Here is a 72,089-nt window from a genome sequence, read left to right as displayed (position 1 = left end):
AAGGGTATTTCAAATTTGAAATAAGGCCTTAGTAAATTTTACCTAATGCAAGTTATAACAATTATGAAAACAAATTCAAAAACAAAACAAAAAATATATATATAAAACACAATGGCAAGTCCAAAAATTAAATAAGTCAGAAAACGACAAGTCAGACAAAATGGAAAAGGTAGGTATGTTTTGAGAATGAAATACTGCTGATTGGATGGGACATCTGTCAATCAAGACATGCAGAAAGTACAACAGGCTGTCTATTTAACTGGTTAATTTATTGTGACTAATTATGGAGAAAAAAAACTTTGGTAATACTTTACTTAAAGGCTTTATAATAATGCATTATATCTTTTCATAAATAATTGTAATCCAAGTTAAAATGCCATATACATAATATCTGCAATTACTTGTTACAGTTATGGTGGTGGTTACAGCAGAGATGAAGCAATAGCAGACTTCTACAAGACTGGGATATTTATTAAATGAAGGAGCAGGAACACAACCAAAACACACATAGCAAACAATAGAACAGACAAGGAGTGAAGGGAGTGAGTCCATTATAAAGGGAGTGTTGCTGATGGTGTCCGTGGTGAAGGGGAGATGACGAGAAAGTGAGTGCAGGTGTGGAAACCAGGAGGATCATGGGATATGGAGTCCGGGACAGAAAGGAACTGTGATGGTTACATATGAAATTGGTTGTTTGTCATGTGTTTTTAATGCATTATACTTTCTAAAGGCGTAACATAAGTATTATAATATATTATAAATGTGGTTACATTTATTCATGGGGTCATACAATGCATTATAAAGTGTATTACAAAGCTTAATTAATGCATTAAAAATACTTTTATAATGCATTTTATACAGTATAATGGCTTTAAGTAAAGTGTTACCAACACTTTTTATATTAAATCTGTCCAGCACTAATATCTGGTTGGGCCAGACAGCAAGTTTAGCTTTTAATGTGACTGAGTTCCAGTCTCCCGTTTTTCTCCCTATAGTACCCATTGCTTAGTTCAAAGAGGCATTACATTTTAAAGAAAATGGAGAAAATATGTAAGAAATGTTAATAAAGTGCCTAACGTATACACAGAGGTGACAGAAAGCAATGGGATTGGGAAAGGACAGTGAGCCATGACCCAAATTTTTACTTTGACAGATAATTACATAGTGAATGTATTTAAACCTATTTAAATTTACTTTAATTTCAAATTGCAAAATTAATAGTGGTTAAAAACACAGTACAGTTTCCACTTAATTTCTTAAGATGTGATGTTAGAATGCATTTAAAAGACTATTCCAAAAGACTTGCATTTGCTTGATATTTAAAATGTGATGTTTATTATCATTCTAGAACTACAGCAAATGTCAAAGTCAAGTCACCTTAATTTATATCATCCAGCTCAGTTTAGTTCTCATACAACAGCAGTCAGAACAATGATGTTGCTGAATTTTTAGTGTCTCTAACTAAGCAAGGCAGAGGTGACAGTGGCAAGGAACCCAAACTCCACCAAGTGACAGAATGGAGAAAAAACCTTCAGTTCTCCTCGTTGGCCAAAGAACGACCATGGTGTCATTATGATTGAGGCTGCATCACAAGTCAGAATTCAGATCAGGATTGGTAGAATTCAAATATTCATCCTGTTCCTTTTGCTTGAAGATTGATTCATCATGCTCAATGGTGCCGAAGGTGGCCCTAGGGTTTCCATACATGATATACATGTACTAATAGAAATGTTCCTTCATGTACAATGAGCCATTAAAGTAAAACGAAAGAGAGAAAGTTAATATGATTCAACCTTATTAGAAGATAAATATTTAACAATCTGAACTCTGATTTCCTTTGTTCTTATTCCATAGATTACTGGGTTAAAGCAGTTCGGAATAAGATGATATGACAAGGTGCTTAACACACGGATATCTCTAGGTATGGTAGGCACCCTGTAGCCAACAAATGCAACAACAACACAGAAAAATGCCACCGCTAATACCATTAAATGTGTGCTACATGTCAAGATAGCTTTTTGGCGTGACTCACCAGAAGGAGAGCGAAATATAATGACAAAAATAACAATGTAAGAGCAGATTACAAATGCACAATCACATGATACCATGATGAAAGCGATTGTTCCAGCTATATGGTTCTTACTCACATCACCACAGGCTAAATTAACAACTGATGTATGCTCACAAACACAATGATAAATCATATTTGATTTACAAAAATATAGTGGCCCAATCAGGCCGACCATCGAAACAACACAAAGCAAGTTACGGAAAAAAAAGGACAAACAGAATATTAATGATGTTTTAACGTTTACATAGTCATGGTACTGTAAGGGAAAAATAATGGCAAAAAATCTGTCGACTGCCATCAAAAACAAAATTGACGACTGGAAACAACCTGCCATATGCAGACAAAACATTTGAACAAGACATTCATCTTTGTAAATCATATTTCTGCCAAACAGAAAACTGATTAACATTCTTGGAACAAGAAATATTGGCTGTATAAAGCCAAGAGTTGCAATTAACCCGATCAGAATGTACATGGGTGCATGTAACTTGCTTTCTTTTACAATCACCAGAATTATAATGGAGTTTGCAAACAACGTGAAAGCAAAGATTGTGAGAAAAGGAATGAAAAGGTATCGCCGATACTCTTGGAGATCCGTGAATCCAATCAAGTAGAGTTCCTTATGAGAGAAGTTGAATGTTCTGTCATCCATTCCTTGGATCAAAGTTCGCTTTGAAGACATAAAAACAGTTAATAGTTATAGTTTAGTTTAATAGTTTACAGTTAATGCACAGAAATTATATTTACAGAAGCATTTAACAATATAAGCAAAAATACTATATACTTGCATTTAAGCATAAATGGTGTCCTTTAACCTTCAAATGTGGCTTGCATTTTATGCTCAGACCTGCATCAAAGGAGCGATTTAATAAAGTATTAAAGCATGATAAACATTTGATCAACAAATCTATTTCTTGTTTTGTTTTTCATGTCTGTAAAATGAAGCCTAAACTCTATAACAGCGTGTGCAAAAGCTTTTTAAATCTTACTCTTATATAAAGCTCTATTTCGACCACTCCCCCCTCTTCTGATTTAGGACATGCTACCTCTCTTAAATAATCCCCGTTCCACTCCCCTGATACCATGCTAGGACAATGACTTGCCATTATTATTATTACTGTGGTTTGTTACTAGATGGGTATGACTTGAGGCAGGATTCACTTTTGGAAGGAAATAATAGGTTCTGCAATCTTATTAGGCCTTATTTTTCAGGTAAAATGAGGGTGCTGTTAAGTCACCTGAAGGCATCAACTATAAGATAAAAATGAAAATGTTTAATTGAGTTTAATATATACAATTTCATATATACAATTTCAATTTTCAATCTACTTAAAGTCAGACAAGTAACTAATTTATTGGCACCACCAGTTGATTGACACTGTTTACATTTTTTGATTGCAGTGCACAGCTACTCCAGCCACTTGCTCGTTCTATTAAAATAAAATAATTTTATTGACACCATGGCTCTGACTAGTTGAAACATTTTTTAGGAATCTTTAAGATTTTTTTTAAAGAATTTACTTTAATAAGCAAAATGGAAAGAATACTGGGTAACACTTTAGATTACAGCCCGGAAAGTACTGCGTAATTACAACAAATTTACAGCGTAACTTTCAATAATTATAGTGTAACTATACAGTAAGTATGTGTTAGTATAGGGGAACAATATGTGAAGCATTGGGAATAAAGGGGTAACAACCGGGAAAAATAACAAATTATTCATACTTTTAATATTTTATAACTAAGGGGTACGTATGACATAACTAAGGGGTAAATATTACATTACGGGCCGTAAATTAAAGTGGAGCTTGTTACCCTCTTATTTCATGTAGTTACAGGGTAAGTAATTAATACATAAATAAATAAATAAAACGCAAACAGTCATCTTGTTACGTGTACTGGTGTAGAGAGACGAGGCAGATACGGATTTCCACAATACATATACTTCTTTACTTAAACAAGGCAGGAGGCACCAAACATACACTTAACATAAACAGAGAACGGACGAGGAGTGAATGGAGTGAGTGCAATATAAAGGAGTGCTGACAATAGAGTCCAGGTGCAGGTGATTCGTGATGATGGGGTGCTGACGAGGGAAGTGAGTGCAGGTGTGGAGAACAGGAGGATCTTGGGAAATTGAGTCCAGGGGAACAAGGGATCCGTGACAGTACCTCCCCCTCCCGGTAGGCGCGTCCTCGCGCCGCAGATGTAACAACCGGGAGGGGGGTGGGCGCCCTGGAGACCTCAAGCCGGAGCAGGGGGAAGAGCAGACTGGAGTGGATGTCTCCAGGGCAGGTTCAAAAGCCATGGCGGGTCAGGAGCCGTGGGCAGCCATGGCGGGTCAGGAGCCGTGGGCAGCCATGCCGGGTCAGGGGCCGTGGGCAGCCATGCCGGGTCAGGGGCCGTGGGCAGCCATGGAGGGTCAGGGGCCGAGGGCAGCCATGGAGGGTCAGGGGCCGAGGGCAGCCATGGAGGGTCAGGGGCCGAGGGCAGCCATGGAGGGTCAGGGGCCGAGGGCAGCCATGGAGGGTCAGGGGCCGAGGGCAGCCATGGAGGGTCAGGGGCCGAAGCCTTCGCGCCGATGAGCCCTGGCGGCACTGAAGGACCGGCGGGAGATGGCGGAACCAGCGGCTCCGCCGACCAAAGCGCAGCCGGGGCTCCAGAAGGCCGCAGTTGAATAAAGACGACAGACAACACAGTGAACACCAGGGGGAGTGAGGAAGCCAACTGGAACCGAGGGACGGAGGGACGGAGCAGAGACGGAGGAGTGCAGTCCAGAGGGGAGGGCAGGCTGACGAGGGACCAAGGTGTGAACGGGGGCAGGATGGAGACTTGTGAGGCTGGAGGACTGATGGGCCATGGTGGAGACGAGGGAGGTTGGAGCCAGGGTGTAGGTAATCACCCAGAGGTCCGAGGTGGAGATCTGGGCGAAGGGGCGTGAGGTGGAGGTTCAGTGGAGATACAAATGGACGGAGGTGGGAGAGGGAGGCAGGGAGGGGAAACAGTCTTAGGGCTGTATGTTTCAACAACAAAGTTCATCATAATAAAGGGCTCGGTGGCGGCAGGAGCGGCTGGCTCGGCGGCGGCGGCTGGAGCGGCTGGCTCGGCGGCGGCAGCTGGAGCTGAGGGCTCGTAGGCGGCGGCTGGAGCTGAGGGCTCGTAGGCGGCGGCTGGAGCTGAGGGCTGGTAGGCGGCGGCTGGAGCTGAGGGCTCGTAGGCGGCGGCTGGAGCTGAGGGCCAATCCATACCCTCAAATACAATTAAGATTCCCGTAGGAACAGGCACGGGCTCTGGAGAGACTGGAGCGGGCTCAGGAGATACTGGAGCGGGCTCTCTTCCTCCCCCTCCGCTTACGGGACCCAGTGGAGGAGTGTGGGTTCCGTGTGGGGCAGGCAGGGCGTTTGCTGGAGGGGTATGCGGAGGAAGACGGAGGTTGACTGACTGGCCCGGCCAACCCTGTTTCTGGATGGACCAGAGACAGACACCCATCCTGAACCCAATCTACTACGAATTTGGAGTCATTTAACCATAAAATGGAATTTATGGTTTCGCTTAGGGAGAATCGGTAATCGGGTTCACCAAAACGGATGGTGTCATCATCTAGTCCATCCAAAAACAAGGAGATCAAACAAGCTTCAGGCCAGTCAGACAAATAAGCGAGCTCAACGAACTCCTCCACATACCTCTCCAGCGAACGACCCACCTGTAGGAGCCCGATGAGGCGACCGCCGGCTGTGAAGGAGCTTTGAAGCCTGGGAGAAGCAGGAGCCAAGGAGCTGAAGAAAGTTTCCATCCCTTTCTTTTTTCAAATCAGGTCGGTTTATGGTCCGTTCTTCTGTTACGTGTACTGATGTAGAGAGACGAGGCAGATACGGATTTCCACAATACATATACTTCTTTACTTAAACAAGGCAGGAGGCACCAAACATAAACAGAGAACGGACGAGGAGTGAATGGAGTGAGTGCAATATAAAGGAGTGCTGACAATAGAGTCCAGGTGCAGGTGATTCGTGATGATGGGGAGCTGACGAGGGAAGTGAGTGCAGGTGTGGAGAACAGGAGGATCTTAGGAAATTGAGTCCAGGGGAACAAGGGATCCGTGACACATATCACTTGGAAAACTATATTTGAAAAACAACTTATTTCAAAACAGATTTAAAGTTACAACACTTCTTATTTGTTTCTCTTGCTTGGCTTCCTCCTCCTCTTGTTCCTCTTTTTCTTTCTTTCCACTGATGAAACTTAAGAGGGAATCCCATTTGCTATTCTGTATTTAAAAAATACAGAACACCCGGAAATGTGCTCAGCATTTACTCATCTTTTACCCTCGTGCCATCTGAGATGTATACGACTTTCCTTAAGATGAACACAAAAAGGTTTTTAGGAAAAAAATAAATAATCTCGGAACGCTTTATAATGCAAACTCACGTGTTCCTAAAAGTCGAAGCATCAAACAGCACAAACAGCAATGACTACAGTAATCCATACCACCCTAATGGATGAATCGATGTCTTCTGAAGTGAAACGATACGTATTTGTAAGAAAAATACCAAATATTTGAATATTTTTAAAACTTTCGACCAGCTGTCTTCTGCGCGTGCATGCGAGGGTTGAGAGTTCATGCTTGACGTAACTTGAAGCGCGACGTAGGCATGCCAAGAAACTCACGCAGATGTTGGATGCCGTCAATTTTTTTTTTTTAGTAATGCTGACAACAAAATACACAGAATAACAGATAATGAGAATGAGAAACAAACAACAGAATAACAGAGACGGCAGTTCTTGCGCGAGTTTCACACGAATCTCCCACGAGAACGTCATGAAAGCTTCACGTTGCTCATTTCAATGTGCTTCATCGAACGCGAAGTCGACTCTCATGCAGGCGCTGGTGACAGTTGGTCGGAAGCGAAAAGATGAATAGCCTAAACCATGAATTTCTGGGTGTACTGTATTTTCTTATAATACAGAATGGCAACGGGATTCCTTCTTAAGATTCATCAGCTGAGAAACAAGAGCAAGAGGAAGCCAAGCGAGAAACAGCAACAACCAAAAAACGGACAAAACTTCTAACTTTCTGTCAGGACTTTAGAGTTTGAAATGAAAAGTTGATTTAAAAAAATGTATAATAAGTGTTGTAGACCTGTTTTTAATAAAGTTGTTTTTCAAATAAAGGTTTCGGAGTCAGTGATATCAGATTGTTTGCATTTTATTAATTACTTACCCTGTAACTACATGAAATAAGAGGGTAACAAGCACCACTTTAATTTACGGCCCGTAATGTCATACTTACCCCTTAGTTATGTCATAAGTACCCCTTAGATATAAAATATTTACAGTATAAATAATTTGTTATTTTCCTGGTTGTTACCCCTTTATTCCCAATACTTCACATATTGTTCCCCTATACTTACACATACTTACTGTATAGTTACACTATAATTATTGAAAGTTATGCTGTAAATTCGTTGTATTACACAGTACTTTCCGGGCTGTAATCTAAAGCATTACCGAATACTGCTGTATTCTTAATCTTAAATGTCCAAGATTTAATAATTCCAATGGAAATTTAAAGAGAACTGGAGCAATCAATTACTTTGAGTCCACAATTTTGAGATAAAATAAATAATACACCCTACGCAATACAAAAACTTTTTAACACCAAATATTACAAATGATGAGAAAAAATGACATATGTTATTGTTGTTGTTGTTTATCATACAATTCTTTAAAAGTCCTATTATTTATATAAAAGCAATAAAATATAATTGTGATAACAAATAAAAAAATTATTTGATTATTACTTTGGTTTCAAACCGAAAGGGATTCAAGTTATTTTAAGGAGATGTCCTGGAGCCAGTACAAGAACAAGGACAGGACATTCTTGTCAGTAGATGCTAATGATCAATTGAGAGTACTTACTGTTCTATGTCTTGTTTTGATCATTCCATTTAATTATTAAAAACATTCTCATTAAAAAGAGACACATGGGTCACTCTATGTAATGACTCCATGTCTCCATGTAGAGTTTATTTACTAGAATCAGTTGGACCAGTTAATTTCTGTTCATTATTACTTAGTGTCTCAGCAACTGTTTGTTACAGATCCCGTGTTCCCCTGGACTCCATTTTCCAAGATCCTTCTGTTCTCCACACCTGCACTCACTTCCCTCGTCAGCTCCTCATCGTCACTCATCACCTGCACCTGGACTCTATTGTCAGCACTCCCCATATATTGCACTCACTCCCTTCACTCCTGGTCCGTTCTCTGTTTGTGTTAGTGTTTGTATGGTGTTCTCTGCCTTCGTTTATATTAAAGTATTGAATGTATTGTGGAAATCCGTATCTGCCTCATCTCTACACCAGCAAACGTAACAGAAGAACGGACCTAAACCGACCGGATTTCCACAGTCAAGAAATATGGAGACACTCCCCGGCTCCCTGGCTACCGCTCCTCCAACGCCTCTCACTCACCTTTCTGCTGGCGATCGCCTCATCGGGCTTCTTCAGGTTGGTCGTTCACTGGAGAGGTATGTGGAGGAGTTCGTTGAGCTGGCTTATCTGACTGACTGGCCCGATGCTAATTTAATCGCCCTGTTTTTGGACGGTCTGGATGACAACACTCTCCGTCTCCATGAACCTGATTATCGTCTCTCCTTAAGTGAAACTATCAATTTTATTTTGTTTTTGAATAATTCCAAATTCTATGTGGATGAGTGTTGGTCTCCAGTCCGTCCAGAAACACGGTCGGCTGGGCCAGTTAGTCAGCCTCCGTATTCCTCCGCTTACCCCTCCAGTGAACGTCCTTCCTGCCCCACGTTGGATCCAGACTCTCCTGCTGGGTCCGGAAAGCGGAAGAGGAGGAAAAAACCTGCTCCTGAGCCCGCTCCAGTGTCTCCAGAGCCCGCTCCAGTATCTCCAGAGCCCGCTCCAGTATCTCCAGAGCCCGCTCCAGTATCTCCAGAGCCAGCTCCAGTATCTCCAGAGCCAGCTCCAGTCCCCACAGAGCCAGCTCCAGTGCCTGTGGGGATTTTAATTGTATTTGAGGGGATGAAATGGCCCTCAACCCCAGTCTCCTCCGAGCCAAGTTCTCCAGTCTCCGCCGCCGAGCCAAGTTCTCCAGTCTCCGCCGCCGAGCCAAGTTCTCCAGTCTCCGCCGCCGAGCCAAGTTCTCCAGTCTCCGCCGCCGAGCCAAGTGTTCCAGTCTCCGCAGAGCCAAGTTCTCCAGTCTCCGCCGAGCAAGGTTCTCCAGTCTCCGCCGCCAAGCAAAGTTCTCCAGTCTCCGCCGCCGAGCAAAGTTCTCCAGTCTCCGCCGCCGAGCAAAGTTCTCCAGTCTCCGCCGCCGAGCAAAGTTCTCCAGTCTCCGCCGCCGAGCAAAGTTCTCCAGTCTCCGCCGCCGAGCAAAGTTCTCCAGTCTCCGCCGCCGAGCAAAGTTCTCCAGTCTCCGCCGCCTACGAGCCCTCAGCTCCAGCCGCCGCCGCCGAGCCAGCCGCTCCAGCCGCCGCCGCCGAGCCAGCCGCTCCAGCCGCCGCCGCCGAGCCAGCCGCTCCAGCCGCCGCCGCCGAGCCTGCCGCTCCAGCCGCCGCCGCCGAGCCTGCCGCTCCAGCCGCCGCCGCCGAGCCTGCCGCTCCTGCCACCACCGAGCCCTTTGTTATGAACTTTGTAAGGACTGTGTTCCCTCCCTGCCTCCCTCTCCCGCCTCCTATGTGTTTCTTCACTGAACCTTCACCTCAAGCCCCCTCGCCCAGATCTCCACCTCGGACCTCTGGGCGATTACCTTCACCCCGGCTCCAACCTCCCTCTGCTCCACCGTTGTCCATCAGTCCACCAGCTTCACCAGTATCCATCCTGCCTCCACTCACACCTTGTTCACTCGTCGGCCTGCCCTCCCCTCTGGACTACACTCCTCCGTCTCCGCTCCGTCACTCCGTCCCTCAGTTCCAGTTGGCCTCCTCACTCCCCCCGGTGTTCGTTTTGTTGGCTGTCCTCCTGCTTCCACTGCGGCCTTCTGGAGCCCCGGCTGCGCTTCGGTCGGCGGAGCCTACAGTTCGGCCATCACCCGCCGGTCCCTCACCGCCGCCTGGGCTCAACGCCTCGAAGGCTTCGGCCCCTGACCCTGCATGGCTGCCCTCGGCCCCTGACCCGCCATGGCTGCCCACGGCTCCTGACCCGCCATGGCTGCCCACGGCTCCTGACCCGCCATGGCTGCCCACGGCTCCTGACCCGCCATGGCTGCCCACGGCTCCTGACCCGCCATGGCTGCCCACGGCTCCTGACCCGCCATGGCTTTTGAGCCTGCCCTGGAGACCTCCACTCCAGTCTACTCCTCCCCCTGCTCCGGTTTGAGGTCTCCAGGGCGCCCGCCCCCCTCCCGGTTGTTACATCTACGGCGCGAGGTCGCGCCTACCGGGAGGGGGAGGTACTGTTACAGATCCCGTGTTCCCCTGGACTCCATTTCCCAAGATCCTTCTGTTCTCCACACCTGCACTCACTTCCCTCGTCAGCTCCTCATCGTCACTCATCACCTGCACCTGGACTCTATTGTCAGCACTCCCCATATATTGCACTCACTCCCTTCACTCCTGGTCCGTTCTCTGTTTGTGTTAGTGTTTGTATGGTGTTCTCTGCCTTCGTTTATATTAAAGTATTGAATGTATTGTGGAAATCCGTATCTGCCTCATCTCTACACCAGCAAACGTAACACTGTTGTCATAAGTGACTAATTATGACCAGATATATCCAGTACCTCGTGATTTAATTAGCTTTAGACTGATTAAGAATGGCCTTCTCTTTGGATACTTTCCTAACTTCAGGGATCTCCGATGTTCCCTTGGCTCATTTACTGTTTTCACTGCTTGAAGAGTCCACTGGGAAACTTGGATGAAGTACCTCAAGAACACAACTTTGACGAAGCAAGAAAATGACTTGTAACATGATAATATGACTAATAGCTAGTTCCTGGAATAATAACTAGTTCCTGGAATACTCCAATTTAGGACCATTTCAGCAACTTCATCATTACCAAATTATATCCTTAATATTTAAAATACATTTAAAAATTTAACATTTTATAAGTGCCCATAGAAATTTTGCTGTTTATTCAAAAAAAAAAAAAAAAAAAAAAAAAGCAACTAACATAATGTATATGCACAAATATGTAAAAAATATTATAGTAGATGTGTTAGAATGTACCATTCTAATTTTTTAGAGGAGATATATATATATATATATATATATATATATATATATATATATATATATATATATATATATGAGGTCAGGGATCTACAGCTCCTACCTCATTGTACCCAAGAAAGGTGGTGGGTTACGGCCAATCTTGGATCTGCGAGTCTTGAATCGATCCCTTCACAGGCTGCCGTTCAAGATGTTGACGCAGAAATGCATTTTCGATGCATCCGTCCCCAAGATTGGTTTGCAGCAATCAACCTGAAGGACGCAAATTTTCATGTCTCGATTCTTCCTCGACACAGACCCTTTCTATGGTTTGCATTTGAGGGTCGAGCATATCAGTACAAAGTCCTACCCTTTGGGCTGGCCCTGTCGCCCCGCATCTTCAAGGTTATGGGGGCGGCCATTGTTCCCTTCAGGGAACAGGGCGTTTGCATTCTCAATTATCTCAACGACTGGCTCATTCTAGCTCACTCATGAGAACAATTATGCGAACACAAGAATCTGGTGTTAGCACACCTCAGCCGGTTGGGTCTTCGGGTCTCACCGAGGAGCGCATCCAGTCAGTGTTGAACTGCTTGAGTTCACCCAAGAGCATGACGGCGGCCCCACTAAAATTATTTCAGAGGCTCCTGGGGCATATGGCATCCACAGCCATGCCGCTCAGATTGCTTCATATGAGGCCCCTGGAACAAGTGTCCAGGCATGCTGTGGTCTCCACAGATGCTTCCACCACCGGGTGGGGAGCCACGTACAACGGCATGCAGTCTAAAGTCTGTGGACGGGGCCTCAACTGCAGTGGCATATCAATTGCCTCGAGTTGCTAGCAGTACGTCTTGCGCTGGACTGCTTCAAACAGCTGCTACTAGGCAAGCACGTGCTGGTCCGTACGGACAACACTGCAGCTGTTGCATACATCAACCACCAGGCTGGTCTATGCTCCCGTCGCATGTCGCAACTCACCCGCCATTTCCTATTATGGAGTCAGAAGCGTATGAGGTCGCGTCATGCCATTCACATCCTCGGCGTGCCAACCGTGCAGCCGACGAGCTCTCACGGCAGCCTCCGCTTTGGGGAGAATGGAGTCTCCATCCCCAAGTGGTCCAGCTGATTTGGCCACTCGGGTTAAGGGCTCACTCAACGAGAGGGGTAACTTCTTCCTGGGTGCTGGCGCACAGGGCCTCGCTGACAGATATATGTAGAGCTGCGGGCGGGGCGACACTAAACATGTTCGCTAGATTCTATAGCCTTCATGTAGAACCGTTGTCTTCCCGTGTACTCACCCCCAGTGGCCAGTGGCGTGAAGGACCCGTTCCAAGTGTTGGCTTGCAACGCCACTCCCACCCGCTGGGCCGGATACGTGCATCCATTACTCCAGTAAGTTCCCCATCTTGGTGAACCCTGTTGAGTTCCTCTACCACCCCTTGCGGCTTCGGACATTACGGAGTGTGTTGCTAGGCTAAGCAATCGTTAACTCACCTGTGCTAGTCTGGGTGCCATATGTTGCAACCCCTACGACTGTCCCATATGTGTATACCTCCACTGTAACCTCCCTACGGTGAGTCCTTGACTTCCTTAGCAGAGTTCTCTCTGCTGTCCCTGTCAGATGTATCTCCCCCTGTCCTAGGTGGAGCCATGCCAGGGGCTTTCATATGCGCACTGCCTACGGCCAGTTCATATTTGTATTCCCACATAATTCCCCCCTCCCGGTGGATTGTGGTCTCCGCAGCGTCCCCTGTGGTCATGCTTTCCCAGCGTCTTACTGAACGGGTCATGCAGAACAACTCTCTTGGCATAAGCCCGGTCCCTTCTCCGTTCCAAGGTGTGCTGGGATGCTGTGGCTTACACTGGGCGCTTGAAAATGTCAGTAACTGTGGCGTTTTATTAGGGATCCCAAATTGTCAGTTCAGTTCTGACGTATGTCGAACGTGACTGGCTGAAAGGGAATGTCTCGGTTACGTATTCAACCCTCATTCCCTGAATGAGGGAACGGAGACATACATCCCGTTGCCACAGTTCCTGTGCCACCACTGGGTGCACAGGAAAAACAGAGTGCGAGCGCACCCGCTTCTGTATTTATACCTGCGCTGCAGGGCAGGTTGCATGACGCAAAGCTCGCACGCCAATGTCCATTGGCTCATTTAGTTTACACTCGAAGGTACATCTCCATTCTAGGGATGGGCATTTCAAGCAAAAATAATATTCGAAAATCGCTGGGAATTATTCAATTATTATTCGAAAATCGCACCCCTCCCCCACACCCACGCATCAACACACAAACAGTGGGAGAGAGACCATTCACGCTTTCAATCTGTATGATATTGATAAACTGTTTAATTCATTGGAGAATAGGCTGTCTTAACTCAAGCCATATAATGATTGTAATGTGCTAAAACATATTAATATGTTCGTTAATATAAGTGAAAGTAAAATCTGCATGGCCATTCATAACAGTGTGAAGCAGAGCGAGCGCTTTCAATTAATTCCTACGTTGAGCTTCCGGAGGAATAAACTGAAAACGCTCGTTCTCCGCCAGTGTGGACTATCAGTGTCGCTCGCTCCTGGCGTTCGCCTCACTTTTGTCCAGTCCGGCACCTTTTTGTGGACACGCACCATGAATGACTGAAGGGATTTTACTTTCACTTTCAAATTAGCGCCAATTCGGGAGCGGTGACAAGTTATGATACCGATGATGTTCCTGAACACCGGCAACACCGACTATCGCAGCAAGCTTACCTCAAGCCATATTGATTTTAGTCTGCCCAGACTCGTTATATCATTGTGAACAGCCTGAATGACGGCACGTGTGTCGTGTGAACACTGATTTTAACGTCTCTGTTATATGCCACGCTTGTCTATGTTCTGCTGTTAACAGCTTTTTAGGTGCGTTATTGGCAGCGCGCGCGCCTCCCTCTGGTTACATGAACGTGTCACCATTGGAAACATGAGGATTTTTTTAAGACGACAATCGCACAACCTATTCGATATTCTATAATTAAATCGACTAATCGAATATTCGAAAATCATGACACATCCCTACTCCATTCCCTCCTTCAGGGAATGAGGGTTACCGAGACATTTTCCTGCCACTCTTTAGTTGTCATGGTAACATATGATTAATTTTTGGTTTAGCTGTGTATCATTAATTACCCTTGTTTTTCCTTTGTATATAAATTGCTGTGTTCTAGTTCTCTCAATCGGTTCTCGTTAATGCACAAGCTGAGTTTGGTTAGGATTAAGTTCTTCTAATAAAGCCTGTTTATTCTTATTTCATCTTCATCATATTCCTGTTTAACCATGCTTTGCCACAGTGTGACAATAGCTAGTTCAGTCAAGACCACTTAAGTCAAAAAATTAAAAGAGATAAAATTTAGTCAATTTTTTATTAGCATATTTTGCTAAAGTTACAATATACGATATGGCTCTGTTCTAAATTCCCCGTCCTTTTCATGAGTTCCATGAAAGCCAAGACTGGGAACAGCAGCAGCTTCTGGGGACAACCTCCCATTTTTTTACTAGGAGAGCAGCAGAAAATCCCCCTATTGAGAACAGAGCATGCATCAATGACAACAGAATGACACTGATTAAGTTATACACAAGTTTAAGGAGGAGCTGGGGAGGAGGTGGGTTGCAAGCAGCGTGCAGTGGAAGCAGCCAAGGAAGCTGAGAGATGGAAGCTAAGTTTAAGTAATGCGCCTTATTTTAGAGTTGCCAATGGAGTCAATAAAAATCGGATCAGCTGATATGGGTGGGGTTGGAATTTGCGAATCAGCTGATATCGAAGCTTGACTACGAGGCATGCCTGAACTGACGCTGGCACATCCCTATACAATACATATGAATATTCATGGAATCACGTGTGCAGTGTTAATCAGTAGTAGTAACATGTAGTCTGTCTTACGGTCTATTCAATTAAAGCAATTTGTCATAAGTTTCAGTAAAGTCTGAGGTATAGAATACTTACTGTAGTATAGGCCTTTTTAAGGCTTGTTATTATAAGGTTTATGAAATCTGTTTACTGACTGGTTGTTTGTATAACAATGTCTAGAAAATATATATATATATATATTCTGAACATAGTTTAGATGTAATTAATACTATGTTTATTTGGAAGCAACACCATGAAATACATTAACAAAATATATTTTATATATATTTTTATATATAAATATATAATTATATTTAAAGGCAATGGATGCTTCTTCAAAAGTACTAAAAGCTTTGTTATGGATCACAAAGGAACCAGAAATCTGGATTTCTACATGGATTGCTCATAAAATGTTGTCTGATCTTAATTTAACACACAATTATAAACAAACACAATTGAATAACATCTACTTTTGCTTACTTTATAATAACACAATAATCATTTTCATATTTTTATTGAATACATTGAATAATCATTCCCAGTGCAGGATGGAGACAGTGAACGTCTGAATAACTCTATATCCACAAAACGCAAGCAAATTTTCATAAAATTTTCTTTTTAACCATTCTTAAATTGATTTACTTGTGTCTTGTTGCATCACCCAACATCTCTGAAGCTTCAGCACCTCTGAAGTCCTGAGAGTCTCCTTCTCCTGTCTTGATCCACTTTTGAATCCATTGTCTATTCAATCACTGCAAAGTGTCCACATTCTGAGGCAGCTAAGCAAGCACTAAACCACGATGCTCCTTCCACCATGCTTCACATTTGTTATTGATGAACAGTGCTATTTTAAAAGTCTTAAATGTCCACAGAGAGAAAAGTCAGAACACAGAAGTTCAGTTAATTTTCCTGCCCTGTCAATGATCGCTTAATGTCTTGAATAACATTATGAAAACTGTTTGTGTGTAGTCATATTGTGTTTGTCTATAATTATGAAAAAAAAAAAAAAAAATGCTTTTGGTAAGAGTATGGCCTTTTTGCAACTTGTTGCTAACGTTCACACTTTCAGAAGGTTTTACAAAATGACAATACATTGATAATAGTATAGGTTAACAAAGCGTAAATGGATATGCTTTTCATATATGCTTTATGTATGTTACAATAGCTTATTTTCACTTTGTAATATCCATTCATTTATAATAGCAACTCACTTATTTAAAAAAGGCAAAACCTTTCCATTCTTTATAAACTTTTGAAATGTTTGCCTTATTTCTTTTGTTCTCCATCCATAGATTATTGGGTTAAAACAACTTGGAAACAGAATGTATATGATGCTCATAAATATACGGTTGCTGGGAGAAACATTATTTCTTATTCTGTATGACAAAAATGCAATCAAGGCAGAAGTCAAACTAAGTGTCATAACAATGATGTGAGTAATGCAGGTATTAATGGCCTTCAAATGAGCCTTACCAGATCTAAACACAGAGGTGAAAATCACAACATAAGAAACAGTAATGAGAATAAAGTCTGCAGTTGGGATCAGAAAAGCAGAGAGAAGTCCTACAATATTATTAACAGATATATCTCCACATGCTAACTGAACCAATGCCATGTGCTCACATAAACAGTGATCAATAGTATTTCTACAAAAAGACAGTTTGCCTGCTAGAGAGACCATGATGACAATCAGGAATCCATTTCTGATTAAGGGAAGAAAAACAAATTTTAAAAAATTACCAATTTCCATGTATTTATGATAATAAAGAGGTTTGCAAATTGCAAAGTAACGGTCCAGTGCCATCCACAAAAGCAAAGTGGACTGAAATGCTCCAACAAAATGAATGCCAAACATTTGTATCAAACAAACAGTCAGAGATATCCCACTCCAATTAAATAAAAAGCTAAGAAGCATATTAGGTACAAAAAATACTGGCAAGATCAAGTCTAACACTGCCATAACACCTATTAGTACATACATAGGAGAATGCAAAGACTTTTGAGATTTTATTAAATATATGAGAATAGAATTTGCTGTGATAGACAATAAAAACATCAGGAAGAAAGGGATAAATAAAAAAGGCCTCCATTCTCCTAGGCTGTAGAAACCAATCAGTTTAAAGTCTGTGAAAGAAATATTTTCTGCAGGAAGGTCCTTCATGCTGAATAAAACTCTTTCACACACCGTATTCTACAAATAATGCTGCTAAAACTGAGGTAACAAATATAGCACTGTCCAGTGAAGCCAAATCATTGTTAATGCCACTGCTAATGCCAAAAAATGACAAAATGCCTCTGATAAAATGCCTTGTCTTATACTTTAGAGAGCAATAAAAGCTTGGCACATATCATGGGCTCTAAATATACTGTCTTATACTCCCTTGAGTCTGTGAGCTACTCCCGTAGAGGAATGGAGCTCATTTCATTTTACTAAAACTGACATACACATTAAAAGTGACATATTTAAGGTGACAGTTAAGTACAAATTTTACTGCAATTATGGATGGGTGCGCTACAAATAATGCGAAGTTCAGGCAGTAGCCTAACGGGGAATTATGATAATAAAGTGACATTCATATTTCTTTATATTTATTTGTATTATTATTACAAATTTTATTAGATAAACAGAAACACTACACATCAGTTAAAAACTGTGGTGCATGTAATTGTGGAACATGTATTTCATGTATTTAACACTGAACATTAACATTACATTGAAGGTTGAAATAGCCTGTGTGACCTTCTGTACTTCGGCTGCACGATTGTGCTAATTTAATGTCCTGATTTAATGTGCTGTGTAACGTTTTTCTTCCCACTGTGACCTTTGTGTCTTTAGGAATTCCAAAATGACCCTTGGAGGGGGTTGGGAATGGAAAGCAAATGTCTTTGTTCATTTTAAAATATCTTTGGATATTTTCAATCTTACACAACCTAGTTGAACACCACTTAGCAGGGGCATCAACAACGGTAGTAATAGTGACATGACATATTTGAAACCACCTACAATGTCAGTTCACGTTGTAGATATGAGGCCACATCGCGATGCGAGCGAGGAGACATTCAAAACACAGAACTGACCAGAGTGCCCAGTGAGAGGTGATCAGTCTCCTTGTGCCACTAGAAATTCTCATCGACAGTGCATTATGAATGAATATGAAGGTGCCATGCCGTAATAGCAGTATAGCTACTTAAAAAAGGGAGGGCAAGTACTCTTGTCCAAGTACTCTTGCAAGGCCACTGACGGGGCTGTCTGATCATAAAGAGATACATTTCAGGCAAACTGATATAATCCAGCTGCACAGTGAAACAATATGCCAAAGAGGGGCGTGGCCAAAAAGCCTCTCAGACATCCAATGGCTGCTCAGCCGTCTTTCCCTGCACAGACGGTGCGAAAAGGGAATTTCCACTATGGCGGCATTTTAATGCCATTAATGATCGAGCGCACAACTGATGCTTGCGCGCGCATTAAATCACTTCCGCGAGAGGATAACAGATCTGCAAGCGAGGAAACGGGAGCCCGCGAGCTCATTTTAAACCCCCGCGCGCGCATGACATCTCTTCTGCGCGCAGATCAAGCCCTCGCGTGCTCGGACAAGACTCACTGCACGCGCGTCATCATTCCCCACACTCGCGCTCAATCTTCTATTTCGCTCGCGCGAACACTTTTGATTTTTGTCAGTCGTGGGGCGGGACTTTACTTATTTCATTGAAACCTGAAATCTCATTGGTCAACTCAGTTTTTCCGGAAGTCTGTTGTGACTGGACGCCTGTTATAGAGCGATTAGACATGGCTTCATCAACAGACCAGATGAAAGTGAGTAAAACTTTATTTATTGATTGATTGATTGCATTATTATTATATGTCCTTACCAGATACTATATTAACTTGATTTATTATTATTTTTGTGTAACATGGAAAAATATAACACAAATTATATTTGCTGTAATTAACCACTACCTCCACTAAACAGTATCTATGTTTAGTGTTATACAGCACAATTTATATCAGTTCTGAGAACTACAGAAATGTAAAAACGTGTACAATAAATAGTTGTAACCATGATTCTAATGAGTTGTTGTGTAAGCTTTTTGTTATCATTCTTTGTCAGATTAATATAGTTTCCATTAAATACAGTATGAAAGTGTTTCAGCACTTACACCATTGAAAAGTTACAGTTACAGAACACAGCATGAATGATCATACCCCTCTGAAACCCAATTTAGAAATTAATCTTTATATCTAGGACATTATTTTTAATAATATGTTCAGATGTGGTCAGGTGTACTCATTTATACTGTGTGCTGTACTTACTTTAAATTTAACTGTTACTGATGATGATTACAAAAAAGTTAATGATTAAAGTTACCTTATCATTTGTTTATATCTAATGTTGCTCAGTTGAAGCAAATTTTGTCCCTCTATTCTGCAGCAAATTCTAAAAAGGCATCTTTTGGAGGACCTTCTCTCCAAGTTTGAGAGAGCACTTTTTAGATCTCCCCTTGACCAGGATTACATGGAGTTTGTGTGTCGCCACTAGCTGTACCTCCTGCAAGCACTGTCAAGACATGTGGAAATACCCCACGAAATCATTCAGGCTCTGCAGGAAGTGTTTGAACTTGTTAAACAACCTCCATATTCCACAGCTCCACATGCAGTGGTGGATTCCTCTGATGGTCTGAGAGGACGTCCAAGGTTTGCAATTGAAAGAGAAGAGTTAGCAGAGATGCTGCAGACAAACCTTCCTGTCCACTACATTGCAAACATGATGGGTGTTTCCACTAGAACCATCTTTAGAAGGATGAACGATTTTGGCCTTTCCATCTCAGAGTTGTATAGCTGCATGACTGATGAGGAGTTAGACAATGTTGTGAGAGCCATAAAGGAAATGCCCAAAAATAATGCTATTTATTACTCTCCCTCATGTCGTTCTACACCCATAAGACCTTCGTTCATCTTCAGAACACAAATTAAGCTATTTTAGTTGAAATCCAATGGCTCCATGAGGCCTCCATAGCCAGCAATGACACTTCCTCTCTCAAGATCCATTAATGTACTAAAAACATATTTAAATCAGTTCATGTGAGTACAGTGGTTCAATATTAATATTATAAAGTGACGAGAATATTTTTGGTGTGCCAAAAAAAACAAAATAACTTATTTAGTGATGGCCGATTTCAAAACACTGCTTCATGAAGCATCGGAGCATAAATGAATCAGTGTATCGAATCATGATTCAGATCTCGTGTCAAACTGCCAACGGCTGAAATCACGTGACTTTGGCTCCAAACAGCAGATTCGATACGCTGATTCATAATGCTCTGAAGTTTCCTGAAGCAATGTTTTGAAATCTGCCATCACTAAATAAGTCATTATTTTGTTTTTTTGGAGCTCCAAAAATATTCTTGTCACTTTATAATATTAAAGTTGAACCACTGTACTCATATATATATATATTGAACCGATTTAAATATGTTTTTAGTAACTTTATGGATCTTGAGAGAGGAAATGTCATTGCTGGCTATGCAAGCCTCACTGAGACATCAGATTTCATCAAAAATATCTTACTTTGTGTTCCAAAGATTAACGAAGGTCTTACGGGCGTGGAACAACATGAGTTGAGTGATAAATGACAGAATTTTAATTTTTGGGTGAACTAACCCTTTAAGTGACATTGAAAAGCTACCTACAGATTACTAAAGTTTCATTGAACTTCTTTTCATTTTACAAGTTTTTAGACAATTGTACTTTACCTTTGATTGTGGACGCTTTTACCGGATATGAAACTTCCTCAGTCAGTGCCTCTTGAGGAAAACATGAACCTGGCTATCTACATTCTCCTCTCCTTGGTCTCCCCTGACCCTGATTTAAAAAAATAAAAATAATAATAATTTTACTTTTATAATTTTTAAAAAAATATTTTATATTTCTTTTATCTTGTAAATAGATACAACATCGTAATATTTGGTGGTGTCGATGGTTATTCCAGGAGGGTATATTTACAGTTTATGTTTCTATAAAAACACAAATTTGAGTGTTACTAGTAATCTGCTGTTAAGATCAGTCCAGTCATTATGATGTCAATAAAAAATAATTCATGTTTATTAAAAAGTAGCCTGTAATACATTAAATTCCAATGTACATTACATTTCCTCCTACCTATATTTACTTACTCTTTGTTCCTTTGTGTTTACAGGTCATGTACTTGAATGCGGCAAATAATAACCATGCATCGACAGCATACCACTTCTTCTCAGAAGCAACCCAAACATTTGGCTTACCATCAAGGTGAGTATAGTAAAGAAAAAGCAATAGAATTTTATGTCTGAAACTTTGATTTTTTTTATTTTTATTTTTTAAATCAGGGTCAGGGGAGACCAAGGAGTGGAGAATGTACAGATAGCCAGGTTCATGTTTTCCTCAAGAGGCACTGACCGAGGAAGTTTCATATCCGGTAAAAGCGTCCACAATCAAAGGTAAAGTACAATTGTCTAAAAACTTTTAAAATGAAAAGAAGTTCAATGAAACTTTAGTATCTGTAGGTAGCTTTTAAATGTCACTTAAGTAACCAATTATTTATTTATAATTCGGTTCTGGGGCATTTTGAGTTATTCACAGATTCTGAAAGTGTAGTCTCTAAGCTTTCCAACGATGTGTGACACATGGAAATCTGATAATGTTTGGAGAAGTTGTGGCCATTTCATTCAAGAAAGCTCTATAGGGAGAAAAACGCCTCTAAAGTTGCAGTTCTCACCTGCTGGGAGTGACAATAGGGCTCATTTACATCTCATTTAGATAAACCATACCCCCTGTAAAGCTGCATGGACCGCATACTATTAATAATCAAGGTTAATGTGCATTATAATTGTCAGTAATTTATCTTTTTTGACTTTTATAAAAATGATTTAGAGGCTGAAATATGTGACTTTTTTTGTCAAAACTCTATTTGAACTTGTGCATTGTAGATTGTTGTAAGACACTCCTTTAAAATCTGCCCATCATTTTTAATGTTATTATTTTAATGTTTATGTAAAGAAAAAGTACATATTTATGCTAATTTTATTTGTTATTTGCTGGTTTTCCACATGAAACTTGGTAAATTTACTTTTTGAACAGGATTCTGTGATAACCGTGATCATTTTGGTCACTATAATCATGAAATGAAATTTTCTCAGCTGAGAAGCCTGTTAAAGAAGAATAGGCAATCCAGGAACTAACTGGACTAACAGAGGCCAGAGATCGCTAACTATGGCTATTCAAAACACTTTTCAAGACAATAAATACACGATTGAGACGATGAATGCATGTATTGACTGAATTTGTGTCTGAATAGCGCTCCCTCCGTGGGCGTGGCCGCATTAGCGGATAATGAGCTGAATCACAGACTTCTGACATGGCTCTCTTTTCATACAGATTACATAAACACAGAAGGTTTGTTTTCGATTTGACTTACATGTTTTAAAACGTGACATTTCAATGTTTTTCTCAGACATAAGTATAATTTTTTTATGATTAGTATTCACTAAGTTACAGTTCATTTTCTGAGAACTATCAAATTGGACTTCGTTCAGAGGGAGATGAGAGATCACGCATCATGTTAGTTTTCTTTATTTTACAAAAAGCACAACATTTTGTTTTTACTCTGAGTGTACACAAATAAAAGAAGACATTCTATAGTTTCAATTGATATATTACTTATGTCTCTATGACAAAAAATGACGGAGTATTTTAAGTCTGTTTTGCTGCAATGTGAAAAAATCCTGCAAAATGCGCCGGCGTGTTACCCGACTCCAGAGAGGTAATGTCTTATTATGCCGCTTTCATCGTCGCTCAGATCGTCTTCAGAATCAGTGAGCGCTTGTTCATAAGCATCCGGCTTGTCGAAGAAGTACTTCAAAACATTTTCGGTGTAACGGCCACGGTTCTTCATTGAATTTTGATATCAGCTAGAGCCGGCCAGAGCGCTGCATAATAAGTAGCCACGCTTCCCAGTATGGAAATACACACAGACATGACACGCCCCTACTGCGTGCTAGAATCTCCGAAAATCAAGCTGATTTCAACCTCAAAATGTACGTTTTTAAATATACCAATACTGCTATCAATTCAATTTTTATTGTTTCTAATAGGATTGAGCGCCTCTGGCGGGATGTCAGAATCATGGTCACCAACCAGTACTCAGACATGCTGCACTCCCTGAAGGTAGAAGGATTGCTTGATATATCAGTGGTTGAGGACCTTTTCAGTGTGCACTACACTTTTCTCCCAAGACTTCAGGCAGACTTGGACACATTTTCAGAAGCCTGGAATCATCATCCACTCTCCTCAGAGGGCAATCGAAGTCCCGAGCAGCTGTGGCAGATTGGAATGATGCACACAAATAATGACCGATCTGAGAGATACGAGGTATGGTAATGCCGTCTTAGTCAGTAGCCCTTCACTGCAGAACACACGAGATCCAGGGAGTTGAGACAGATCGGTTTAAGGCATATTTAAAGTGTGAGGATTTGGATCTAGATCCAGGGGGTGGAAACAGGTCGGTTTAGGGATACGTAAAGTGGGATGAGTTGGACCAACCCCAGCCCCCAAATCTTGTGTTCTGCAGTACGGACCATCTCATCTTTGTTATTCTGTCAGCACACTGCTGTTCATCTAATAAGTTAATTCCTAACTATTTAACCACTAAACCTTCAGGACATCGAAGAGCCAGATCTAGACTGGGATGTAGCAGCTACTTACGATGCCTGTGAAGATCTCGGAGGTGTTGTTCCAGTATTTGAATGTCCTTTGAGTGCAGATGGATTGAGGGCTCTTGAACATCTGCTGAATTCAACTGGTCCTAATATCCCTGTCAAAAAACTGTACTTGCTTTGTCGGGAGTTTGTTTCAACAAATATGCATAAAAAAAAAAAAAAACACACACACAAGCATAAAGACTGAACTGCATAATGGATTTATTTTGCTCTGAATGTACAAAAAAAAAGTCAAATATCCAAAAGCTACTGCACCCCTATTCTTTTAACATATTGATACCGCCATAACAGTTACAGAGGGTAAACAGTAAACACTATACTAGGATTCAAGTTCATGAACAACCAAATTCAAGCTACTGCACCCCTATTCTTTTAACATATTATTAACGACATAACAGAGGGTACACAGTATAGTGATTAAACTATAGTAAGAATCAAGTTCATGAACGACCAAATTCTCTGCTATTGCTCACAGCCTGTCTCATAATGCCGAGGAACTCTGTGTTTGTCCCTAGGTGCTGTGTAGGCAAGGTCACAGTACAGGAACATGCATTTACTAGAGGGAAGCATAAACTATGCTGACCATATCGAAGCTGGCAGTCATGATCAAATTCAACATGTATTTTAAATTTTTCTCTTTGTGCAGAAGTAATGGGGACATGCCCCTGGCCAGTAATCCACTGCATGAAACTGCTGACGGTGATCTTGTCTTGTTCTGCATCTCCTTTTGTGCAGTTTGTTTTATCCTCCTGTTCGCTGTCATCTCCAACCCTGCTCTCCTTACTGCTGCTCCCTTCTTCTGCAAAAAACACACATCTCTGTCTGCAACCTTACTTGTATTAACAATATCTGAACTTGGACAGACAATATCTGACATTTTTAAAATGCTCCTAATACACTATTTTAAAATTGTTTTGGAGGTTTCCTACAACAAGTTTATATTCAAAAGTGTGAAGCGATCCAAATCTTCAGTCTTGCTAAATCACACCTTTCTGCAATCCCTCTCTGCTCTGATTGGTCAAATGGCCCAGTCGATGGTTGAACTGATGCAATTTAAGAATTAAGAGTAAGAGTTATGATGTTACCTTCATCTTCAAGGCTTTGAATGAAGTCCTGTAAGTAGTTCACAATTCTTGATTCTCTCTGCCGCTTCACTGAACCCACCTCACTTAAAATGGGTGACAGGGCCATCATGAGAAAATCTGCATCAGGCTGCAAATCAGAATAAAAGAAACCTTTTATTATACACAGCTCAAAAGCCATCATGACAAAAAACAAACAAAAAAACAAAAAAACAACAACACTTACTTTTGTAAAGTGACCAGGAACAAAAAACGGCTGAAATAAAGGCTGATTTTGTTTCACCATTTCATGGAGGCCATAGAGTTCCAATCCTCTGCACATTTGCTGCAGCATTGGGAGGATTCGCACAGATGAATGCAGAACAACAGCACTACATAAAATAATAAATCCAGGAAAGAACAAATTATATTAAAAAGGTTAAATTAACTTATGTTAATAAAGTTTAATAGAAGTGTTTGTTATAAAAGACTAAGTATAGAACATTAATCTCTGCCAGATTGAAAAAGCATATGTAAATTATTTTACAGGCATCGTAGGTGTTTAAATACTATAAAACAGATCAACTAGAAAAAAAAATTACACTGACTATATATTTTTTTAAGGTCTGGAAATTGCGCAACACCTGACAATCTCTTCCTTTCGATCACATGTTAGGGGTCCTGTGTACCCACATGCTACAATTCTTTCAGAAAGGTCAAGCAAGGCTGTAGTGTCTGCGGTCTCAATCTAAAGAAATAAAAATGATGAGTAACACAGACATACAGTACACATATGTATACATAAATCTTAATTGAGTTGAATTAGAAAACCTTGTCAATTAGATCTAGCAGGTCTGCATCTGTTATGTCAGCCTTTGTCAGCTCATCTTTTTTGATCTCGCCGGAAGAAATGAAATTGTATATCCACTCCATGAAAAAGTTGGGTGGAGGTCCATCCTGAGTAATGCTCACTGCCATTATTTCACCAACTATCCTAAAGTAAAACAGGGCAGTTCAATTGACAAAGAAAGGCATTAACTGACAAACTGTTATAGGATTTGAATTAGGGCTCGGTATTGACACAAATATTTATATATTATATTATATTATATTATATTATATTATATTATATTATATTATATTATATTTATGTGGTACATGATAGCAGCTTAGTTGCTATTACATTACTATTATACTGAAGGTTCAAATAAACTGATTTATATACAAACACTTAAATTCTAAACAAGGAGCATTAAAGTTACAATACTATTTTTACATAACCATGTTTTTTTAAATGTAAACATTTAAACATACATTAAATATTGATTAAACATTACAATGAATGAAATATGGTGCATATATTTAGCACAATGCTCCTCTCCAGAGTTAATTTTCTAGCTGATTACCAAGTTCATGGTCCCTGAATATGGATTTTATGAGAGAAACATGACAAGCTGTTTGTGACATCTTTGAAGTATGGCTGAAGCACTGATTGGGCGATTACATGTGACAGGATTAACTTCAGTAAATTGTCCTGTATCTGTTTACATATCTTTTGGCATTCATTCATGTTTATTTCACGCTGTAGCCCATAACTGGTATTAAAATAGAGGAAGACATGATCTTTCAAGTGCGCTGCATGCTGCCGCTTCACTTGACCTGAGGCACATTGCGTGATCGGTCACTGCATTAAATAGCGAGTGCCACAGCGATATTTATTGTTTAAATTTCAAAATAAGATGGACAGAATTCAAAATCTGAGACTTTGTTTCTTATCAAAAGTAACAAAGCACAAAGCCTATTGCAGTTTAATGTATATGATGTTCATTTATCAGCTGTAAAGAGACTTATTTTCTCGATTCTTGGGATATACAAGTCAGTTTGTAAAAATGAGATTGGTTCGATTAAAATTGAGACATCAACATTTTTTTTTACCCAGCTGTAATGCTAATAAACCTACCTGAGATTGTCATTCTGAAAGTCCGTAATTGAATACTTAAAGAGTTTTCCCAGTGCTCCCTCCCTCAAAGAATTTTTTCCTCAATTCCGGCCATCATTTCTGTGAAAAATGCAAATTGCCAGTATTAATAAACAAATGCACTGAAGATGATGACTACATTTTATAAAACTGCATAATTTATGCAATGGTGCTGCTGCATCTGAGAACAAAAACATACCGGTCAGGAATTCTTTCATTAGAGCACCACTATCTATCCCAGGCTCTCCAATGAATGTGACTCTGAGAGGATTCTTCGGAGAGGACTTCTTCTGCCGTTTCCACTGTGTTAGGCCTCAGGAAAACATGTCTTCCCTTGTGACACAGAGGCTGAAAATGGTTGAAGGGTCTATTGCCTTTTTAAGTGTGTTGATTGCGTCTGTAAGTTTTGAGAGAAAGAAAACAGAGATGCATGCTTTTTTAGACTTTGGCCCATGTAAAAAAGGCACTATTAATTAAACTTAATTGCACCTTTTTTGCTTGTCTTGCTTTTGTCCCGTTATGTCCAAATCTTGGTTTGGTCTATCGTCAGCTCTGAAAGAAATTCAATTTAGCTAAATAAAAATTACTACCACACACAAACAACTAATGGTAAGGACTGTAGGCTAAACCAATAATTTCATGAAAACACAAAGCATAAAATAAAAATAATAACCTTTCCCCACAGGTACTTGCATGTACTTCAATAAAGTCTTCTGAATACATGGCAGAACACACAGGACAAGATACCTCACAAACAAATGCAGGAAAACACTTAAAACACAGAAAAACCTAAAACAAAATTAACTAAGGTGATTACAATTACAGACGTCACATTTACATAATTACGTAAAAAAAAAAAATATATATATATATATACACAGACATATGGTAACACTTTAAAATAAGGATCAGTAGTTAACATTAGTTACTTGTATTAGCTAATATGAACTAAGTATTAACAATTGAAGTTAATTTTAGTTAATGTTAATTTCAGCATTTGTATTAAATGTATTAACAAATGTATTGCTCACATGTCAGTTAATACATTAAATAATGTGAACAAATGACACCTTATTGTAACGTGTTACCATAAATATATATATATATATATATATATATATATATATTGTCACAGACACGTCAGGTTCCACCTCACTCCCTTACCCACGCACTCAATCACCAGCTTACTAATCACCGCCACCTGAAGTTCATCACCACAGTCATCAGCGCCAGCATTTAAACCCCACACTCACACACACTGGCTGTGTCCGAAAACTTAGGTAGCTGTCTTGCTGCCTCGCTATCTTATAAGAGAATGACTTGTACGGCAGCGTTTGTGCATGAAGACACCTCTCGAAATTGATTTCGGACAGACTTCTGAGGCAGCGTAACAGTTTAATGATCTACAGCAATATAGCGCGAGCTTTGGTGAGAACTAAACAAATATTTAATTACTACAGTAGTAATTTCGGACGCCATCTTTATTTTTCTAGCTCAACTGTCACAGAATGGAAAGCACAGGATTGTGGGATATCAAAGGCAGCTAAGGATACATCTGTGCTTCCTTCAAAAATCGATGAGATGAAGGTATCTCATGAGAGAGGGAGTGAAGCTAACATTGGATTCGGACGTGCCTTGATGCCTTACTACCTTGAAATGTGTCCTCGTAAGGCAGCATTTTCCAGTTTTCGGACGCAGCCACTCACTGTCCGGTCTCGTTTGTGATACAACCAGTTGTATACTTACCTCAAGGACTCCCAAAGCGATACTTACCAGTCTTCATCATCTCCTTCGTCTCCATTGTCTCCAGTTCTCCTCGTGTTCCTACCTGCCAGTGTGTGTGAGTGTTCCTGTCTGCCATCTCCAGCGTCTCCCTCTCTCATCATCTGCAACACAAAGAAAAGGACAGTATTACCTCTCATTCACCTTCAAGAGCTTCATCATCACCATTCACTTACTGTTTTGCTCTGCTGATTATTTAATAAACATACAAACTGCTTTTATCTCTGCCTCTGGTGTCTGTCATAAAATATATAATATAGAAACAACCAAACAAATGTATAGTTGACATTTGAAGCTTTGCAACTTATTTTCATATAAGAATATGGCATGCTGTTGCTTTAAACAATGGTAAAAAGCTAATTAAAACATCATTCAATGTAAATTTTAAAAATCAAATAATCTCAATTGCAATTTCAAAGGAATAACTGACAATTATGATTTGGCATAATTGTATAATATATAAATTTAATAAGTAATTAATCTGAAAATGAATCTGTATGAATAAATAAAATGCAATACTTTTTTAAAAAATGATAACATTTCCTTCTATAAAAAGATAAGTAGTCCTGCATTGGTTTTACCTTGGCACCCATAACCACTGAAGGTGGATCCAACTCATTCCCTAACTGTGGATAAAAACAAATATAAAACATGATCAAATTTGAGAAATCGCTTCATAGTTTCCATATGTAACTATCCATTATTTAAAACACAACTTACATGGCCACTACACCGATTCAATTCTGTCGAAGTAGATGCCACTTCTTCATTTGTAGGGTCTCCAGGATCCTTTTACATAAACAGTTGTCAGTTGTGGTTGTTTTAATATGGGTAACACAAAATAATTGTCTTCTACCAAGTAAATTATTAGTAGACCTGGGATATGCATGATGACATTGAACGACTTACATTGGAATTATCTTCATCCACTATTGTAGAAATGGAAGGCACTTCTGTATCAGATGACAGCAATAAATCTATAGGCTCCTGTGACAAATTAAAGGCCAATTGTAAATTTGACTCATTATGAAAACAATGAAACTATCAAAAAAAAAATTAAATAGACTTTACTGATTCACTATCGCTGCTGTTAATCCATATGTCTGTCTCACACTTCTGGACGTGCACAGCCAACAGTTGAACAGGCATGTCTGTGTGACATTTGACACATCGAGCTTTTGGCATTTTTTCAAATTCTTTGGATGAGTAAGGTAAAGGGGAGATGTCCAGTGTGTTCTGAATTGGCATTATGTATAAACAGCCCTTTCCTCCAACCGTTTTAATAAGGTAGGACCCTGTGTATCCTTCAGCTTCCGGAGCAACCACATTCAGCTTTCGCTGACCAGATCCACCTGTAACACACCAAAAAAAGTAAAAAAGATCAGAAGACATAATCAGTTATTTGTTTAAAAAGACAAATCTTTGACAAATGAATGACAAAAAATGTTTTAGAAATGTAATAATATTCTATTCCATTCTAACATTGAATAGCCAAGGCAGACAAACTAAGATAGGTTCAAAAGTAGAAAATTAAAAATGGTTTTAAAGCAGAGATGCTACTCAAAGCAACAATCCAGTGTACTGATGTATACCACATACAACACTTACCAACAGCTTTATACAGCATCCAGGCTCCCTCCAATGATTCCATTTTTGAATATGTCTCCAACAATAGTTTAGATATCTGGTGGTATTAAATACACCAAACTTTATTAAGACAAGACTTGCTTGATTAGAAAATCACACTATCAGATAATATATAGTGAGCCTAATTAAGCTGAATAAATAAATTATTTAAGGCCTGGTTTCACAGACAGGGCTTAACTAAAGCCCTGAATAGGCCTTACTTAAATTAGGATACTTAAGCAGGTTTTATAAAAATGCCCTAGAAAGCTACATTATTGCTGTGCATCTTGAGACAAAACAATGACACCAACATATTTAATTTAAATAGTCACTTTATATGTAAAACTTGAAGTGCAAGACCTCAGAGTGATCAGCATCCTCTGGGATGGCAACAGTCCTCCGTCCTAGTCCAGCCTGTAGAAGAATCAACTCTTCAGAGGCTTTTGGGGTCCGTTCAACACTTTTATTTAGCAGGAAAAACTGAATTGGCATTGACCTGGCAGGCCTTTTTTTAGGAGTTGGGATAAAGCTTTTTTGTGCCTTGAAAAGACCAGGGAATGCTCTGAGAGGAAAAAAGAATGTGTTAATCATGTATAAAATCTATTACAAAAAGTTGTAATTTTTCAATGTTTAGGACATTATAATGAAATGTAGGCTGATATGTGTTATTCTACTTGAGAATTGCTACTATATCCATGTTGTGCTTCCTACCAGTACTTTGTTTGCACTATAAAATTGGCTTATCTGAGAGATCCAAACCTGGCCATACTCTGGTCCACTGAATTTCCTGATGCAACACCACTAAGGGTGCGCTGTGGTCTCACTGTGGAATCCACCCTGTTGCCAGGGGTTGCCTGACCCTTTAGCTGTGTTGCATGTTGCCTCCTGCCTGCTGTGACCTGTTCTCTCTGAACCTGCCCTTCATCTGTTGAAATTATTCAAAACTGTATAAAAACCCTAAGCCTTTGTGACTATACTACTCAAAGCAATATTATTATGACCAATGATAATTATTACATTTCAATGTAAACCAGGTATGCAGTGTTTAATTCAATATAATGCTGCACAACACAATTAACTTACCCGTTCCTGACGGTGGGCATGACTCCCGTGTTAGGGCACTGCGTAAAAGGGACACAACATGCCTGGAAGCGTTCTGCAACCTGGCCTAATGTATAGACCACTTTGGAGCAGACGTCACAATGACGTCACTTGCAGCTGCGCGCGCATAGTGGTTGCAGAAAAATAGTGGTAGCAATTGGAGAAAAATGTGCAAAATCCACAGAGTAAGAGAAAAATGTTTTGTTGTGCCTCTGGATGTTGGAATCGGAATGCAAAAAATATAGATATTCATATTCAAAATATTCATTTTTAAAGAAAACCATCGTTGAAAACGTCCTTTGAAGCTAAACGGAGACTGGACTGATGACACCTGCAAGGATTAGTCTACTATTTAAAGCAGGAATTTGATGTAAACAGTAAGTCTACATAATATTCACATATGCAGTTCAGAGGGCATACATAGCAGTTACAGCATTGAAATAATTTTTAAACCAATAACATTTCACATAGATAACTTTTAAACAGTCTATACAATTTTAGTTTCACAATTCTGACTTTTTTCTTGCATTTGCGTGTTTATTACTCCCAGTTCGGACTTTATTACTCGCAATTGTGAGTTTATTTCACAATTCTGAGGGGGAAAAAGTCAGAATTGCGGGATAAATTGCAATTCAGAAAAGACAGAATAACAAGTATATCTCACAATTGTTTTTTTTTTTGTAAGAAATGTGAGATATAAACTCAGATTTGCGAGAAATATAAACTCAAAATTAATTTATTCTTTTAATTCGTGACAAACAAAAAATAAACAAAAAACAAAGTTGCACCCGTCAAGAGACTTATACGCTTTTAGCTTCTCCTGAGTATAGGCTATACACTTGAGGTGTCAATCAGGTAAATATATATCTCTGGCCACTGGATGCTTGGCCATTTTGTTTCGTCATTTAACCACTGACAAGGTGCTATGGCAAACGGATCCGTAAGCTGTATCCCACTCTATGATCCCACTCGGTAAGCTGAAGACTCGATGAAGCTGCTGTGATATGCCGACAACATTTAAAAAAAATAACAAATCAAAATATTCTATAATGTTTATAAATCTTAACTACTTTGAACCGCTTCGTCATAACTCTCTAGTCGTACTGGTTATCACTCCCGGGTTTTCTGCAACCATGATGCGCGCACATCCCGAATGTTTACAAACAGTAAATAGGCCTATATGAAAGCATTATTAGGCCTGACTGATGTACAGGCCTACTGTCTACTAAAAATAATGGCAACAGGACGTTTCATCATAGTTTATTAGCTTTAAGATAAAGAGAATATATGCACTGAATTTGAAAATATTTAAGATATATTTATTTTTACATATAGAAAGCTATGGTTGTGGGGTTAGCTTCAAGCTAGTTACACGGCTACAAAGAATGCTTAATAGAAAATCTTGTTGTATAAAATAACCATACAAAACATAACATTGTTAAAATGAAATATTAAAATTAGCAATCACTGACGTACTTACCTCTCTTTGGTTGTCCATCTTGAAAACTCTACTTCAGCTCTTGATTGCTACTCACAGGCGTCCAATTACAACAGACTTCCAGAAAAACTGAGTTGACCAATGAGATTTCAGGTTTCAATGAAATAAGTAAAGTCCCGCCCCACCACTGACAAAAATCAAAAGTGTTCGCGCGAGCGAAATAGAAGATTGAGCGCGAGTGTGGGATATGATGACGCGCGTGCTGCGAATCTTGTCCGAGCACGCGAGGGCTTAATCTGCGCGCAAATGAGATGTCATGCGCACGCGCGCGGGTTTAAAATGAGCTTGCGGTCTCCCGTTTGCTCGCGTATAGATCTGTTAAGGTGCGTTCACGCGGCCTCGTAATTGCTGTTGTTACGAGATTCCTGCTTGTAAAAAGTGTTCACGTCCTCGTAGAGCTCGTAATTACAGCTTGTAAGCTGGGAGTTTTCTGAAAGCTCCCAGATGTACCACGTGGCTGCTGTACCACCTGACCGCTGTAGATTAATTTAGGCTTGATAGTGGTGCCATGGAAACGCGTAATTCCCAGTCAAAGGACGTGAACAGCTCCGAATACAACGTCACGTGTTGTAATCTCAAGATTCCGGTAATTACGAGGTGACGTGAACGCAGCATTATAGGTGCGTTCATGCGGCCTCGTAATTCCTGTAGTTATGAGATTCTAGCTTGTAAAAGCATTCACGTCCTTGTAGAGCTCATAATTACAGCTTGTAAGCTGGGAGTTTTCTGAAAGCTCCCACATGTACCATGTGGCCGCTGTACCACCTGACCGCTGTAGATTCATTTAGGCGTTGATAGTGGTGCCATGGAAACGCATAATTGCCAGTCCGAGGACGTGAACAGCTCCGAATATAACGTCACGTGTCATTTCAAGAATCCGGTAAATACGAGGTGACGTGAACGCAGCATATCCTCTCGCGGAAGTGATTTACTGCGCGCGCAAGCATCAGTTGTGCGCTCGATCATTAATGGCATTAAAATGCCGCCATATTCCAGGTTGTAAAACCTGTCTACAGCTGTCACGCCGCAGGCTCGGCCGACCGAGGTGCAGGCGGGGCTCCAGAAGGCCGCAGTGGAGCCAGAGCGACAGCCGACCAAAGGGACGCAGGAGGGGGTGAGGAAGCCAACGGAGCATGAGGGACGAAGGGTGAACACCAAGGAGTGCAGTCCTGATGTGAGGGAAGGCCGACGAATGACTGATGCGGAACCGGGGGGAGGATGGAGCCTGGCGGAACTGGTGGACTGATGGGCCACGGTGGAGATGAGGGAGGTTGGAGCCAAGGGGGAGCATCTGGACCAACGGGCCGAGGTGGAGTCCTGGGTGAGGTGGCTTGAGGTGGAGGTGCAGTGTGGACATTAGTGGGAGGAGGCGGGAGAGGGAGGCAGGGAGGGAAAACAGTTTTTGGGTTGGATAGTTCAATAGCACAATTCATAATAAGAGCGGCTGGCTCGGCGGCGGCGGCTGGAGCGGCTGGCTCGGCGGCGGCGGCTGGAACTGAGGGCTCGTAGGCGGCGGCTGGAGCTGAGGGCTCGTAGGCGGCGGCGGCTGGAGCTGAGGGCTCGTAGGCGGCGGTGGCTGGAGCTGAGGGCTCGCAGGCGGCGGCTGGAGCTGAGGGCCAGTTCATTCCCTCAAATACAATTAAGATCCCCACAGGCACTGGAGCTGGCTCTGTGGGGACTGGAGCGGGCTCTGGAGATACTGGAGCGGGCTCTGGAGACACTGGAGCAGACTGTATCCTCCTCCTCCGCTTTCGGGACCCAGTTGAGGAGTGTGGGTTCCGTGTGGGGCAGGCAGGGAGTTCGCTGGAGGGATATGTGGAGGAAGACGGAGGTTGACTGACTGGCCCGGCCAACCATGTTTCTGGATGGACCAGAGACAGACACCCATCCTGAACCCAATCAACTACAAATTTGGAGTCATTTAACCATAAAATGGAATTTATAGTTTCGCTTAAGGAGAATCGGTAATCGGGTTCACCAAAACGGATGGTGTCATCATCTAGTCCATCCAGAAACAGAGAGATCAAACATGCTTCAGGCCAGTCAGACAAAGAAGCAAGCTCAACGAACTCCTCCACATACCTCTCCAGCGAACGACCTACCTGTAGGAGCCCGATAAGGCGATCGCTGGCTGTCAGGAGAGTGAGAGGCGTTGGAGGAGCAGGAGCCAGGGAGCCGGGGAAAGTCTCCATCTTTTCTTTAGTGGAAATCCGGTTGGTTTAAAGGTCGGTTCTTCTGTTACGGGTGGCTGGTAGAGAGATGAGGCAGATACAGATTTCCACAATAATAGACACTTTACTTCAAACAATGGCAAGAAACACAGACAGACACCTTAACAAAACAGAGAACCGACAAGGAGTGAAAGGAGTGAGTGCAATATATGGGGAGTGCTGACAATAGAGTCCAGGTGCAGGTGATGAGTGATGATGAGGAGCTGACGAGGGAAGTGAGTGCAGGTGTGGAGAACAGGAGGATCATGGGATATGGAGTCCAGGGAAACAAGGGATCTGTAACAGTTTGGAGGTTCAGTGGTGGATGCAGAATGTGGATGATGGATGGGCCTCTAAAAGTGTTGGTGGGCTGAAATAACTTCCATCAACCCATGTTTTTTTATTCGGCTTAAACTTCCATGATTTTAGCAGTGTCAGGTTCTGCAACAGAGACCCATTGACGAAGAATTCAAATCAACAATGCTTTATTAATCGACTCAAACAGTCGGTCCGCCAAGTCCTGAGCCAGATCCATCAACAAGGCTGAGGCTAAAGGGATGTCCAGACAAAGAGTGAAATCTTTTGACAGATGATGAGCACCTACTCTGAATGTGGAGTGTGATCAGCTGCTATGTTGGAAAATGAAAACAAAAAAAAATCAGGAGAGGAAAGAGATCCAACTCAACAATCACTATATCACTAATCGAAATCACAATGTCTGAGTCCTTTATCGGTACCTACCATTGCTAATACAGTACATACAGTATATGTGGCATATGTGCAGTCCAGAAAACCCCTTCCTCACAAATATTCAATGCAAATATTGCATAACCATGTCATAAGGGGGTCCAAAAAAAATTGGGACAAGGCCATGTTTACCACTGTGTGGCATCCCCTCTTCTTTTTATAAGAGTCTGCAAACATCTGGGGACTGAGGAGACAAGTTGCTCAAGTTTAGGAATAGGAATGTTGTCCCATTCTTGTCTAATACAGGCTTCTAGTTGCTCAACTGTCTTAGGTCTTCTTTGTCGCATCTTCCTCTTTATGATGCGCCAAATGTTTTGTATGGGTGAAAGATCTGGACTGCAGGCTGGCCATTTCAGTACCTGGATCCTTCATCCATGATGATGTAATTGATGCAGTATGTGGTCTGGCATTGTCATGTTGGAACATGCAAGGTCTTCCCTGAAAGTCTGACCACAGAAGAGTTTTCCACTTTGCCACAGTCCATTTTAAATGAGCCTTGGCCCAGAGAAAACACCTGCGCTTCTGGATCATGTTTAGATATGGCTTCTTTTTTGACCTATAGAGTTTTAGCCGGCAACAGCAAATGGCACGGTGGATTGTGTTCACAGACAATGTTTTCTGGAAGTATTCCTGAGCATATGTTGTGATTTCCATTACAGTAGCATTCCTGTATGTGATGCAGTGCCGTCTAAGGGCCCGAAGATCACGGGCATCCAGTATGGTTTTCCGGCCTTGACCCTTACGCACAGAGATTGTTCCAGATTCTCTGAATCTTTGGCTGATATTATGCACTGTAGATGATGATAACTTCAAACTCTTTCCAATTTTTCTCTGAGAAACTCCTTTCTGATCTTGCTCCACTATTTTTCACTGTAGCATTGGGGGAATTGGTGATCCTCTGCCCATCTTGACTTCTGAGGCTCTTTTTATACCCAATCATGTTGCCAATTGACCTAATAAGTTGCAAATTGGTCCTCCAGCTGTTCCTTTATGTACATTTAACTTTTCCGGCCTCTTGTTGCTACCTGTCCCAACTTTTTTGGAATGTGTAGCTCTCATGAAATCTAAAATGAGCCAATATTTGGCATGACATTTCAAAATGTCTCACTTTCAACATTTGATATGTTATCTATATTCTATTGTGAATAAAATATAAGTTTATGAGATTTGTAAATTATTGCATTCCTTTTTTATTCACAATTTGTAAAGTGTCCCAACATTTTTAGAATCGGGTTGTACATTTCAGTAAGCTGTACTGTATCTTTCAACATACCTTCTGATGTTCATTCATGTTTATTGTGTGATATAACTAATAGTATAAAGGAACAGATCACAGAACGGTTCATGTGTTGCTTGAACTGAGGTGCTACAACGATCTGTCCCCGACATTAAAGAGCACCAAAACCACATTTATTGCTTGGATTTCATAACAAAATTTACATAATTTGAAAGATGAGACTTTGTATTTCCATGGATCTGACAGGGTGGGCAAGCTGACAGTCTGGGTGTTCCTTGGCCCACACAGGTCCTGTTTATATTACGGCACTCCTGAGTAAACCCCAGAAAAGCTGATGCAATTTATTGATTTATTTTGTTATAATTTATGCTTGACATGGTGACTATTAGAAAGTAAATATGACAAGTCATAAAATCAAGTCTCATTCAAAATCTTAATCAATTGCATGTGGGCTAAATTTTGTGTTGATATTTAAAAGTTATGGCATTTGGAACCATGGTAGCCTTTTTTTTATCAAAAGTCTAAAAAGAACAGTTTATGTGTGTAAACTCCACAATAAAGCATAAAAATGTGTATAATTACATAGAATAAGTAACAAGTAGCATGATTTATATGTTTATTTACAAGACAACATTTGAATGATATCTTTATTGAAAACAACTGATTTGAAAATGCTGTTTATTGAAAACATGGACCCACTTTATATTAAGTGGCCTTAACTACTATGTACGTACATTTAAATTAATAATTCGATACAATGCACTTATTGTATACATACATGTTTTTACATTGTACTTATATTTTAAAAACACCTGCATGTAATTACATCTGTAATTAATTTCTGTAATTACATTTATAATTACACCGTTGACCAATCCCTTACACCTCACCCCTACCCTTAAACCTACCCATACCACCAAACCTGTCCCTAATCTTACCTGTATCCCACCTCAATAGCTGCAAATGTGTTTTGCAATTCAATATGAACCCAATAAGTACATTGTACTTATTTTTTGATGTAAGTACATAGTAGTTAAGGCCACTTAATATAAAGTGGGACTATTTAATTTTTAAATGAATTATCACATATTATCATTTATATCCCATTCATTTATCCATCAATTTATAAACCATTCATTTTTTTTTTTTCAAAAAGTAAAGACTTTTATGCTTATACACTTCAGAAATGTGTGTCTTATTTCTTTTGTTCTCCATCCATAGATTACTGGGTTAAAACAACTTGGAAAACATAAGTACATGATGCTTATAACTATGCGGTTGTTGGAGGAAATGTTGTTTCTTATGTATGACAAAAATGCAATCAAGGCAGAAGTTAAAGCAACTGACAAGACAATTAAGTGAGTAATGCAGGTGTTTAATTTGAATACGGAGGTAAAAATCACAACATAGGAAGCAATAATGAGAATAAAATCAGCAGTTGGTACAAGGAAAACAGTCAATAATCCTACAATGTTATTGACAGATATATCACCACATGCTAACTGAACCAATGCCATGTGTTCACAAAAGCAGTGATCGATCACATTTGTTGAACAAAATGACAGTCTTCCAGCAAGAGAAACAATGATGACAATCAGGAGTACATTTCTGATTAGCGGTGCAAAAACAAACTTTAGAAAATTCGAGATCTCCTTGTATTTATGATAGTAAAGAGGTTTGCATATTGCAAAATAACGATCCAGTGCCATCCAAAAAAGCAAAGTAGTTTGAAATGTTCCAACAAAGTGAAGGCAAAACATTTGTATTAAACAACCAGTCAGAGATATCCCACTCCAATTAAATAAAAAGTTAAGAAGCATATTAGGTACAAAAAAGATTGGCAAGAGCAAGTCTACAACACCCATTAAACCTATTAGTACATACATAGGAGAATGCAGAGACCTTTGGCTTGTTATTAAATATATGAGAATAGTATTTGCAGTTATAGCCAATAAAAACATCAGAAATAAAGGGATAAATAAAAAATGCCTCCATTCTCCCAGGCTGTAGAAACCATTTAATTTGAAGTCTGTAAATGAGATATTTTGTGCAGTAAAGTCCTTCATGCTGAAAACTCCTTTTGTGCAAGCAGTGTTCTGTTCAAACAAATGGAGATGATCAAGATTATAGTTGATCAGATTTACCTTTTAAGAACACCAAGATACACTTTAGTCGTAAGTTGTACTGTGCATAAAAAATATCAGCAATGACATTGTGGATACTACAACTAGTACTACTAACAATAAATAATAAACTGTTTTAAGCTCTTTTACTTTTCACATTTTCCTGAATCTATAAACATATTTCAAACATTATGGTCTCTCTCACTATATTGTCGAGTTTACCTTAATTTTGAAGTTTCTTGCATTGTTATACTGTGATGTAAATCTGGATAGTTAAATACAGCTTCCTCTGACACTTCAGTTCAGAAGCACAATGGATTGACTCATCATATGACAAGCATAAAATCCACACATAACTCATACATAAACAGACATTATATTAAATGTACTACTTAATCTGTGGTCCCCATTACTGAATAGAATGTTTTTTGTTTTTTTTTTCTAGATAAAATGTGTTGTTGGAGTGTAATGAAAGCTTAATACAAATCATGGTCTTTAAATACGCTGTTGTGTTCCCATGAGTATGTGTGCTACTCCTATTAAAGAATAGGGCTCACCTCCCTTTTGCTGTATCACAGGCCTGCAGTTTCTGTACTAGTGATAATTGTTTTCTAAGTACTAGGATTTTTATGACAGTATGTAACCCAAGACATTTACTCAATGAGTGAAACTTCTGTTATATAGGCAAGGCGAGTTTATTTATGTAGCACATTTCACACACAATGGTAACTCAAATTGCTTTACATAAAATGAATTAAAATAATCTAAATAATTACAACACATTCATAGGACTTAAAAATAGCATACATGAGAAATGAAAATAACAAGTTGAGAATAAAAAAATTATGTAAAATATATTAAAACTAAGTTCAAGGCATTTCGTTTTAAGAAGAAATGGTAAGAAATGAGGAGTAGAGTGGGGGTGGGGGGTGGGGGGTTCACTCTCGTGGGGGTGTCTGCACACCGATTCACTGCCTGCCCAATATGGTTTCAGTGCTCCCAATTAGAGTGTGTAAAAATTACACAATGCGCTGCCTGCTTATGATGGCTCCCAACGACTTTTTCACAATTATACACCCGTTGCTAAATGAATGTATATTTACACTGACCTTCTCCTGCAGGTCTGGTGTCTCTTAACTCATTTCTGAGTGCGAACCCTTATCGCTTTTCCTTTTCTCAACCTCTTCCACACAGACATCCCTAACAAGATAATTAAATCCTCCTTCCAAAAATTAATAAAATCTTAACCCAAAATAAAAAGCATAATTAAAACAGTTATTTATCATTCAGTCAATGCACAGCTAAACAGATGTGTTTTGAGTCTGGATTTGAATGTGGCTACTGTTGGAGCACATCTGATCTCTTCAGGAAGCTGGTTCTGGCATAATAGCTAAAAGCAGACTCTCCTTGCTTTGAGTGAACCTTGGTATTTCTAACTGACTTGATCCTGATGATCTTAGTAGGGTTGGGCATCTAAGGTATAATGCCGATCCGATACGCATCTCGATACAAAGTATACGATCCGATATATTAACGATACATGAGTGGCATTTTGCGATGCAATACGATACGATTCACACCCATATCACGATACGATGCGACAATTCAGCACTAGCTAATTAGATCAAGTTTATGTGGTTATGTGAAAGAGGATGCGGTGCCATTGAATTAGTTTGATTATTTATTAACCAAGTAAAATACTTTTTACAAACAATACTTTTTACAAACTGGCTTTTCTCTCAGAGCCTGAGTGTCGATTTACAGTAGAGGGCCATTTTAAAACACATGGCACATATTATTTAAGTATTAAATAACAGGTTGACAACACTTGTTAATAAATAAAGAAATACATTCTGTATTAAAAGGATAAGCTGTATTTCGCAAAAAAACGATGCATCTCGATTTGCTTCCAAAATTTCATTCATCATTGGGAAGGCCAGTCAAGAGTTCATTACAATAATCCATGCTGTCTTGACTGGAAACAAAGCATCTAATTCTTGCAATATTTTTGAGATGTTACCGTATCAGATGTACTGATAAGGTAATATAAATAAGTGGTTCTGAACCCTTTTCATAGAGACGCCCCAACACTACATTTTCAAACATACAGTGGGTACGGAAAGTATTCAGACCCCCTTAAATTTTTCACTCTTTGTTATATTGCAGCCATTTGCTAAAATCATTTAAGTTCATTTTTTTCCTCATTAATGTACACACAGCACCCCATATTGACAGAAAACACAGAATTGTTGACATTTTTGCAGATTTATTAAAAAAGAAAAACTGAAATATCACATGGTCCTAAGTATTCAGACCCTTTGCTCAGTATTTAGTAGAAGCACCCTTTTGATCTAATACAGCCATGAGTCTTTTTGGGAAAGATGCAACATGTTTTTCACACCTGGATTTGGGGATCCTCTGCCATTCCTCCTTGCAGATCCTCTCCAGTTCTGTCAGGTTGGATGGTAAACGTTGGAGGACAGCCATTTTTAGGTCTCTCCAGAGATGCTCAATTGGGTTTAAGTCAGGGCTCTGGCTGGGCCATTCAAGAACAGTCACGGAGTTGTTGTGAAGCCACTCCTTCATTATTTTAGCTGTGTGCTTAGGGTCATTGTCTTGTTGGAAGGTAAACCTTCGACCCAGTCTGAGGTCCTGAGCACTCTGGAGAAGGTTTTCATCCAGGATATCCCTGTACTTGGCCGCATTCATCTTTCCCTTGATTGCAACCAGTTGTCCTGTCCCTGCAGCTGAAAAACACCCCCACAGCATGATGCTGCCACCACCATGCTTCACTGTTGGGACTGAATTGGACAGGTGATGAGCAGTGCCTGGTTTTCTCCACACATACCGCTTAGAATTAAGGCCAAAAAGTTCTATCTTGGTCTCATCAGACCAGAGAATCTTATTTCTCACCATCTTGGCAAACTCCATGCAGGCTTGCATGTGTCTTGCACTGAGGAAAGGCTTCTGTCGGGCCACTCTGCCATAAAGCCCTAACTGGTGGAGGGCTGCAGTGATGGTTGACTTTCTACAACTTTCTTCCATCTCCCGACGGCATCTCTGGAGCTCAGCCACAGTGATCTTTGGGTTCTTCTTTACCTCTCTCACCAAGGCTCTTCTCCCCCGATAGCTCAGTTTGGCCAGATGGCCAACTCTAGGAAGGGTTCTGGTCATCCCAAATGTCTTCTATTTAAGGATTATGGAGGCCACTGTGCTCTTAGGAACCTAAAGCGCAGCAGAAATTTTTTGTAACCTTGGCCAGATCTGTGCCTTGCCACAATTCTGTCTCTGAGCTCTTCAGGCAGTTCCTTTGGCCTCATGATTCTCATTTGCTCTGACATGCACTGTGAGCTGTAAGGTCTTATATAGACAGGTGTGTGGCTTTCCTAATCAAGTCCAATCAGTATAATCAAACACAGCTGGACTCAAATGAAGGTGTAGAACCATCTCAAGGATGATCAGAAGAAATGGACAGCACCTGAGTTAAATATATGAGTGTCACAGCAAAGGGTCTGAATACTTAGGACCATGTGATATTTCAGTTTTTCTTTTTTAATAAATCTGCAAAAATGTCAACAATTCTGTGTTTTTCTGTTAATATGGGGTGCTGTGTGTACATTGAGGAAAAAAAAAAATTAACTTAAATGATTTTAGCAAATGGCTGCAATATAACAAAGAGTGAAAAATTTAAGAGGGTCTAAATACTTTCCGTACCCACTGTACCTGAATCAACTCATCAGTGGTGTGTTTCCCAAAATCATCATTAGCCAACTATGGTTGGAATAACGGAACTTGCGACCAGATTTGGCTTCAGGAAAAGCACCCCTGCTCATTAGTAGAGACCCCCAGACCTGAAATGAATGGGTCAGAGTGAGACAGCTAAAATGTTTAGGCCTACTATTGGAGTGCCTCGAGGAACAAGGTTGGGGAACACTCGTTTAAATTATGTATAAATGCACTTATGTATAAAAGAGGACCTAAACAAGACACAGGAATACATAATCAGTTGCTGTCGAAACAAATCAGGACATATTTCAGAAACCAAGGCAACCAAAGGAAACAGGAAATGAGAAAACAACATGAAATGAATGTCAAAATGAGAGTCTCTGGTACATGACACAGGAAGTATATGACAAAAACCCCATTCACTAGGTGACACCTGGTGCTGTAAACAGAAGAGCCAACAGATGACTACAGTAGATCAACCGATGGAGGAGAAGACCCTGATCAAACCAGCAAAGGAAAAGACCATGGCGGAACTGGTGAAGGAAGGGACAACTGGAAATGGTTCCAAGCATGCCGTACCGATACTAAATGTGATGTGTAAACACTGCAGATCACTGATTGGCTATAGAGTATTGTCACTACCAGTGTCATTGAATTTGAAACACGAGACACCAAACCCGCTAGATTTAAATAGTCAGTAACAGCCACCGCAATATAATTTTTTCGCAAAACGACTTGCTTTAAACCACCGTCGCACACAACTTGAAAAAAGAAATGGCCTTACATGGTGGTCAGTAGACGAGGTCCAGACTCGTTGGTAGCCAAGGAGTGAATCCACAACAGTAGAGGCGGCGCAACTATAATGATTAGTCTATAATCCCACCCACTTTGAAGTGGTACTAAACTGCAGTGAAAAAGCAAATCGAAAGTAAAGCGCCATTAGTAACAATCTGTTAGAATCTGTTGGAAGTATATAATAGAGAACCTTTGGTAGAAGACAACACTGTATCTTAATTCATGCTGTAAATTGACTTTTTACTCTTAAGTCACACTGGCACTAATGTGTTTTCATTCTTTCACAGATCAGTACCACTATCCAAGGGCACTCGGATAGCATTGGAGAGAGTCTCCAGTCATATCTACTTGTTGGGCCGAAGAGAAGTAGGGTCCAATCTTGTTTTGTTGTAACTGACCAACATGCTCTACCTTGTAAAGCCTCTAATTCACTGGCCTGTGTTGATGAGCTTTTCAAAGTTCACTTTGTCTTTGGCACCTCATACTGTCAGGAATTGACCAATGTATATAGCTTTCTGCAAACCACTATCTATGACATGGATGGGGAACTATTATCACTATCACTTTTTAGTATTATTGTTTTCATTATTTTTATTTATTTTTTCAAGATCACAAGTGAATTACATGTAAGTGTAATATTGTTTAAACAGGTGCTTGAAAAATAAAATTGTGAGACATGAGTATACAGTTTGTTGTTGATTTTATTTTCAAACTGAAAAGCGGGTTTTTTCATTTATATTTTTGAGGGTAAATCATGAATGGTGAATTCAGAACAATAACTGTCAATAGAGTTAGTTATTCTTTGTAGTTCACTCATAATTGATGATAAACAACTGGAGGAGAAGTAAATTGTGGCAGAGTAAATTGGAACTCTAAACAGAGTTAAAAGAGTTCCGAACTGAGTAAAATAGTACGAGAGTTGATTTAAAAAAAAAACATTAAATAGAGTAAAATATCACAGGAAAGAGTAAAATTAACTCTAAATTGAGCATAATTAACTCTGGAAAATTGACTCTATTGAAAGAGTAACTTTTACTCTTTTCAGAGAGGGACCAAATGTTATCTGGCGTAGAGTAAAATTTTCTTCAATTTGAGTAAATTTTACTCTGGCAAATTTACTAATTATAGACACCAATCAAGTGGAAGCAATTTTTAGTCAAAAAAACTGCACAGTTTCTATGGGTGGACAACACTGTAGAAATATCTCAAAGATGATCCAGAAAAATGGGATGCACCTGAGCTAAATTTCCAGTGTCTTAGCAAGCGGTTAACTTCTGTCAATGTGATTTTTTTTTTTCTCTCGTTTTTTAATGGGTAGTGGAGTATAGATTGATAAATAATGTTTACATCAGTCTTGATCTATTAAACAATAATGACAATATGACCATATTTTGTACAAAACACATTAAAAGCAGTAGTCATTTTGTTTTTGCTTTGTTTACAGAACCAAGAGCAGGAATGATATTTCAGGACACCTTCAGTGATGTCTGCCTAGCAATAGGGCATTTTTTGATCCTTCAGAACAATAGCTCTATGTGTTAAGGTCACATCTTTAATGTATCGTCATGTTCTTTTACCCATTTATCCATAAAACAGTAATTCATAAGTAATTCATATTTTTAAAGGGAAGACCTTTGCATTATTGAAAAATTTTATAAACTTTTGTCTTATTTCTTTTGTTCTCCATCCATAAATTATTGGGTGAAAACAACATGTAAAAAATACGTAAACAATACTTATGAATACACGGTTACTGGAAGAAATGTTATTCCTTATTCTGTATGACAAAAATGCAGTCAGTGCAGAAGTCAAGCTAAATGTTAAGACAATTAGGTGAGTAATGCAAGTGTTTAAGGCCTTCATGTGAGCTTTTCCAGATTTCAACACAGAGGTGAAAATTACAACATAGGAAGCAATAATGAGAATAAAATCTGCAGTTGGTATAAGGAAAGCAGACACAAGTCCTACAATATTATTAACAGATATATCTCCACATGCTAACTGAACTAATGCCATGTGCTCACAAAAACAGTGATCGATCACATTTGTTACACAAAATGACAATTTCCCAGCCAGAGAGACCATAGTGACTATCAGAAGTCCATTTCTGATTACTGGCACAACAACATACTTTAGAAAGTTAGGGATTTCCATGTATTTGTGATAATTAAGAGGTTTGCATATTGCAAAGTAACGATCCAGTGCCATCCACAAAAGCAAAGTATTTTGAAATGTTCCAACAAAATGAATGCCAAACATTTGTATCAAACAACCTGTTAAAGATATCCCACTCCAATTAAATAAAAAGCTAAGAAGCATGTTTGGTACAAAAATTATTGGCAAGATCAAGTCTACAACTGCCATAACACCTATTAGTACATACATTGGAGAATGTAGAGATTTTTGAGATTTTATTAAATATATTAGAATAGAATTTGCTTGGATAGACAATAAAAACATAAGAAAAAAAGGAATAAATAAAAAAGGCCTCCATTCTCCTAGGCTGTAGAAACCATTTAATTTGAAGTCTGTGAATGAGATATTTTGTGCAGGAAGATCCTTCATGCTGTAAAATACTTTTACACACAGTGTCCGTCTAAACAAATGAAGTTGATTTAAACAACACTAAGATACACTTCAGTCATAAGTTGTATTTTGCCACAAATATATATCTGCAGGTTTTTTTTATTTATTTATTTATTTTTTTATTGCTAATTGCAATAAATAAATAAATAAATTAAAACAACTAATTCTATGAGTCAGGTAAATAGAAAAAAAAACAAACAAAAATAAAAGTAAAAAACTGATCTCACTCACTTGTCAGCACACAGTGTTAATTGTTTTGTAGATCTGAAGTTTTAAAACTGTTTAGAAGAAGAAAAAAACTTCTTTGACACCAACATGTCAGAAGTATAATAAATGGTTTATCATATGACACAAAATGAATATACTGTACTGTATAACTGCACTAAACAGGATATGATATTAAATCTACCTATATAATTTATTAATCTATGCTCCCCTATTACATTGGTGAAACTTTGTGTATATATATATATATTTTTTTTTTCAGATAGGATGCCGTGTCTTACTCATGTACTGTAAGTGTAATGAAAGCTTGACATATTTTATGGTCTCTATATACACAGTGTTACATTCCCATGAGTCTGTGTGCTACTCCCATTGAGTAATAGAGCTCATCTTCTTTGTGCTGTTTCACAGGACTACAGTTTCTGTACCACTGGTAATTGTTTTCTAAGTTCTAACGCTGCATCTGATTGTGGGCTCATTATTGGCCGGCTCCTGTGTCAGCATCACATGCATGCTTTCGGACATAAACACTGAAGCTCTGCAACGAAAATAGTGTAGCAGTATGACAGGAAACAGATAAATTTGTTGAATAAAGTCGTTATTTTTATTTTGTTTTTGCGCACCAAAAGTATTCTTGTCGCTTCATAATATTAAGGTTGAACCACTATAGTCACGTTGACTATTTTATCGATGTCTTTAATATGTTTCTGAACCTCAAAAGTAGCAAATGTCTTTGCTGCTTATGTGTGGATCAGATACCCTCGGATTTCATCAAAAATATCTTAATTTGTGTTCTGAAGACAAATAAAGGTCTTACGGGTTTGGGATGACATGAGGATGAGTAATTAATGACAGAAATTAAATTTTTGGGTGAACTAACCCTTTAATGCTAAAAGTAGCTCCTAACTTGCCGATACTCTTAATGGGCGTGTCAGTCCTATTTTTAGGACTCCTAAATTTTTGCTTTAAGAGTATTTCACAAAGCATTTTAGTTCTAAAACTAGCACCTAAATCTGTGAAACATTAGGAGTATTCAAGAAGACTCCTAAGTTTAAAACACAAACAATCCTAATGGCCATTGGTGCCAATCTGCCTCAGCAAAGCGCCCAAAGACACAATACACCATGAGGCAATAGCGATAGAGCCTTGGGTGCTGAAAATTTTCTTCATAGATGCAATACATATTTTGATTTATAGATTTGAATCTACGATAAAATGTCAAAAATAAATCTTTAATAAATAAATAAATAATGTCTGATTAACTGTGGCAGTTGTTTGCACGAGTTCACACTATTTTTACTTTGTTTACAGAGCCTGTGCAGTTGATATTACAGTACATAAAAAAATAAGCAACAGACAACAGTAGACATGCTTTTCATCTGCAATACAATATCAAGTTTTGTTTAATCATTAAATGTGCAATAAGTGATTTCAATGGAATATTACTCAGAAAATTGCCCCACTGCCTGACAGATATTAGTGAATTAGGAGATAACATAAATGCAAGAAAACAAACAAAACAACCAACCAACCAGTACTTTACTAATGTCAGGGTACAAATTAAACTCATATTTTTGCATCTGTGTATAGTTATTTAATTATTTATTTAAATTATTTTGACGTATCTATAAATACATTAATTGCATTTTTTTTTCTCTAAATGTATTGTGCATTTATCTATAAGATACAGTATCATACATCTTTATTCCCTCAAAGCAATGGCTCTTTTTATTAAGGACATTTTCAAACATGATCCATTCATTTTTTAAAAGGAAAGACCTTTGCATTGTTTATAAACTTCAGAAATGTTTGTCTTATTTCTTTTGTTCTCCAACTGTAGATTTATTGGGTTAAAACAACTGGGAAAAAAATAAGTATATGATACTTATATCATTATTGGAAGAAATGCTATTTTTTATTCTGTATGACAAAAATGCAATCAAAGCAGAAATCAAACTAATTGACAGGATAATTAAGTGAGTAATGCAGGTGTTTAAGGCCTTTACCTAAATTTAGTTCCCTTTCAGTCGGTCACGTTCGATGTACGTCAGTAGTGACCGACGAATTGGGATATCGCTAGAGAGCCCTATCAGCTTCGAGTGAACTAAACCAAGCCAATGCAATTGACGTGCAATATTTGCATAATGCGCACCACCTCCAACAGGTGTATATAAATAGGAAGCAGATGCAATCGCAATCTGTCTTTGGTGTGTTCGGGGAGTGGTGTACCCGAACACATTGCGTCACTTCCTGTGTGCTTCAGCACGACAGAGCTGACTCTTCCCTTTCTAAAAGAGCTTCACAGACGAACCCTGACAGTATGTCATTTCGTCTGTGCATTACTGGGTGCGGTCGTTCCCTGGTCCCTGCTGACGGGCACAATCGCTGCATCACGTGTTTGGGCGTTCAGCACGCTGAAGCAGCTTTTGTGGACAATTCATGTTCCCACTGCGGGAATATGACTGTCGCAGTGCTAAGATCGAGACTCTCCTTCCTGAAATCCCTCCCCTATGCCCCGTTTGGCCGTATTTTTCCTGCTCTGGTCGGAATGACGGTTCGGCGGTGCATAGGCAGGGTGATCTGAGGATTACGGTTAGGGCTTCCCCACCGAGCTCCGCTCCTCGGGCCCCTGCCACCTCATCAGCACTGCAACCCGTTGTGCTGCCATCGGTTTCCGCTGGGCCCTCTACGGACTGTCCAGCCGTTTCCTTTGGTGCACCTTCTGCGGATCAGATGTCGATCTCAGCATCGGAAGGTGAGCAGGAGTCCTCGGGAGATGAGGATTCGGCTCCACTGCCTCCCTCTGGGACTGTAGCGCCGCTCGAGTCTGATCCCGAGTTGACGGCTGTGGTTTCCCGGGAGGTCGAGAGCGCCAGGCTCGTGTGGAACCCTCCACCCTGTCCCAGCCCATCTCGGCTGGATGATTGGTACCTCGGAGCGGGCCGCGCTGGTCAAACCCAGCGTCCCGCTCTGATGCCTTTCTTCCCGGAAGTGCATGATGAGGTGACGAGATTTTGGCGAACGCCGTATAGCGCTCGTGCCAGGTCTGGACCCTCGTCCACCTTCACCTCCCTGGACGGCGGAGAGGCTAGGGGATACGATCGGATTCCCCCAGTCGAGCGGTCTGTTGCGATGCAGCTGTATCCAACGGCCACCGGCTGGCGCGGTGAACCATGTCTCTCATCCCGGGCCTGTAAATTCTCGTCAGGACTAACTGAGAAAGCTTACAGAGCCTGTGGACAAGCTGCCTCCGCCCTGCATGCCATGGCCCTTTTGCAGGTTTACCCTTCCTGCGTTCGAGGGTTGAGCATATCAGTACAAAGTCCTACTCTTCGGGCTGGCCCTGTCACCCCGCGTCTTCACGAAGGTTGCGTAGGCGGCCATTGTTCCCCTCAAGGAACAAGGCATTCGTATTCTCAACTACCTCGACGACTGATTGATCCTGGCCAGCTCGCGAGCGCAGTTGTGCGAACACAGGGATATGGTTTTAGCTCACCTCAGCCGGTTGGGTCTTCGGGTCAACTGGGACAAGAGCAAACTCTCCCCCGGGCAGAGGATCTCTTATCTTGGTCTCGAGCTAGACTCGGTCGCTCAAGCGCAGGAAACTTTTTCAGAGGCTCCTGGGGCATATGGCATCTGCAGCCGCGGTCACGCCGCTCGGATTGCTCCATATGAGGCCACTTCAACACTGGCTTCGCGGCTGGGTCCCGAGATGGGCGTGGCAGCACTGTACGCTCCGTGTCCCTGTGACACCGAGCTGCCGTCGCACCCTCATCTGGTGGTCAGACCCCTCGTTCCTGCGGGCAGGAGTGCCCCTGGAACAGGTGTCCAGGCACGCTGTGGTCTCCACAGATGCCTCTGCCACCGGATGGGGGGCCATGTACAACGGGCATGCAGTTTCGGGTCTGTGGACGGGGCCCTGGAGATGCTTGCAGTACGTCTTGCACTGGGCCGCTTCAAGGAGCTGCTGTCAGACAAGCACTTACTGGTCCGCTCGGACAGCACTGCGGCCGTTGTGTACATCAACCGTCAAGGTGGTCTACGCACCCGTCGCATGCCGCAACTCACCCGCCATCTCTTTCTGTGAAATCAGAAGCATCTGAGGTCCCTTCGGGCCACTCATGTCCCAGGTGTGCTCAACCGTGCAGCCGATGAGCTCTCACGGCAGCCTCCACTTGCGGGCGAGTGGCGGCTCCACCCCCAGGCGGTCCAGCTGATTTGGCAGAATTTTGGTGAGGCCCAGGTATACCTGTTTGCCTCCCCAGAAACTGCCCACTGCCAGTGGTTTTATTTTCTGACCGGCGGCACGCTCAGCACGGATGCCCTGGCACACAGCTGGCCCCCGGGTCTGCGCAAATATGCGTTTCCCCCAGTGAGCCTTCTCGCACAGCTCCTGTGCAAGGTCAGGGAGGACGGGGAGCAGGACTTGTTAGTGGCACCGTACTGGCCCACTTGGACCTGGTTCTCGGACCTCATGCTCCTTGCGACAGCCCCTCCCTGGCCGATTCCTCTGAGGAAAGACCTCCTGACTCAGAGACGGGGCACCTTATGGCACCCACGTCCCGACCTGTGGAACCTCCACGTGTGGTCCCTGGATGAGATGCAGAGGTTCTGAGTGATCTCAGGCAAGCGGTCATAGACACCATCACTTACGCTAGAGCTCCTTCCACGAGGAGCCTCTACGCACTGAAGTGGAACCTATTCGTCGAATGGTGCGCCTCTCACCGAGAGGACCCCCGATTATGCTCGGTCAGATCCGTGCTTTCCTTTCTGCAAGAAGGGTTGGAGCGAAGGCTGTCTCCCTCCACCCTGAAGGTGTATGTTGCCGCTATCGCTGCACATCACCATGCAGTTGAGGGTAAGTCCCTGGGGAAACATGATCTGATCGTCAGGTTCCTGAGGGGGGCAAGGAGACTGAATCCTTTTCGCCCTTCCTCCATACCCTCTTGGGATCTGACCCTGGTTCTTACATCTCTCCGGGGTCAGCCCTTCAAACCTTTGCAATCAGTCGAGTTAAAAGCACTGTCTCTCAAGACCGTCCCTCCTGGTTGCATTGGCTTCTCTGAAGAGGGTAGGGGATCTGCACGCATTTTCGGTCAATGAATCGTGCCTAGAGTTCGGGCCCGGCGACTCTCACGTCATACTGAGACCCTGGCCTAGATATGTGCCCAAGGTTCCTACCACTCCCTTCAGAGATCAGGTAGTGAACCTGCAAGCGCTGCCTTCGGAGGAGGCAGACCCAGCTCTAGCTTTGCTCTGTCCCGTCCGTGCTTTGCGTGTGTACGTAGACAGAACGCAAAGCTTCAGGACCTCAGACCAGCTCTTTGTCTGTTACGGAAGCCAGCAGAAGGGAAAGGCTGTCTCCAAGCAGAGGATGGCTTCCTATTTATATACACCTGTTGGATGCGGTGCGCATTATGCAAATATCGCACGGCAATTACATTAGCTTGTTTTAGTTCACTCGAAGCTGATAGGGCTCTCTAGCGATATCCCAATTCGTCGGTCACTACTGACGTACGTCTCCATTCCCTCCTTCGGGGAACGAGGGTTACATACTGTAACGAGCTCAGTAGATGTGGGAAGAAGGAGGCAGGAACCAGCGAACATTCAACAAAACTTTAATCTCAAAATAAACAAACAACAAAATGGAAGTAATGCCGGCAGACCCTCGCGGACATGCCAGCCACACAAACATAATAAAACATAAAATAAAGTCCAGGCCTGGTCCTCTCTCCTCCTTCACTGTAGTCGCTCCTCCTTTTATGCTCCCGGAGCTCCTCCGTGAGGGACTCAAGGCCGGTGCGCCTCCCAGGTGATGCTCATTAACACTCGCGCCACCGGCCTCGCGCCGTTCCCTCACGGCTCTCGCCCGCCCTGCTCGTCACACATACATAACCGAGATGATTTACCTAATTAGGTAAAAGAGTTTTTGACATATGATTAAATATATGACAATTCGATTTGCTGTGATAGATAATAAAAACATCAGAAAGAATGGGATAAATTAAAAAGGCCTCCATTCTCCAAGGTTGTAGAAACCATTTCATTTGAAGTGTAAATGAGTTTCCTTTCAGTCTGTCACGTTCGACGTATGTCAGTAGTGACGAATTAGGATATTGCTAGAGAGCCCTATCAGCTTTGAGTGAACTAAAACAGGCTAATAGAATTGGCGTGCGATATTTTCATAATGCGCACTGCCTCCGTCAGGTGTATATAAATAGGAAGCGGATGCATTTGCTTCGGAGCCAACTGGTTGGTGTCCAGCTGTTCAGACTTCAAAGTGTTTCTAAACAAGCCTGTGAAGAGGATCAGCACTTTCTGTTGGTGTTACGGCACAGCAGCGAGGTCGCGAGCTTCAACGAGGAACCTGAGTTTTAAGCAAATCTCAGTGCTTGTCTGTTGCGATTTGGGCCGGTTCCTACGTTGTGTTTGGGGAGTGGTGTACCCGAACACATCGTTACACTCCCTGCGTGCTTCAGCACGAGAGAGCTGTTCTTTCCCCTTCTAAAAGAGCTTCACAGACGAACCCTGCATGTTTTTCAAGATGTCATTTCGTCTGTGCATTACTGGGGGCAGTCATTCCCTGGTGCCTGCTGATGGGCACAATCGCTGCATCACGTGTTTGGCCTTTCAGTACAGTGTAGTAGTGTTTGTGGATAGTTCATGTACTCACTGCGGGAACATGACTATCACAGTGCTGAGATCGAGACTCTCGTTCCTTGGTTCTCAGGGAGCGGGGGTCCCCTCCCCTATGCCCCGTTCGGCCGTTTTTTCCAGCTCCGGTTGGAATGACGGTTCGGCGGCGTATAGGCAGGGTGATCTGAGGATCACAGTCAGGGCTTCCCCGCCGAGCGCCGCTCCGCGGGCCCCTGCCCCCTCACCAGCACTGCAACCCGTCGTGCTGCCATCGGTTTCTGCTGGACCCTCTATGGACTGTCCAGCCGTTTCCTTTGGTACACCTGCTGAGGATCAGATGTCGATCTCAGCATCGGAAGCTGAGCAGGAGTCCTCGGGAGATGAGGACTCGGCTGCGCTGCCTCCCTCTGGGACCGTAGCGTTGCCCGAGACCGATCCCGAGTTGACGGCTGTGCTTTCCTGGGCGGCCGAGAGAGTCGGGCTCGTGTGGAACTCTCCACCCTGTCCCAGGCCCTCTCGGCTTGACGATGAGGGCACGATGAGGTGACCAGATCTTGGCGGGCGCCGTATAGCGTTCGTGCGAGGTCTGGACCCTCATCCGCCTTCACCTCCCTGGATGGCAGAGAGGCTAGGGGATACACGCGGATTCCCCCAGTCGAGTGGTCTTTAAGAACATGGAGCGTTGAAGACAATGTTAGAATCTGTTAGATTTAATAGTGGGGGGGAAATGGTTAAATTTTAGTTTTTATACGCTATTTTCGTCTTCCGGGTTTAAAATCTTCATCCTGTCCACGTCACAGGATGTGACGTGGCAGAGCACGATAGTGCTTTGATGACTCATCGGTGTTTCATAGTTATTAACGAGACTGAGTTTTTTATCCAATGAGAAGACACTCTCTTATTTATTCATGACACCACGTGGATCTTTCCAATGACGAGGACGGTTAACGGCACTAAACAGTGAGAGAGACTGACTGACTGACGGTGCGTGTCCGTTGGCACGGAGCGAGCGGGTAAGCGCAAGTGTTTTCGGTTCATTCCTATGGAAGTTAAATGTGACTGGTCGCTTGCTCTGCTCCAGTCGACACGCAGCCTGACTGACTGAGCGTGTTGCAGGTTCGGCACGTAGATCTATGCTATGTACGCAAGGTTTTTTTTAAAATAAATATATGCATGTATAGTGTGTATATAAACAACTATATATTTTATAATGACTGTAATTACACATGTACATTAATATGTTTTAAATAGAATTACGATTACTGTAGGATATATGTAGCAGGGCATTCAGTAACTCTTGAAAAGACAAAAATAAAGTGTCAGTGTATTTCATTAGATTTTAACTTTTCTTTTTTTTTTTTTTTAAATGTAGTATTTCCTCATGTTTTACAACTGATTTTTAGTGACAGTCGATATGAGAGTTTCCCCCCTCTCCTCTCCCCTCCCCTCTTCTCACAGCCACCACGCCCATTTAAGTTGCATTTTTCAAAAAGATTGTGAGCTAGACTTGAGCGGAAAGAGGGGGGTTTCATGACCCTTTAAGAACATGGAGCGTAGGGGTGTCCTGCCTATTTATTTTGATATCTTGGTTTGTACTTTGTTTTTCATTAGGGAGTTAGGGAAGGTAAATGTATCTTATTTTTATATTCATGTAGGTTATTTAATCCCTTTCCCCTTTTCTTTTCTAGAGTTGTTTTGTTTGTTATTTTGGCCTTTGGACACCCTGAAGAGATGCTCTCTTTTCCCTGTTATGTTATCTTTAATAAATTTAATTATATACCTTAATTAGCTTTGTGTATTTGTTTGATTATCGACTGGAGTGATATGAAACTGGGATTCCATTACCACAACCTTTCTATTTTATTATGCCCGCTTGGAGTTATCGACTGCCCTAGACGCGGGGCGTAATAATTGGGGGCTCGTCCAATTCTTTTTTTGATTTGGAAATTCGTTCGATGCGAACTACGAAGTTTGCGGCTTTACTGGTGAGTATAATTTTATATTTTTTGTATGTTTTGACTGGCAGTTTTTTCATTGGGTGGTGGGGAAGTAGTAGGTCGATTATAGGCTACATGGTATAGTATAGAAGCGTTTAAACAGGCTCCTTCACGTGAAGTCCTGGAGTCATGTCGGAAAACTGATTTATTTTTGATCGCTGATTTTTATGATATTTCTCTGTCAAAAACTGCTAAGAAAAACGTAGTGCGAGATGTAGTTGGCGCGGCGTTAGTACAGCAGGGTATTTTACATCCTAGGCTTATTTCTAATGCTGATATGAATGGGGCAGGTGACGAAGTTAATGTTATTGCTTCGGGGGCTGATCCTATGTTGCGTTCACTTAGTGGTGTGAATTCGGAAGATTTGAAATTAGCGATCCAATTTAAGCAGTTAGACCTTGAGATTAAACGTCAGGAGCATACAACTCAACTTCTACGTTTTAGGCAATGCGAATTAGAGACGCAATCTGGCCGTGTGTCTGTAGGTTAAGTTAAGTCTCCAATTGCTCCTCCTTCTAATGTCGATACAACTCCACCTTTCGTGCCTCTGTCTGGAACCTCTGGTAGGTTTGATGATTTTGATGTTAGTCGCCATCTTACTCTTGTACCTACATTTAGGGATAATGAGGGGGACTCGTATTTCGGCGCTTTTGAACATATAGCGGCGGCACTGCGTTGGCCGAGGGAGGTTTGGCCTCTCATGATACAGTGTAAATTAACTGGTAAAGCCCAGGAGGTCTGTTCCACTTTGTCTGTTGCGGACAGCTTGGATTATGATAAACTTAAAAGCGCTGTGTTGAAGGCCTACGAACTAGTGCCGGAAGCATATAGGCAAAAGTTTCGTTCTCATGTTAAAATCGCCAGTCAAACGTATGTAGAGTACGCTCGGGAGAAGGGTGTGCTTTTTGATAAGTGGTGTAATTCCAGTAGAGTCGCTAACTTTGAACAACTTTGTGAGTTGATTTTGGTCGAATATTTTAAGAATTCATTGCCGGACAAAATTGTTATTATTTGAATGAAAAGAAGGTTTCGACCCTGGCTGAGGCAGCCGTTTGCACAGATGAGTTTACTTTGGCTCACAAAAGTGCGCTTGTTGCACGGCGTGAAGTATGTTCTCCTATGTCCCCAGAGAAAAGTGCTAAAACCACGAAGTCGCCTAGACCGGTAACACCTGTAGAAGCTCTGTGAATGTTTTTACTGCCACGAGCTTGGTCACTTGATTGCGGCATGTCCCTCATTGAAAAAAAAGAATAAAGGGAAGGTCACTAAAAGTGTTGCCTTTGTTCAGAAATTTAGTGAGAAACTGAGGTTGGATATTGACGCAGCATATGATCCTTTTGTGTGTCAGGGGATGGTTTCTCTTAGTTGACCTGAAGAAGGTTTAGTTCCCGTAACTATGTTGCGTGATACAGGGGCCAATCAGTCATTTGTGTTAGCCAGTGCATTACCTTTTTCTTTGAAGAGTTATCGTGGATCTGATGTCCTTATTCAAGGAATTGAATTGGGCGTGTTGAAGGTACCATTACATAACGTGTACATTCGATCCGGTTTAGTAACAGGCTTTGTAAAGTTGGCAGTGTGTCACAAACTGCCTGTGAGTGGTATTGCCTTAATTGTAGGTAATGATTTAGCTGGGGAAAAGGTACTCCCAGTCCCCGAAGTCATTGAAAACCCTGTGTATGGTTCTGTTACTTCCGGTGAGTTAGCATCAGAATTCCCTACAGTTTTCACTGCGTGTGTAGTTACACGCGCTCAAGCCCGTAAGTTTGGTGATTCCATCGATATTTCTGATTCCTTTTTTGCAACCGACGACAAAGTTAAAGGTGAGGGTTCTGTTCTGAAACCTGAGCTGCCCGAACATGAGTTGTTGTCCATGAGTGGTAGTGCTGAAACGGAATCAGAGTGGCCACTGTCCGCTGATAAGGTTCTGATTTCTGTTAAACAGAAGGAAGATCCTTCTTTATTGCGTTGCAGAACTGTTGCGGTAACATTAAAGGGTATTGAAAACAAACCTGTTGGTTATTTTTGGGACGGCGATGTGTTAAAAAGAAAGTGGAGTCCTTCAAGGTCGGATGGTTTGGGTTGGGATACGGTTTACCAACTGGAAGTGCCTAAATGCTTACGCAACCAGGTTTTGAGTGTGGCTCATGATAATGTCGCTGGACATTTGGGCATTACTAAAACGTACCAATGAATTTTGCGTTATTTTTTCTGGCCTGGTATCAAATCTGACGTGGTGCAGTATTGCCGTTCGTGCCACATATGCCAGGTCGTAGGAAAACCTAACCAAGTAATTCAGTCCGCACCTCTTAACCCTATCCCTGTATTGGGAGAGCCCTTTGCGCGAGTAATTTTGGACTGTGTTAGGCCGTTACCGCGAACAAGGTCTGGACATGTTTACTTGCTTACGCTTATGTGCACAACTACACGCTATCCAGAGGCAGTACCATTACGTTCATTAAAAGCGAATGCAGGGGTGAAAGCTCTGGTTATGTTTTTTTCTACCTTTGGTTTCCCTCGAGTGGTCCAAACGGATCAGGGAACTAATTTCATGTCTCGTCTGTTCAAACAGGTGCTTTCCCAACTGAAAATCCAGCATGTTATATCTAGTGCCTACCATCCTGAGACTCAACGAGCTTTGGAGAGGTTCCATCAAACCTTAAAGTCCATGTTGAGTAAATATTGTGTTGAATCGGGGAAAAATTGGGACGAAGGGCTGCCTCTACTTTTGTTTGCTGTCCGTGAGACCGTTCAGGAGTCACTGGGGTTTAGCCCAGCAGAGCTGGTTTTTGGACATACAGTGAGGGGTCCAATTAAAATGCTGAAAGAGAACTGGTTATCTGAGCAACGGCCTGAGTGTAACTTGTTGGATTATGTCAGTTCTTTTCGAGAACGTGTAGCGTATGCACACGTATCAGGATAATCAATAAACTTTTGAGTTTTCAGAACGCTTTTAACCTGATGAACTTTGTTTGTTAATCACTAACTCGGCTCCGGACGACTGTGACTTTCGGCAGGTTTGTGGACCTGAGAGAGTAAACAGAAAATGGCAACTTCCTCACTTTGCTGACTTCAAAAGGACTACCCCCCCAGAGACTGACCAGATCCACATTCCAACACCCCACACACAAAGGGGCACACAAAAACACACACACAGACACACACAGAAACACACAATCATACATTTTGAACCGTATGCATGTTTCCTAGTGTTTAAAGAGTGTATTTGTGCTAGTGTGCATTTTAACGGTATAATTTTGTCTGTAAACCATAACTTCTCTCCTATGCCTTTTTGACCTTTTTGACCTTTTGAGTTTGGTCTCTCCGTAAAGCTCCGGACACAAGCTATTCATTGAGACATGTCACCAAACGGACAAATGCATTTTTCTATGTGTTTAATGATCCTGTGAAGAACACACTCCATCTCGAAATCCGATCTGATGGGCATTAAGTATGCAAATTCAGCTAGGATTCCAAACAAAGGAACTTTGCCCGCCAAATAGTGCTGCGCATCTATTGGTCGCTACAATTCAGGAGGTGTGTTAGCTTGAGTTACCATAAAAACAACAACACACACCTTCTCCTTTCTTCTTTGCTGCTCCTTTTCTTCTCCTTTGTCTCCCGACTGACTCACGAGCACCTCGTGCACGGACGCCTCAGGTGACCGCGCTTCCCAACCACGCGCGCAGCTCGGGAGGACCACTTTTTTAGACTCTCTCTCTCTTCGGCTAAGTTACTTAAGCTTAAACCTCTTTTGAAAACCCCGCCGGAGAAACCCTCTCTGAAAGGACCAACCCAGCCAGGTGCATTGAAACTGCTACACACGGACTCAAACCAATAAGCAAGTATTATCATTTATCTGTATTCGTCTAAACTGATTTCTGTGCTGGCTCTCCCAAAAAGGTTTAACTGTGTAATTTGCCATTCTTCGATCATCTTTCTTTCCATGTCTTTTCTTCATTTTCACTCTTGTGTATATGTGTATACCTTCTGTATATAATTTAGACGTATAATCTCTGTATTCGTAGTTTGCATATATTAAAACGTTATTCATGCTCGATTGTTCTGTTTGTTCTTTCAGCTGAAAACCAAGTCACTTTAACGTTTTTCGATCGCTTTATGCTTTGATGTTATAATAGCAGGTTATTTTCATGGCCAGATAATAACTCTGTTTATAATATTCTGTGAGGGACTTAGTTTGCTGGACAAACGAACAGTTTCTCTAAATAATTATTAAACCAGAACTAATCATATATGTAATTGATTCACGATATATGTTTAATTCCCCGTTGGGTCGATATATGAATCATAATTTATTCATAACCTTATGAATTATTATATTCATATTTCATCAATAAATTGATTAATAACCGCTACATTTCGTTACATATATTTGGTGGAGGATTCGCAAGCAACGTTTTAAACTTGGTTTTTGGTAAGAGCAATGTAGAATAATTTGTGTGTGACTTAATGTACATGCGCGCTTTATTCAGTGAGAAGACGCACGAGTCTCTACGCACCATTAACAAGCTGCTGTTTGTGTCTAAAAACACTGCAGGCCTAGCCTTGGTTGACCGTGAAATACACTGCAGTCTATTGATATTTCAAGCTCGTATCTGTGAAGGACGACAATCTTTGCAGTAAGTTACAGTTTTGAATATTAATTTCCGCTTGAATTAACGAATTGAATCGTATTCAACGCGTTTTGAAACGAGTATAGTGGCGAATATTCCCACTAAATCTCTTTTAAGGCCTTATTAGTAAATTGCCACTATTGAATCTGAATTAATTGTGTCGTCCAAAAAAAAATTCACAATAGTGAATTTACTCCCTACTTATTGGTTGTGTGGACTCATGGACGCCACCGCGTGGACGTTCTGAGTTAGAGCCGCTCCATACTTTGAACTGAAATTATCTCCAAGTTATCTTTTGCTTCTCTATACTGCGGGGAGTTGTAAAAGTAATTTGCTTTTGGTGGTTATGCTTTCCAATCATTGTTGGAATGTGGTTTACTGATTTAAATTTAATTTAAACACGTTTAAATTTTTAATTTAAATTGTTTCCCTTCCAACAAGGGAATTCACTTTCTGAGAGTGCGCCCCCTGGTGGACACTGCCAGATAAGTCAATTCTCTTTTCCCTTGTATTCTTTTTCCTGTATTCACAGATCTACTCTATTTTATTTTATTTCAGTTTATTTATTTTATTTTTATTCTACTTTGTGTTATTTCATCCATTCCCTTTTTGTCTTTTCTCTCTCTTTCTCTCAAGTTATTTCTTTAGTTTTACTTTGGAAATTCATTCCCTTTTATTACTTTTTATTACTTAATGTTTTATTTTATTCACTCTCAGTTCTGGGTCCTGTGTGTTATTGGCTGGCAATAATATTCACGCACACCAAGCCACTCACTACACTTATTTTGAATTTAATTAAATAACATTTAATTCAATTTTAAAATTAAGTAGTGTCAATCAGTTGGCATTTCGCTATCAACAAGCAATTCTCTTTAGGAAAAATCTGCAAATAGGGAAGGCTTTCTCTTTTCTTTCTCCCATTCTGTTATTCTATGCACTCATTTAAATTTAATTGAACAAGTTTAATTCAAATTTGAATCAAGTGCCTCTGAATGATCCTCTTTTCGCTTTTTCCCATCCTGTTATTCTATGCACTCATTTAAATTTAATTGAACAGAGTTTAATTCAAATTTGAATCAAGTGCATCTGATTTGTTTTTTGTTTTATTTTATTTTCACTTTTGTTCTGCTTCTAGCTAGTTAATTTTAGACCCCTATTCTTTTATCCTACACGCTTAATTATTTAAAGTCTATTTAAACAAGATTTAAATTGAGTTTTAAATTTACAATTAAGTCGTGTATACCTGACTGTTTGTGCACTTGCAGATAAGGCCCTTTAGCGCCCTGGGGTGAGCTGACGGTTGCTCCAGTGAGTTCCAGTGAGTGGAGCTACCTGGCCTGGCGGTTCTTGCATTAATTGTGTGTGAATCGGGGACATTCTGACCTCGTATTACGGGCAACACGCAAGGACATCAGCGAGTTGTGTATCAGGTAAAGGGAGGCAACGAGTCCAAGTTGACCCCAAACGGCAATTTTGTTTAATTTCCCGGCTCAGGCTTCTGCACGACAGAACCGCCCTTTTGGAGTAACTGCCCGTAAAGGGGACAGACTCTGAGTTTAGGGAAATTTTGACCGGTCACTCGGGCCGTTGGCCGTTGGCCAAAGTGCGCAATTGTGCTGGTGTTCCCTGTTTGAGAGGTTGCACCGTGGTACAAAGGGGACAGGTGGCCACGGACACCGCAGGAGAATGTTTGAACGTCCAGGAAAGGCTGCCTGCCATTGAATTCTTATCTGAGCACCCACGATTCGCCCAGGCCTAAATTAGTGACATACAGTCACTTCACCTAATTGAAAGCCACAGAATATTACATATTCTTCAATTATTCAGGTGCGGGCCAACCCTTAGGCTCTCGATCCATACCATCCCTCTAGGTTTTATGACGCAACAGTGCACTCGCCTGACACCGTCATAAACCCAGCTGGAATAGGAAGTTTAAGTTTCACTTCCCCCCTCTAGCCCTTCTGTTTTAGTTTATTGCGATTCTATTTTTATTCCTTTCTATTTGTTTACTGCTCTATTTCTCATTTAATTGCATCCACCCTGTTCTGTTTTGCTTCTCTACTGTGTTTGTTTCTTTCAGTTCATGTAAAAGCAGAGCCTGTGAGAGCCATCACGGAAAACTGAGTAATAGATAGACGACAGAGCAGCGAGAGTCATCAAAGGACTCTTAGGGCTACCGCCTGTCAAAATCTTTATTCAAATCCGGCACTCACCCACACAAATTGACCCACGTGGTCCTTTTGGCTATCGACAATTAAGTGTCTAGCCTACATTCCACTAACTGTCTGCACCAGTTAACTGGAACCAAACCAAAGAATTATATAATCATGCATTATTATAAGTCGTTAGCCCTGCGCGTGCTTGCATTGGTTCTGTTTGTGCTGTCTTTCTCTCGCCAACAGCAAGCTAACGTGTTCAGAGCAGCCAGCCCCAGCACCCATGGGGACGGACTCACGACCGGGTTGGGCTCCCTGACCAGCACGATCCTGCCCAACGACGCTGTGGATCCCCAGCACCTAAGCAACGAGCAGCTGGACGACAACCTGAATCGACTAATGGCCCACGATCCAACGCCGAGCTACAAAGAATGGGCGAGAGTCATCCGAGCCATCGCCCACAACCTCAAGCTCCAGGCGGAGGATGCCCGGAGGAATCAGGCCCAGATTCATCGTCACCACGATCAGCGACTCGTCGAGACCCAGGACCAGCGTTGGACAGCGGACGAATCCAAACCCGAGCTGCAGGAGGAGCTGCAAAGACTTCAAAAAGCCCTTGCAGAGCTCCACCTGGAGGTGGAGCGTAGAAAACTGACTGGAAAACTCCAACACAGCGAAGCTCCCCTAGCCAAAGCAGAGACTAAGCTGAAAGACAGACACACTAAAGCCCTGACCTGTGAAAATCATCTCAAACAGGCCCAGAAAGGAGTTATGGCTCCGAAACAACAAAGAGACTATGTGAATGAACTTGACACTGGTTACAGAGTACTGAAAAGTGGCATGGGAGGGGAAACACACATCACCGAGTTTCCCCTAACCAGTCAAGAAACCCTAATTCCAAATGGGGTTGAAAGTCCACTGCCCAAAATGTCCAGCGGCCAAGAACATTCGCCAGCAGCTGTCACATCCAAATGCCAGCACCTGCGACAGGCTCTGATCCAAAAGCTTTCTGACCCTGCATCAGATCAAGGGCTCCCTGCTGCCATGGACCTAAAACGGGGCAGACTGAAAAACCCATACACTTGCTACAGCCGACAGCAAATGGCTTGCTTTAGAGCACGTGGTCAGCCAGCGATGGAGGAAGATTTCATCTTCAATACTCTGCTTCTCCGAGAGCTGCACCCTGTGGTGAGTGATCACCTGGCAGCCTTGGCCTGCTCACGCAGTATGTCTACTCAGCAGCTGCAAAACTTGGTTGACGAAGCTCACTCCAAGCAGAACACGGCTCCTGAAAAGACTGTAGAAAATCAAACCAGCTACACAGTCTCCGATCACTGTCCAGAAACCTGTCCTTACCTTTTTGAAAGACTGAGAAATGAATCTGAAAGACAAAATCAGACTCTCAAGTCACAAAGATGTGAGCTGAATGTGCAGTCGCACAGTCCAAATGAGGTCCACCTTGAACACACAGCTCCCACGCACCACACCATTGGTCAAGTGAGCCTGGTACCTCCTGTGTGTGTAGCGCAAATGGACACGTTTCTCTGTTCCACTCACAAAGACCTGCTAGACTGTTTTGAGCCCTTATTGAACGCCAGACCGCTGAAAATCTGGGCTCAAGTGTGTGAACTTCTGCCTTCCCAGTCACCCAGACCACCTGAGCCAGACGGTCAGGTCACAGAGGTCGCGGGAAATCTCCCAGCTAACCGCGGGAACCCCGGCTCAGAGCACAGTTCAAGGTTGCCACCCGGCGTACCACGACAGACTCACAGCTGAATGATGTAACTACAACAGACATTATTCTCACACTGTGGGCAGACAACTCAGCCTTCAGCCACACGCTGTTAAATGCTCTCAGTGAAGGAACACCGGACCTCCCATTTGGCAACAAGCAAACACACTTTCCACTAGACTTTCATCTGCCAACCATGATGACTGTCAAGGACATCTGCGTTTTGAACTTCAAATGGAACAACCGGCATTTAACCCATCACTTCCTGGTCCTTCCAGACCTCCTGATGCACTCTAATGCTCATACGGACAGTGCAAGTGAGTTGTTGTGGGCCCCTATGACTGTACAGCTTCCTGTTGTTCCTGTCAACACTGCCAACTTCCTGTCAGGCCAGACTATCCAACAGGTCTGCATCCTGATCAACATACAGGAACCTGTAGTACCACCTTACACCAAAGGGGGTGCTGTTTGGATCAACATACAGGAAATTGTAGTACCACCTTAAGTCAAGTCAAGTCAAATTTATTTATATAGCGCTTTTACAATTGGTAATTGTTTCAAAGCAGCTTTACATATTAGAAGCACAGAAAAAAAGGGAAGTGGTTAAAACTGTACAAACAAGCGTGGTAATATGTAACATATACAAGATGGTGCTACATTAAGCCAATGTCGGCTGACTTCCAGGGGTGGAAAAAACCCCCTAGGAGAAAAACCCAGCGTGCTAGCACTGGGAAAAAAGTCCTAGGAGGGAAAAAACCCCTTGGAAGATATATATATGTAAATGTATATGGAGATCAAAATCTGAATTGTACATTTTATTATAGAGATTAAAAATCGATTATATATAAATATATGCAAGCGGATACGGGGATCCTGGGCTACGTTGTAGTCAGGTCCAGACGCAGGTTCTCCATCTGACCTGGATACGGCCTGGATCCAGCACCCGGCAAACCTCAGGATAAGCAGAGAGACAGATATTAGCGTAGATGCCATTCTTGTTCTGATGTACAGGTATATCTAGTGTTATAGGAAATGTTCTCGGTTCCGGCCGACCTAATTATTGCAGCGTAACAATCCTTTAACGGATTTGAAAAATGTTAATGTATTGATGATGTGTTATGTGTATGCAAGAGCAAAGAGATGTGTTTTTAGTCTAGATTTAAACTGACAGAGTGTGTCTGCTTCCCGAACAATGCTAGGAAGATTGTTCCAGAGTTTAGGTGCTAAATAGGAAAATGATCTGCCGCCTTCAGTTGATTTTGATATTCTGGGTATTATCAACTGGCCTAAATTCTGAGATCGCAATAAACGTGAAGGACTATAATGCATTAAGAGCTCACTTAGGTACTGGGGAGCTAAACCATTTAGAGCTTTATAAGTAAGTAGCAAGATTTTAAAATCTATACGATGTTTAATAGGGAGCCAATGTAATGTTGACAGAACTGGGCTAATATGGTCATACTTTCTGGTTCTAGTAAGAACTCTAGCTGCCGCATTTTGAACCAACTGTAGTTTGTTTAAAAGCCGAGCAGAACAACCACCCAGTAGAGCGTTACAATAATCTAGTCTTGAGGTCATGAATGCATGAACCAACTGTTCCGCATTTGTCATTGAGAGCATATGTCGTAATTTAGATATATTTTTTAGATGGAAGAAGGCGGTTTTACAGATACTAGAAACATGACTTTCAAATGAAAGATTGGTATCAAAGAGCACACCCAGGTTCCTAACTGAGGACGAAGGTTTAATGGAGCACCCGTCAAGTGTTAGAGAGTATTCAAGGTTTTTTCGTGAGGAAGTTTTTGGTCCAAAGATTAGGAAATCAGTTTTTTCTGAATTTAATAATAAGAAATTTCTTGTCATCCAGTTTTTAATGTCAGCTATGCATTCTGTTAGTTTTGTGAATTTGTAGGTTTCGTCAGGGCGCGAGGAAATATAGAGCTGAGTATCGTCAGCGTAGCAGTGAAAACTAACACCATGCTTCCTAATTATCTCTCCTAAGGGCAGCATGTACAGAGTGAAAAGCAACGGTCCTAATACTGAGCCTTGTGGTACCCCATATTTAACCTGTGATCGATACGACATCTCTTCATTAACTACCACAGACTGATAACGGTCAGATAAGTATGATTTGAACCATGCCAAAGCAATTCCACTAATGCCAATATAGTTTTCAAGTCTTTTTAAAAGAATGTTATGATCGATAGTGTCAAAAGCAGCACTGAGATCTAATAACACTAATAGAGAAATACAGCCACGATCGGATGATAGGAGTAGATCGTTTGTAACTCTAACGAGAGCAGTCTCAGTACTATGGTATGGTCTAAATCCTGACTGGAAATCCTCACAGATTCCATTTCTTTCTAAAAAGGAACACAGTTGTGTTGAAACTGCCTTTTCTAGTATCTTTGACAGAAAAGGTAGATTCGAGATTGGCCTGTAATTTACTATATCTCTCGGATCTAGTTGAGGTTTTTTAATAAGAGGTTTGATAATAGCCTGCTTAAAGGTTTTTGGCACGTGTCCTAGTGTTAAAGATGAATTAATTATATCAAGAAGTGGACCTACGACCTCTGGAAGCATTTCTTTCAGTAGTTTAGTCGGCATTGGGTCTAACATACATGTCGTTGATTTTGATGATTTGATAAGTTTAGATAATTCTTCCTCTCCTATAGCGGCGAATGATTCTAGTTTTACCTCAGGGACACTACAGTGCACTGTCTGAAGAGAAACTGTAGACGGTTGCATGTTTATAATTTTCTCTCTAATATTATCAATCTTGCAAGTAAAGAAGTTCATAAAGTCATTACTGCTGTGCTCTATGGAAACGTCAGCAGTTGAATCTCTGTTTCTAGTTAATTTAGCCACTGTGTCAAATAAATACCTAGGATTATGTTTGTTTTCTATTAAGAGATTTGAAAAATAAGTAGATCTAGCATTTCTTATGGCTGTTCTGTACTCAATCATTTTTTCTTTCCACGAAAGGCGAAAAACTTCTAGTTTTGTTTTCTTCCAACTACGTTCAGCTTTTCTAACAGCTCGTTTTAGAGCCCGAGTGTGCTCATCATACCACGGCGTTGGATTAGTTTCCTTAATCTTCTTTAGACGTAAAGGAGCGACCGCATCTAATGTGCTGGAAAAGAGAGAGCCAATAGTTTCTGTTGCAGCATCGAGTTCTTCTATGTTGTCAGGTATACTAAGGCGATGAAACTGCTCGGGGAGATTATTTATAAAGCAATCTTTAGTGGCAGACGTGATTTTTCTACAATATTTATGGCTGGGTGGTGGTTTTGTAGCCTTGGCTAATTGTATTATACACGAGACTAAATAATGATCTGATATATCATCGCTCTGCTGTAGAATTTCAACAGCATCAATATCTATTCCATGCGACAGTATTAGATCTAGGGTATGATTACGACAATGAGTGGGTCCTGACACGTGTTGTTTAACTCCAATAGAGTTTAAAATATCTGCAAATGCCAATCCAAATGCGTCTTTATTATTATCTACATGGATATTAAAATCACCAACAACAAGGACTTTATCCGCAGCCAGTACTAACTCTGATAGAAACTCAGCAAATTCTTTGATAAAGTCAGTATGGTGCCCTGGTGGCCTGTATACAGTAGCCAGCACAAATGTCAACTTACATAATGTTACATAAAGCACCATCACTTCAAAGGAATTATATTTGAAATTCTTTTGAATGATTCTGAATATATTACTATAAATTACAGCAACACCTCCCCCTTTGCCTTTCTGTCGAGGATTGTGTCGATAATGATAACCTTGAGGACTAGATTCATTTAAAGTAATGTAATCGTCTGGTTTTAGCCAGGTTTCTGTCAAACACAGCAAGTCTAGTTTATTGTCTGTGATAATTTCATTTACAATAAGTGCTTTTGAAGAAATAGATCTAATATTCAGTAACCCAAGCTTTATCATTTGTTTATCTGATTTATCTGTGATTTTCATTTTTTGAACATCAATTAAATTTTTACCCTTAAAAGGTTTTGGAAGTTTTTTGTATTTACTAGTTCGAGGTACAGACACAGTCTCTATGTGATAATATCTAGGTGAAAGTGTTTCTATGTGCTGTGAATTATCTGAGTTATGTGACGTGAGGCGGCTAGCAGACGGTCGGTTTAGCCAGTTTGTCTGCGTCCTGATCTGGGCCCTGGTTTGTCATGTTTCAGCTCTAAGACTATTTGCCAAATTTCTAGAGAGAAGAGCAGCACCATCCCGGGAGGGATGAATACCATCTCTTTTCAACAGATCAGGTCTGCCCCAAAAGCTTTTCCAATTGTCTATGAAACCTATATTATTCTGCGCACACCACTTAGACAGCCAGCCATTGAGTGATGATAACCTGCTAACTATCTCATCACTCCGACGAACAGGAAGAGGGCCAGAACAAATTACTTTTGCTGACATTGAATTTGCGAGTTCACACACCTCTTTAATGTTAATTTTAGTGATCTCCGACTGGCGAAGTCGAACATCATTTGTGCCGACGTGGATAATGATTTTAGAATATTTACGTTTAGCATTAGCCAGCACTTTTAAATTTGCTTTGATGTCAGGTGCTCTGGCCCCCGGCAAACATGTGACTATGGTGGCTGGTGTCTCTATTTTCACGTTCCGTGTAATAGAATCGCCAATTACTAGGGCACTTTCAACAGGATTCTCAGTGGGTGCGTCACTGAGTGGGGAGAACCTGTTTGATGTTCTAATCGGAACGGAAGAGTGGTGTTTGTTCTTGCCATTATGCCGCCTCACAGTCACCCAGTTAGCCTGCTGCGTGGCTTCTACAACCGGAACCGAATGTGTAGTGTTTACTAGGCTAGTCGCATCCAAAGCAGTATCTAAGGCCCTTTCATTCTCACTATCCTCAATTAAAGTTTGGATGCGTGTCTCTAATTCTGAGATTCTCTCTGTCAGCCTGACAATATCCCTGCATTTATCACATGTGTAAGTCTCACTGCTGACAGAAAGAGCTAAGCTGTACATGTTGCATTTACTACACATGATAATCGTCGGACATGACTGACCGTGTGTTTGATGAACGCCGTCCGAAAAACTGCAACGCACACGGGACTCGCTGGCTGGATGTCTCGGTCGCTTGCCGGTGCCTGGGGCGAGGGTGATGTGCGGGACGCTGTACCTCGCGGTGGATCGATGAATGCCGGGCAGCAACGTCTCCACAGCTTCCCGATCTGGCGAGGACAGATCAGAATAACATACATCGGATAAATCCGCCATTCAATCGACAAGGAAGGTAGGTTTAGAGGAAAAAAAGAAAGTAGACGGTAGCTAGCAGGCTATGGCTAACACTAGGTGATTACGCTGGTGGATTGCTAGTAATAAATCGTTCCGTTTAGTAATACTATGCAATAGGTTAAGTAATCAGGTGAAAAATAAGAAAGTTATATTATGCGAATAGGAATAAAGAGAAGGATTTAGGATAATCTCCACGAAGCTCCGAGCGTAGATCAGACAGCTGGCAGGCAGCAGCGTTGAGCAGCGTTACACCAAAGGGGGTGCTGTTTGGCTCCACGCACAGGAAACGGTAGTACCACCTTACACCAAAGGGGGTGCTGTTTGGCTCAACAGGCAATGTGGTCAAACCCTAAGCCACATGCTGGGGTCCTTCACACTGTCACCTGAAGGCGTGGAACTTGGACTTGCTCTAAAAGCCACACCGCTAACTGAAGTGTCACCCTACGTAGTTCACAGCTGGCTCAACGAATGCATGGTCACAGACATCAGCATTCCCAAAGCCCACCATCTAGAATGGATAATGGACCACGGCCCCTATGACTTTGAACGCAAGTTAACAGTCATTAACTTAATACCAGCTGCCATGGTCCCAGAAGGAAGCTTAAGCAACACAAGTTTCACAGCATCCTTCAAGAGCATCTCCATCACTTCCATCAAACTGGTACCCACAGAACAGGTGCACAGAACGGAGCTGATGGAGGACAAACACCTTGCAGTACCCACAGTCGCTAACCAGCCTGCCTGTGAAACTCAGGAAAGCGCTGCACCTCTGACAGCCAACCTGACAGCTAACACCACAACAGAGGAGCCCTTCCCAAGGTTTGAGCCTAAAGGCCAACAGATCCAGAAAGATGCAAGTGTGCTAAAGAATGATGCAGACTGTCAAAGACTCAGAAACGTCTTGCACAAATTCAAAGTGACATTTGACAAAGACCTTTTATGCTGTGGTCTCACTAAACTTCACACAGTGCATAGTGCAACACACCCAAATGCTCCTCCCACCTTAATCAGGCAGTACGAAGGTCACATCGCCCCACATGAACCAGTACAGGAGGTTGTTCATTCAACAGAAGGAAAAGGTGTTATCTGCCCATGCAACAGCACCTATTCAGTCCCTACCTGGTCCATTGTCAAACCAGACAGCAAGTGGCGACCCACCAGCGACTTCAGCAGGCTGAACCAGCAGGTGCCACTGCCACAACGTGCCAGAAAGCACAAATCTGCACAGAGCGGAGATTCAGCTGCCTGCCAAAACTGCTACAACGGCACACCAGCGTTGACACTTGAGATAAAGGTACCCCAACAACAGCAACCAACCTGTCACAGGTACCTCAAAGAGAATGCGTGCCAAGGAATGCCCACGGCCTACGGTGATGGACGTTCCTACATCCATGAGGGCATCCTACAGGCAAGTGCAGGGGTACGATGGTTAAGCGACCAACCCTGCCAATCACAGAACAGCAGGTGGGGTCCCCAGTCATGTCAGTATGGTGAAGCAGCAGCTACCCTCATAACTCTTCAAGTCTCCTCTGTCCATAACATCAGAGAACTCAGATGCACAGACTCACACCATGCCAGACCTTGTTTCACATGCCATCTTCTGGGCTGGAAACAAACTGGTTTCAAGACTGAATGCAACAAGCAGGTGAAACATCAACACCTGTTCCAGACACGTGATCACCTCACCCAAGCACACGACATGATTGTTTACTGGGAAAAGGCGAAAAGATGCTTAAAGCAACCAGGGCGTGACAAAGGCGTGAACGACCAAATTAATGCCCTTGCCAAGACTGGCACCCTGCATGACAAACTATGGTCACACCCACCCCATTCACCCACCCTTAGTGTGGCAACAACAACCCGCAGCCAGCGGACTGTTCCTGCAACATTTCCCGCCTCACTGCCACTGCCACTGACAACCAAACTTGCCAACACTTCCATGCAAAATGTTTTGTACCACCACTCATACCCCTCCAACCTCCCGTTCATGGTACCTGGTCCCATGACCGACCATATGCTGCGTGTGGGAGTGAACTTTCTAAAATATGTCCCTGATGTCTTCACAGCGCCAAAGCTTGTACTGCCACAGGGCCAAAAGGGGGGTGAACTGATATACACCCACGACACACCATGTGCCAAACACCATGGCACCAGAACTATTTATGAGACTTTGGAACAAGTGGCGTACTGGCCCAGCATGCAGAAAGATGTGGCAGAGTATGTCAAAGAATGTCAGGTTTGCTGTCAAGTCCAAATTGTAAATCCAAACTACAGAGCTCCACTGCAACGCAGAGGAGTCACGTTTCCACGGTCAGTCGACCAGAAAGACTGGACTGTAAAACCTCATCTGATGCGCATGGCCATCACAGACACCATACAGGAGTCAACTCAGGTGTTCCCCACAGAACTACTGATGGAATGGCAGGTGCCACTGCCTTTGCACCTGTACCAACCAGGAGACTTGAGTCTCATCACAGCCTGCTCTCCTCATCAGCATCGCAACAAGCTCCGCCTACAACTGAGAAAACAACTCGCCACACAGAGCCAAACTCTGCAAACCACCTGCAAATCCCGGAAAAGTATTGTGGCGGTTCTCTATACTCACAGTTTCCTGCTGATCCAAATGGCGAACTCACGGAAGCAACTGTTTACAGTCCTCCAGAATGACTTTGCCCAAAATCAGCTGGTTATTGCTCTGTTGACAGCCCTGCTGCGAGAAATTAGCTTCTCTATGGACAGAGTGGCTATGAATAGGATTCCTCAGTATCCTACACAAACTGTGCTGGACTTTGCTACTGGTAGACCCAAAGACACGGTCAATGTCATGTGGCGGCAACTTAACACCCATGCCAAGAAACACACCTCAGTTGCGGTAGCCTACCACAACAGCAACCCACGGCTGTGCCCGGCTCCCCACTTTCGCAGGTGTAGTTTCACCAAAGACTTTCAGTCCTTCTGCCCAAACCAGCTCTTCCTCAGAAACCACACTGAAGGAATGGGCCGGTTGCAGCTTATGACCAGCAACACACGCTGCCCTGCCGAGGCCAAGCCTCACACCCCAGTCATCGGAACACAAGCCGA

At 41.7% G+C, this 72,089-nt stretch overlaps 4 protein-coding genes across 4 annotated transcripts; all 4 read right to left on the bottom strand.

The window, feature by feature from the left end:
* Positions 1 to 1,778: 1,778 nt before the first annotated feature.
* Positions 1,779 to 2,723, bottom strand: or55d1 (odorant receptor, family 55, subfamily D, member 1). Its single transcript, XM_067364740.1, has one exon. It carries the CDS (start codon positions 2,721 to 2,723, stop codon positions 1,779 to 1,781), a length of 945 nt encoding a protein of 314 aa, XP_067220841.1.
* Positions 2,724 to 16,331: 13,608 nt separating this feature from the next.
* On the bottom strand, positions 16,332 to 18,740 carry LOC137004260 (olfactory receptor 52K1-like). Its single transcript, XM_067364445.1, has 2 exons — positions 18,727 to 18,740; positions 16,332 to 17,286 (listed from the first exon to the last, which is right to left on the bottom strand). The coding sequence occupies exons 1-2, from the start codon at positions 18,738 to 18,740 to the stop codon at positions 16,332 to 16,334; spliced, it is 969 nt and encodes a 322-aa protein (XP_067220546.1).
* Positions 18,741 to 38,263: 19,523 nt separating this feature from the next.
* On the bottom strand, positions 38,264 to 39,181 carry LOC137004259 (olfactory receptor 52K1-like). The gene has a single exon (XM_067364444.1). It carries the CDS (start codon positions 39,179 to 39,181, stop codon positions 38,264 to 38,266), a length of 918 nt encoding a protein of 305 aa, XP_067220545.1.
* A 6,189-nt stretch (positions 39,182 to 45,370) lies between these two features.
* LOC137004258 (olfactory receptor 52E8-like) lies at positions 45,371 to 46,324 on the bottom strand. Its single transcript, XM_067364443.1, has one exon. It carries the CDS (start codon positions 46,322 to 46,324, stop codon positions 45,371 to 45,373), a length of 954 nt encoding a protein of 317 aa, XP_067220544.1.
* Positions 46,325 to 72,089: the final 25,765 nt, after the last annotated feature.

The sequence above is a fragment of the Chanodichthys erythropterus genome, chromosome 17 (assembly GCF_024489055.1).
Source record: "Chanodichthys erythropterus isolate Z2021 chromosome 17, ASM2448905v1, whole genome shotgun sequence".
Classification (NCBI taxonomy): domain Eukaryota; kingdom Metazoa; phylum Chordata; class Actinopteri; order Cypriniformes; family Xenocyprididae; genus Chanodichthys; species Chanodichthys erythropterus.
Note: the sequence above shows the minus strand (reverse complement) of the source record. Positions and strands in the feature narration are given on the sequence as shown.

Bases quoted from the DNA above. Each gene is read 5' to 3' on its own strand.
- LOC137004258 (XM_067364443.1), bottom strand. From the start codon at position 46,324: ATGAAGGATCTTCCTGCACAAAATATCTCATTCACAGACTTCAAATTA.
- or55d1 (XM_067364740.1), bottom strand. From the start codon at position 2,723: ATGGATGACAGAACATTCAACTTCTCTCATAAGGAACTCTACTTGATT.
- LOC137004259 (XM_067364444.1), bottom strand. From the start codon at position 39,181: ATGAAGGACTTTACTGCACAAAATATCTCATTTACAGACTTCAAATTA.